The sequence below is a fragment of the Natrix helvetica genome, assembly GCF_964273705.1.
Source record: "Natrix helvetica genome assembly, chromosome: Z".
Taxonomy (NCBI): Eukaryota; Metazoa; Chordata; class Lepidosauria; order Squamata; family Natricidae; genus Natrix; species Natrix helvetica.
The window spans coordinates 49,991,897-50,054,050 of NC_138554.1; the positions used below are offsets into that span (position 1 = coordinate 49,991,897).

At 40.6% G+C, this 62,154-nt stretch overlaps 1 protein-coding gene across 6 annotated transcripts; it reads left to right on the forward strand.

Annotated features, from left to right (window-relative positions):
• Positions 1-3,291: 3,291 nt before the first annotated feature.
• STAC2 (SH3 and cysteine rich domain 2) lies at positions 3,292-49,685 on the forward strand. 6 transcript variants are annotated; one of them, XR_014173518.1, is made up of 12 exons: positions 3,292-3,674; positions 25,970-26,261; positions 28,189-28,286; positions 32,447-32,540; positions 33,249-33,364; positions 33,678-33,759; positions 34,886-34,947; positions 36,221-36,318; positions 39,509-39,560; positions 43,714-43,851; positions 44,868-45,084; positions 48,177-49,685. XR_014173518.1 is itself a non-coding variant. In XM_081931865.1 (12 exons), the coding sequence occupies exons 2-12, from the start codon at positions 7,062-7,064 to the stop codon at positions 44,970-44,972; spliced, it is 1,212 nt and encodes a 403-aa protein (XP_081787991.1). In that variant the 5' UTR covers positions 3,292-3,674; positions 7,060-7,061; the 3' UTR covers positions 44,973-49,685. The 6 variants fall into 6 exon arrangements, 5 of the variants coding, with proteins under 5 accessions (XP_081787991.1, XP_081787987.1, XP_081787989.1 ...); XM_081931865.1 differs by adding an exon at positions 7,060-7,136 and having other exon boundaries at positions 44,868-49,685; XM_081931861.1 differs by having other exon boundaries at positions 44,868-49,685.
• Positions 49,686-62,154: the final 12,469 nt, after the last annotated feature.

Here is a 62,154-nt window from a genome sequence, read left to right on the forward strand (position 1 = left end):
ATAAAGTTTGTAAAATCCATTATTTTGGAGATGAAGCCTCAGCCTGGTGAGATACTCTAGGCAAGAAGCATGTCCAGAAGTACCACTCTTAACTTTATTGTAAGAATGCATCTGTATTTGAAAATGCATCTTCCTCCCACATAAAATCCCAGAAATGTTTGCTACGCCCTCATTCCTTCTGCAGTTTCAACTGTCTCTTATCTGACCACTATCTAGTTTGCCTCTTGTCTCCCAAGGTCATTCCCACATGAGAGCAGGCAATCCATTGTTGCTGTGACCAAAGATGTATTGGGGAGTGCAGGCACAACCTTCCCCCATAATCACTAGGCTGCCTACCTGCAGCCATCTTTCTCCCAACCTCTGTCCTACCTGTTACAATACTTTTCCTGAGTTCCCTCACTTTTCCCATTTGCTCATTCTGCAACCGTGCATGTTCTCTTAGGTTGAAGACAAATGGAAGGGGAAGAAGAAGAGACAAATTTGTGCAATCTCCAATGAATATTATTTTGAAATGCCATTAGGATATCTGTATCCCAACTCCACTTTTCTTGTAGCAGCACCCAGAAAATTAAGAGGGTACTGAACTAGTTTATTATTCAGTTATTCTCAATTTCCCCATAATCATCCAGTTCAGTTATTCATGGTACCTGCTTCTCTGAAATAAGAGACATACTGTAGTTACAGGTTTCTAGTCAGTTTCAATTTTCTTGTAGGACCTAAATACTTGAACAAGCACTGCAGACATTGAGCTGTTTCTATGGCTTTCCCCATACCTTTTATTATGTTTTAAAATTAAAACTTAGTGATGGCCCAATGAAATGTGAAATAGATGTCTGAATCTAACCATGCTGTCATACATGGCAGAAACTCAGCGTTTTGGGGGGCATATAGGCTTGTAGGAGCAAAATTTGCATTATGATTCACATTTCATCCATTGACCCCCCCCCCTTACTTGGTTGTGAATGTTCATGTGATAGTACAACCATCTTAGAGAAATCCAAGCAGAGTCCTGAATAATACAATAGTAGAGTTGGAAGGAACCTTGGAGGTCTTCTAGTCCAACCCTATCCCGTTCCAGACAAATGGCTATCCAACATCTTCTTAAAGACTTCCAGTGTTGGGGCATTCACAACTTCTGGAGGCAAGCTGTTCCACTGATTAATTGTTCTAACTGTCAGGAAATTTCTCCTCAGTTCTAAGTTGCTTCTCTCCTTGATTAGTTTCCACCCATTGCTTCTTGTTCTACCCTCAGGTGCCTTGGAAAACAGTTTGACTCCCTCTTCTTTGTGGCAACCCCTGAGATATTGGAACAATGCTATCATGTCTCCCCTAGTCCTTCTTTCTCTTAAGCTAAACATACCCAGTTCCTGCAACCGTTCTTCATATGTTTTAGTCTCCAGTCCCCTAATCATCTTTGTTGCTCTTCTCTGCACTCTTTCTAGAGTCTCCACATCTTTTTTACATTGTGGCGACCAGAACTGAATGCAGTTAGACCCATTCCATCCATGCTACAATGAAGACAGACCCACTCCATCCATGCTACAATGCCCCACTGATTGATGTTTCCCCCACTGATTTAGCCTATGCTGAAAGGGAACAGCAACAAATTTAGGGGAGAAAACTGATCATCTTACTTATAACAACTGGCATCAGAACAACATAATGGTTTGGAATAGATGCACAAAAGACATACTAGGTATTAAGAATAAGAATTACGAATTTTATGCTGGTTCTGCACACTGAAGGAACTGTGGATAGCTTTTTACTCAGTTGTGAGGAATCGCCATACCATAGCTAGTGTTTTATAACATCCTTATGTTGGCTTTCCATACTTCACCTTCAACAGCAAGGCATAAGGAATCCCCCCCCAATGGAATATGCTCCTCTTTCCTAAAGAGAAATCTCAGCCCAGAAAAGACTGATTTGAATGGGGAAGTTTCGCTTTAGAAATTCCTGCAAACTTTCCTAAACGCCTGAAACTAACTTGTGAAGACACAAGCATACTAAGAGCTGAACAAATCGAGCCTCCTGACCTATGTCATACCTTGAAAAGGAAGAGAACTAAGAGTTTGTCTTCACTAGCAATTCTTAAGAGTAAGAAACTCGTTTTACCTTTGCTCCAAGCTAAGAGACAAAGATATAATGTAGATGGCCATACAAGAAATTGCTACTCTGAATGGAGAAAAACAAGGGATGTTAGAGCTGACCACTTCAAAGGATGAAAGAGACCAACTCTGAAAAGTGGGTGACTGTGCATTTTGTTCCTTTAGAGTTAGAACTTATTTTTCTATTTAGGTAATATGTTGTTGGAAGAAATGTCCTTCTGGGTTCGGCTCCAAGTGGGGAAAAAGACACTGGAGACATGGAGGCTGCTTGGAAAGATGGTTTTAATGGTGGAGAGGACCACATGGCCTGAGTCCTGAACAGAAAAGATGATCACATACTTCAATGTTGGGGAGAAGAAGAGAAGGAAAGCAAAAAAAGGGCTGAGATGCTGAAAGTCCCTGGTTTTATGCCCTCTCTGGCCTTTGATCTTGAGCTTGTATTCTGATTGGTTGTCAGACTCCCATAGGGCCATGCAGGGGCAATTTTGTAGGTTGCGTTTTGAATCCAGGTTTGGTTGAGTTCTCAGATGCCATGTGGTGAGTGAGTAAAGGCTGATCATGCCTTAATCCCATCCCCCTAGATCTGAAGGGGAGAATTTTTTATTATGTAAAGGGACAGGCTTGGGCATCTTAATGGCCTATTGACAACAGGGGGATGGGCAGGAAGCTTTCTGTCTTTTAAAACATGTTTCTCCCTTTTCACATCCAGGGAAATATTCTGCCTTTTCAATATTTCCTAGGATATTTCATTTTTCTGCGAGAGGGCTGGGTGATAACTTCCTACAATGTAACTTCATATGTGGATCCTCCTATTTATAAAGAGTGTCCCTCTGTTTTGGGGGACATAATGACCTATGGGAGAAGGTTATCTTAATATTCACTAACACCACATCAAAAGAAAAGGACAAGGTTAACGAACCCATTCGTAATAAAAGTAGTGATATGAGAGATATGAGAGAGAGTTTATGTGTACTCTCTCTGTGTGTGTTTAAACCAGTTAATGACAAAGCTCCTGAAAACCAAAGTTGAAAGAAGGAAGAGCCTCCAGAGTGCAAAAGACTAGGAAGCTTCTTCAGCGCTAGTCAGAGGGGAGGGAAGAGTAACTACGTGGGGTTGTAAATTCTGTTTAGATTTGCATAAAAGGGGAGGTCCGAGTGGTAAGGAGACCCAACAGCATCGGCTTCGGAGTTATTTAGAGTGAGGACCGTCTGTTGTCGCTTAAGAGAATAACTCGGTTTTTTTACTTTCCTCAAAGGAAACTTAAAGTGGACGAGCAGGAGACCCCTCAAAAATTTCTCCCTGGGGTTCGGGGGAATAAAAGCTTCCTGGTCCATCGAGGCGAGAGAAGAGGCGGTTTTGGATTTAAGGTGGGAGGGGAGGGGCGGAAGAGCTCCGGTCCGCAACCCTTCCGGAGAACTGTGTTCATCGGCTTCAGCTCCGGACCCCCAGCTCAGCCGGGCCCGTCCTAGGCGCACCATGACCGAAATTACCGAAAAGGAGAACGACCCCCAACACAGCACGGATGCGCAGCAGACCCCGAGCACCGGCTCAAGCCTGCAGGAAACAAAGGTAGCCATCTCCCTCCCTCTCTCTTCTAAACTAAGCGAGTTATTGATTGGCGCACTTTCTGAACCGCCGTCTTCTCCTCCTTAAGCGCAGCTCTCCTTTCCAGGGCGACTCTTCGGGTCGAGGAGGCAACGAGCGCTTGTATACCGTGGAGATGTTTTCTCCTTGGTTGTCTCCACAGAGCCTCACGTCCATTCTTCCGCCCTGCCCCGCTCCATAACTAGTTCTCCACGAGCCCTGAGCGACCGCGTGTCTCCCCCTTGCCCGGTTCCTCCAGTCCCATCTTTTCAGCTCCGCGCTTCCTCCTCTTTCGCCTACCTTTTCTCCCTGCAGTAGCCAAGCCGCGTGCCATCCTCCTGACTGGTTTCATCACAACCGCAGTACTGTACCCTTTGAGGTAAGCGGTAGCACGCTCTTGTTACCCCTTCGCTAATCTGGCGCCCTCTAGATGTGCTGGATTACCGGACCGATCGTCTGCAACCCATCTGGAGAGTGATGTAGACCATTCCTATACATTTCTGGGATTCCTCTTGGGCTGTGTGTGCATGTGGCATGGTGGGTTACGATTGTATTGGATGGGCAGATGGAGAAAGAGGAGAGAGAGCTGTTTACCATCCAAAGACACTTACCAGCCTGGTGATTGATTTTTCCCTTTATTAATCTAAATGCTGGATATAGGGACAGCTATAAATATTTATTGACAGTTAAATAGACGAGCACTATACTTTAAACATCTGAGTTAGGTATTTATTTTCTATGTCCCATTTATAATCCGAAGGCCAAGTTGTAGGGCAGATGATTATATAGCTGACAGTGAGAGATACTATAATGCAATAGTGCGATCTCTTTGAAGTTGGATTTTTAAAAATATAATCAAAGCTGGAAAATGATTGTATATCCTCATTGTCATTCTCTCTGCCTGATAGCCTTAATGTCCAATTTAAAAGGTAAATAGGATTACCAAGAAATATCGTACAATACATACGTGTCTATGAAATAAGTGCAGAGACTGGGGATGAGGGCGCTGCCATTCAGTACACACACATGCCCACACACACAAACACAGAGTGAAAGACACAGAGAGAAATTGGAGGAGATTGAATTTGAAAAGGTTACTAGCTGGAAATCATAATAACATCTAATTCTGAAGGTGGGTGGTCTTGGGGAGAACAGGGGCTTTGGAAACTAGCAAAAATTAGCTCTGTGTGTGTCTGTTTACATACATGTTTCAATGCAGAAGGGTGACTTATTACCACATGCTTTAATTATAGGCTTTGTGTTATAATAGTTGTGTTCTTTTGTGTCTTAGGAACACGCTTTGGAGGGGAGAAGGGGAAGAAGATGGGGAACAAAATTATTTTGCTATGGAAGAAAAAAATGCTTGAACTATGTCAGCATTTCATTGCAAGAGCAGCTAAGGAGGCCACTAGCAATGCACCCAGTTGGTAGCAAAATGTTCTTCCTTTGCTGCTTATTTCCTAGATGCTTCTAGCATACAGAGGAATGTTACTTCTGTACATGGAGGCTCCATTGATTCAATTGGCTAATTGGCCTATTCTCCCTTCATAAGAAGTATGCATATTGTTCCTGTTTGTTTTCTTTTACATAGGTAATAACATTTCCAGTTTGAAGAATGAACATGTGACCAGTGCAATACTGAAAAGAAGTGTTGACTTCTCTAGAATTTAGTTTTGGCAGCCCAATGCTTACTCCCTCTCTGCTAGAGTGAAAATGCACTCAACAACGTCAACACTTCTTTTTTCCTGTTCTTACACTCCTGAGACCTGAAACCAAAAATAGACATTAGGGACTGCTATACCTAGGAGAGTGTGGACTGAAAAGAAGCTTGATACATATATTAGAAACCAGATTTAAAAGGCAATCAGAGGAACTTTTTCCAACCAAGCACTCTCCACATATGTCAGATTACAATTTCCATAACCCGCAACTCCATATGGCTGAGAACAATGGGATGTGTAACCTAACATATCTGGAAAGCCAAGGAAGGTATTTCTAAAACCTGACCCATCAGGGATTGATTACCTGAATCTGCAGATGCAGTCCAGAATCGTGTGTCAAAATTTGGGTTGTAATAGAAGAAGTAAGAATTTCAGTTATCAAAAATAAGGGGTGTTTTCAACCCACTCCAGTTGTTATTAATGTATGCTGTGATGTGGAATGTGCAGGATCATTCTGCTGCCAGTTTAGAGCCTTGCTGATGTCAAAATTGTGACGTTGGTTGCTAATGCACGCAACATCTTGAGTGGGTTTAAAATTCTAGGCAACATGTGCAGTTCCAACTGTGATGCTGCTTCTTCCACCCCTGCCAAATTTGTACTACTAATAAAAAATGCTTCTGTGTGTGCATGATTGTCTCTGGCATGCACAGCAGAATATGTTCCTACTTTACTCTGCAATTCACTCCCTAGGAAGTTACCTCTGTAAGGCAGGAGACAGATGCAGTGCTATGCAGGTTCCCTATGAAGAATTCCTACATGCCTCTGAAATCTATGTAATATCTGGCATTTTTCCTCTCGTATTATCAATTGCTTATCATTCTTGTCAAGCTGCTGGCTGTCCACCACCAAATCTGCTTTAGAGGCTGATAGAAACGAAGGAAGACTTTTATGTCCTGCGTTTTCCTGGACCACGCTGTTCGTGCCATACAACCCAAGAATTTTGACTCACCTTAGTTGGAATCGTTTGAGTCTGACCTGCACTGACGGCAGAAAATCTCACTGATACCCCTCTCCTTTAGCAGAAATGTAATTACCATTACTGAGTAATTAACTATGTGCTGCCCTTTCGTGGCACTTACAATCATTCTGCCTAATGGTGCAGCCACCCACGATTTCAAGGACTAATAAGAAGAGTCACATTTTTGAATGCTTTTGTGATGGGTGGGAGAATCATTCTCTATATGAAGGATGAAACTTATCAATGGAATGGCACAACCTAGTCTTCTCCTTGATAGGCTATATTTCATAGCACAAAGAAGCTGATGATGTATTTGAAAAACAGGGAAAGCCAGGAGAAACAATCAAGAATGCACCCTACTCATCCACAATGCTCCTTGATTCCATTGTCTGGATAAAATTGAGTAGAAAAGGGCAAGAGTCACTAGGAATGCAAAGAATTATAACTAAATAAGGGGTAAAGGTTATGATAAATTAGAGAAGACTTTCCTTCCACATTTTTTTCCTGACTAGTCCCCATTTCATGAATCTGCTATTTCACTTCCATAAAAAGCAATGTAGAATGTGCCACCTGAATTTCCATTATGAAAGAAATCACAGCAGGGGGATGTGATAATTTTGAAGTGGGAAACGTAGTGTTATGGGATGGGAGAGAGGAGAGTTAATTCAGATTTTTTTGTCCGTTCCCACAGTCATGGTTGAATTTCTCGCTCCATCTCTGAAGCTGCCTGGCGGTTTGTTTAAAGACTCAGGTAGATCTACTAAGTCTGTGAGTATTTGTGCACTTAAGTTGCGCTTTTAGAGCAGCTTTTTCAAACCTGATATTCTCTGTTTTGGAGGACCCCATGTTGGGGAAGATTGATGTACGTAACTATCATGTTCAAAAGGATCCATTAAATGCCACCCTAAGGCAAAACAGGAGAAATTATAACTGTTCATTTGATACCTTTCCTTAGTAATACTTCTTAAAGATGTGCTAGCCTCAGGCCAAAATGTTAGACTTGCTTTGCAGAATTGTTTTGAACGATGTACCTCCTTTCTTCTTTTTCCCCAATTTCCCTCCCTTTTTAAAGATTTTTCCTTGGTCAAGCCAGTTGCTTAGCCAACAGTCTATCTATGGATTTGGTTGCAGCTCCTTCTGAAGGAGCTCTAGGTTTTGTTTTGTTGGGGAGAGACAGTCTAGCACCAAAAAAAAAAAAAAACCCTCCACTGGAAATAAACTGATTAAGTACCTGAATATTCCTGACATTACAAAGATTAGCTTTTTCCATCTCTAAAGGAGGCAGTTTGGCCTTAAATAAACTTGATGGAGTTTTCTAGCCAACCCAAGGATTCCTTAGGAAACTCTTTGAAAATATGGTAGATACTTTGTTTGCTTCCTCCATAGGAAACAAATGTTCCTATCTTTTAAATTTTTCTTTAAGGACAAGATATCTCATCAGAACAGGCATAGTACATACAGATCCTGCACATTTATGATACATGAGGGAAATAGCACATTGACTAGGATGAAAGACCTGAGAGCTTTCTGCTGATCTGTACTTTCTTTTTTCCTTTTCCCTATTCTGGTTACAGGAAGACATAAACAAATGTCTGTAAAACTTCCAGCACAATTATGGTAATCTAGTCTTGAGAAGATGGTGTTGCAGAGGTTAAAAGAGTTGTATAATATTTCCCTGTTCTCTGTATATAATAAAATAAAGCAAAGTTCCAGGACATTTCCACACTGTTCTGCTTTAGACCTGAATTAATTTGAGTCATATTCTCCTTCCTGGAGTAAAATTGATTTATTTCTGACACTAGTCCAGTTTATTGGAAACCACTAAAACTGGCAATTCCCTTTGAACTGCTATTTATCTGCAAATCTCATAGACAATCTTTTTTCCGTTTGCCAAGAGGACCTGACTCCAGGGCATAAACTGCCATCATGGTTAGGGTCTTATTCCTGAAGCTTTCCCCTCTGCTCATTGCCTCCCCCACCATAGAAGTGGTGAATTTTCAGCAGTAAAAACTTGGGGGATGGAATCACTCAACAGGTTCCTCCTCAGTGTTTGTTCTGAGGATGTAGATTTGATCTTGGCAAGGTATTGCGTGTTTTCTTGATGCAGCACCATGAAAGATTTTTAAATGATGATCAGCATTTTGAATCGGATCGGGAAACCGACCAGTAGCCAATGTAAGATGGATATAATCCTATTCTTAAGGGGTGTCTTGTCAGGAGCCTAGCCACTTCACTGTGAATTAGCTATAGCAATTGAGATCTCTCCAAAAGCAGCACCACATAAAGTGCATTACAATGGTCTAACAATGAGTCATCATTGCCAAGACATTGGTTAAAGTAGGATTGTAACAAGTGCTGCAGCCAAGGCTGAGCAAAGCGTCCCCTAGCTATGGATTCCAGCTCCTATTTTAGCAGAATCCATACAGCTATTCCTTGCTTATCAACTATTGTTCTGTGGTCATTGGAAATTACAGTGGTGCTGAAAAAATAATTTTATTGCCCACTTAGGACCTTCTATCATGTGATTGCTATTGCAATCAGTCAATGCACACAGTCCTATGCCCAATCTGTGTTTTTTCTTTCCCCTTCTTGCAGAGCAGAGAAATTGCAGAAAAAGGGATTGCAAGAAAGTAAGCTGTTAACTTCAGCACACCAAAAGCAATGTGATTGTACTAATAGCCTCGGCCCAGAGCCATGGGACACTATGCAAACAGTTTACAGCATGCTTTTGAAATCCCTTCTTCAATCTCTCTGCTGTGAGGCAGCCTGGGGTGGGAGAGAAAAAGAGCAAGTGATTTTTATAGGCGCACACTCCTTTTATTGCCCTCTTGTCTATGTTCCCCCCCCTCCCTCCTCCAAAAGAGAGACTGGAAAGGGATTTCAAGAGAATAAGCTTGTTTGTTCTGCTACGTTTGAAAGCAATACAATCACACCAGCAATGGAAAAGGATCAAAGAAGAGATTGCTTTCAGAATTTTTTCTCCCTCCTTCCTATCCCCCAGAGAGATTGGAGAGAAAGGGATATCAAAAAAGTAAGCTGTTCATATAGCATGCCTGTGACATCCACCCCTGGGCTGCAGCATGATCATACTGCTTTTGATGTGTTTTCCAAAGAATGGTGGAACAGTTAGGAAATAAATGAAAGCCAAGAGTGTAAAGCAGAGTAGTTTGTATGTTTCCAGCCAGAAACAAATTATAGTCAAGTGATTTTTCCTTAGTGACCACTTCACTTAGAAGTGGAATTGCATATACCAATCCAGTCACTAAGCAAGGACCATCTGTAAAAACTCCAGTTCATGCACCAAGTCTTTGAAAAGGAGCACTACCCTGTCAAGAGTACCTACCAGGGTTTTTTTTTTTAAATGCCATGATGATTGCTGGCAGCAAACATCTCAGTCTTGGCAAGGCTTTGTCTTGAGTTTTTTTTTCATTCCTTTCAGATCCTGTCCAAGCACCAATTCAGGGTTTCCATATGTGTTTGTGCAATGTCAGAAAACTATTTGTCCCTAAGTCCATGACTGTCCTTGATAACTTTTCAGGTAATGAATGAAAAGCCTGATTAATCCTGTTTTTTATTAATCTGGAGAGACAAGGTATTGTTATCTTCAGCCTAAAAGTCATATCATCGAATCCTGGAAAATATTTACCTAATGCATCTCTGATTATTTATTCAGAAGATATTCTAATCATCATCTCTGATGAGATCTGATTTAATTTAAGTTTGAATGTTAAATCAGGAATACTTTCATGAAAGATTTAGATCCCTTAACAACAAGATGTGAGAAGAGTTTTATTGATCAAGAACCTCATTCGGTCATCTTTTTCCAGCCAAGGGCTGCATTCAGAATGGAACCAAAGCCAGGAGGTAATTGTGGGAAGGGCATAAAAGCAATGGAGCTGAATCATTTGTGATAAGTGTATTCCTTACAAGCTTTGCCCATCAGTGTTTGCTTGCAAAAGAGGATTCTTTTGTGAGTAATGTGCCAAATTCTCTGGGGAACTATGTGTGTAATTGCAGATCATGAGTTGTCCAGTTTGCTTAAAAGCAATTGTAGGTTAAATATGCAGCTTGGAAAATGAGAAAACTTGTGTTTGGTCCTCTTCTGTTCATGCTTTTGGGGGGTGATGTTAATAAAAATTAGGATTGTATGGTGATATTTAAAAGAACTTGAATGGAAACGACAGGAGTATCTGCCTTAGTCTGTTCAGTTGCAGTTAGTTGTCCTTCCCTCTCCAGGTTTTTCTTATTATCTTCTATGAATGGGCCATTTCATGAAGTGGAACTAGAAATTAAAACTACTGGCAGAAGAGAGAGAAGAACTAAAGTTAGAGATTTTGATATTGTTAAGAGCAGATAGCTGAACTGTAGGAGATGCTGCAAGCAAATATATTTATTAATCTAAATTGCTTTAAAAAGGATTGGACAAATGTGTGCAGGATCAGGCAGTTGGTTCATAATAATTATTTACAATCCCAGGACCATATCTTAATACAAGGTGACCACAGGGCCATTGAACACTTGCCTATGTTAGCTTTTTGAATGCACCCAGTTGGCCATTACATGGTACAAAACTGAACTAGAGACCTGAATCAACAGAATCTTTTCTTATAGTTTTGTCAGCAAGAAGAAAGGAGAGGGAGCTTGGAAAAGATGGCTTATCTTAAAGCAGCTGTCATTGCGAAGGAGGCTCCTATAGAATCTTATATCTCAGGAACATTTATTATACCAAGAGACTTAAAGCCAGTAAACCGGACTGTTAATGCTCTATGTCAGGGGTGTCCAAACTTGGGAACTTTAAGACTTGTGGACTTCAATTCCCAGAATTCCCCAGCCAGCCATGCTGGCTGGGGAATTCTGGGAGTTGAAGTCCACAAGTCTTAAAGTTCCCAAGTTTGGACACCCGTGCTCTATGTTTAAAAGCCTATGTTTAGCTATTGCTAAAGACATTGAAATCACTTAAGTCAGTTCTCAAAGAGCTTGGGGCACAGTCACAAGAAAAATGGCAGTCTGAAAATTGGTAGCCTTCACTGAGTGGTTGGCACTGAACAGGACCATGGCCAAGATCCAGATTCCAAGCTGTCTTCCAGAATATTTTTGCTTGCAGTAGGGATTCTTGCATGCTGGCCAAGGCAAAGCAGCCAGGATTCAGTTCTCTTCCTTTCCCTTTCCAAAATGGCTCTTACTGCTCTTTTTTTCTGAAAGGGGTCATTGCTGGATATTCAGGTGGAAACTGTTTGTCTACTCCAGCTAACTAGAGCAGGCTGGTCTTCCCTTGTGAGGTTGTTTTTACCATTGTTTTTCAAAAGTACAAGTGACACTTTGTTCAGGATGACAGGAGAAGAAAAGCAGGCCAGGGCCCAGCATGGTGTTCCCATAAAGAAGACCAGGAAGAGCTAGCTTTGCTCTTTGTTTTCAGAGCCATACTTTCCCAGTATATCACCTTCCTTATTGTAGATGATGAATTGTGAATAGATACAGGAATTTGGAATTGGGGCAAAGTCAAGCTGAGGCTTCTGGACATTATGGATTGGAGCATACCATGAGCATTTTAAATTTTATGTGATGCAAGAATTAAGATCCAAAGTCTTCTTACCTCCATCCTCATTTCGAAAAAAATCAATTTGGTGGGATTTACTCACAAATTTGCTTCAGTGGTATACAATCTCAATGGTCTCTGTCATGCCAGATTAAGAAAGGAACAAGCTTTTAACTTTTATTATGAGAAAGGAGAAAATTAAAAGATATACATAAAGGTTCCGGTATCTCTGTCACCTACATATTGTAGTTGTCATATGTATAAGAACTTGTGTAAATGTGAGAAGGGCTTTTTCTTTTAATTGTTCATTCTGTTTTAGATAACATCTGCAGCTTCTTTATGAAAGTCAAGGGATTCTGTTGTTTAAAGCCCATCACTTATTTATTTGTTTGTTTATCGAATTTGCACGGCTGCCCAACTCCATAATGTCTCAGGGCTGCATCTCACATTAAGACACTTTGGAAGGATAAAAAACAGAAAAGAGCAATGAATATCCAGGAAGAGCGAAACAAGCACATCCCTTTAGCATAAAACATCTCTACTACCCACCCCGGTCCAAGGCCTGGGGAAAAGTTAGGTTTAAATAAGGTCAGAGTAGGGATTATATCGATCTCAGGGATGGGAAAGAAGTGCTGCTCCAAAGACCACAGGGTGCAACAAAGAAGGGCTGTGTCTTGGATTCAACTCATTTTATGAGAGTTCCTGGTTCTGCGTAATCCAAATACCCTCAGGCACTTGATGTTCTAGTGTTAAGCCTGAGCCTGTTCTTTCCCCATCCAGACCCTAGTCAATGTCAAGACCTTGACAGCATGATTTCCTTGGGCGGCAATTCAGTTACACAATCAGGTATGATCTGCATATTGATGACACCTGACCCAAAACTGGTGGATGATCTCACCCAATAGGTCTTATATAGATATTGAAAAGGAAGGCAAGAGTGCTGAGTCTCTTGAATCCTGCATATCAGAGGCTTTGCGCTCAGTCTCTCCCCCCCCCCCACATTCCAATTCACCTATTGGAACCAATTACAGGGAAAGAACCACCATAACATTTCTAATCCCTAGAGGCAACCCATAAGAATACTGTGTTTGATGGTATTAAAAGCTTCTGAGAGATTGAGAACAACTATATGGTTTCACTACTTTATCCTGTCTCTAGCTGTTGACAGCTGTGTGACTAAGGCTTTCTCAATACCATGTCCCAGTTTAAAACTGGGTAAAAATTGCCTAGATAATCCAAGGCCCACTGAACAGGCTGGCTGGACCAAAGTGTCTAGAACTGTGATGGGGAATCTATGGCACACATGCCAGAGGTGGCACACAGAGCCCTCTCTTTGGGCACACATGCCATCAACAGCTGCTCTTCTGTTTTTGGCCTGAAAACAGCTCCCAAAACAGCAATAAACGGCCAAAAAACAGGCATGCACACACCAGCCAGCTGGACTTCATGTTTCCGGCACTCTGGGGCGCATGCATGCACGTGCATTCCAGTTTGGGCACTCATGCCAAAAAGGTTCACCATCACTGGTCTAGTTTGTTGGCTCAGGCAATAGCTTCTTAAAAAGGGGGCATTCCATTATTTCCTTCAAGGCAGGTTGAACCAGATCTCTTTCAATGTAGCTTTCAATTCTATCAAGAATTGAACCAAGGTGGCGTAGTGGTTAGAGTGCAGTACTGCAGGCTACTTCAGCTGACTGCTAGCTGCAGTTCAGATCTCACCGGCTCAAGGTTGACTCAGCCTTCCATCCTTCTGAGGTGGGTAAAATGTTGTTGGGGGCAATAGGCTGACTCTGTAAACAGCTTAGAGAGGGCTGTAAAAGCACTATGAAATGGTATATAAATCTAAGTGCTGTTGCTAAGTGCTAAGAACTATAGCATGTACTGAGGTTCAGTGCTTAAGAAGAGAATTTACCATTAGGAAGAGGAAAAGGGAGAAGTTGAGTGAGGGTAGCCCCAAAGAAAGGCTACTACCTCGTATAGTTAGTGTGTGATGCTGTCTGTAAGGTGGAGGGAAAGAAGAAACAGTGTCTTACTGAATTTAATCCAAGCTTCAATCAGAAAGCCCTTTAAATAGAAATGTCTTCCGAGATAGGCTAGTTCTCTGTAAAGGAGTATTTTGGCATCTTTAAGGGTTGTGAAGAAAAAGAAGGGTGGATGTGAATAAGTCAGGGACAAAAGCTGAGCTACTTATCTTCATTGAATCTTCCTTACTGCCTCATTTACAGACCTTTGGCTAATGAGCCAGGGTATGTGTTCTCTGTGAGCATGTATAACATATAACACATGCCTATTTCAAGCATCTTATCTTGTTGTAGATCTCAGTGGGAGTAATGGAAGGAAACATGGCTTTATTTTCAGTGTTCCTAGCTACCAGAAATAGACCCAGCACCCTCTCTAAACTGGTCTGATGTCTTGTAAGATCAAATTAAATTGGACGTCTGAGATGCTTCATTATATCTTCCTTCTCTCTTCATTTCTTGTAAGATCAGTCAAGTGGGGAAGCAAATTTGATCAGGACTGCAGTATCGGGGAAGACTATTTTAGTTGTTCCCCCTGTTCCACCTTCTTCCCACCTGATGCCCTCTAAAGAAAAGGTGCCAAAGTGTCGACCCCCACTTTTTAAATGAAATACTTCAGGTAATTCAGGAAGAAGCAAAACATGGTGGTGAGTTAGGGCCTTAACCAAGTGACTTAACATCTCATGCTTGGAATATTACACTGTACTTTACCCAAGGCTGCCTTTGAAGACTTCAGACACTGCAGGTGGGACAGAGTGCAGCAGCCACTGAGAATTGCTATAACCATGTGTAACCATGCACACTGCATTGGTTACCAACAAGTTTCCAGATAAAATTCAAAAGGATGATTTTGACCTATAAAGTTCTATGTTGCTTGGCTTAAGGTAGCTTCAGAATTGTGATTATGCCATAAAGAAGGGAGCGCTTCCTATCCCTCTCATCTAAAAGATGGCTGGGAAAGACCGGAGGTAGAATTTTTAAGTATGGGAATAGTCTCCTCCAGAGAATTAAATGGCCCCAAACTTGCTAGCTTTCATAGAGCAACTTAAATTGTTCTGTTTTGCAACATGTTTGCATTGTGACTGATATTTCAGTGATAAGGATTCTAACTGGTTGTTATGTAGGTGTACAGGTAACTTTTAAAGCATTTTATTTTTTATGGTATAACTGTAGAAATGTTATTGTTTTGTGGTTTTGTTTATACAGAAAGTGCAATGTACAGTGATACAGCATATAGAATAATGACAAAGAGGAATGCATGACAGCAATTAATATGCTGGACTGTGTTTTTTTTTGGGGGGGGTTGCCATTACGTACTTAAAACTGGCCAAAGATGCAGCCCGGAAAAACAATTTTGAGAGAATTCCCAATTTTGGGCATCTCAGCTGGAAATACTGTGTTTGCTTGCAATATTTCTAACACAATAGTCCCAAAGCAAGTTCTGATAAATAGATAATGCTCCTATTCTGGCTCACATACAGAAGATGACTCCTGGCTTATCTTGATCCCAAGGTATTTAAACTAGAGATGCACAATCTAAGAATTCAGTTGTGTATCCTCCTCCCCCAAATACAGACCCTCCGTGGATTGGCAATGAATTATACTTTAGAATATCACAGAAGAGAATATATATTATATGCAAGGAAAATAATGTTTAACTTTAAATTAAATGTAGAATTTACCTAGCTCTAAAACATATTTGTTCTGACTTCCTCCACAGTCCCTGGCATATAAATCAAAATCTTGATGAAGCTTTTAGTCATGGATTTCACCAGAAATAATCCAATTTGCATACCAGTTTTGAACAGGGAAGTGCAATCCATTCTGGGCTAAAGATGGAAAGTCTCCAGTTCAAATAATCATAACTACTTGCTTTTGATCCTGAGTCTGTCCCTCCCTTTGCACATACACCTTCAAAGTCCTGATTTATGCTTTTTCTAAAATGGTCCCCTTGGATTGAGTTTGAATGGAAGTTGGCATCCAGCACAATGATACAATCAACTAAATATCAGGCTGGCTGAATTAGTTCTACTCAGCCCAACGGGAGCTGCAATTGGTACCAATTTAAATTTCTCCAGCTTAGCTTCAAACCTAGTAATTGAGAATGCAATATAATAATTCAACCTGAAGATGACAACATGAATGGCCAAACCATTTCAGTTTTTTTTCTATTGCTGCTATATTGGAGCAAATTCTAACAGAAATAATTGTAAACGGCAAGCATCCACTTTCCAAACTCTTAACTCCCCCATCTCCCCTCAGGTAATGAGGTTTCCTCTCTGAATAAAACTGCTGTTCACTTACCTCATCCAAAGCACTCATAAGATAGCAGTCCTGAACTTCCATTATTTCCATGATTTGGTTAAGTGAAAATTGGAATTAATGGCTGAGCATTATCTGTATAAAATCCATCCCATTCGTGTGATGTGCATTCTGAACACATTACTAGGTTGGCACATTTCACTAAACCACACTGTGATTTGCTTGCTATTATCTAAATGTATGTCAACCTTGCCACTATGATTTGCAAACGGTGGTCTGTGCCGTGCTGTGAGATATAATCCCACCAACACAATAGGTTGTGGCAACCATGAATATCAATGGAGAAGGAAAGAGAGTTAAAGACATCCCCAGAGTTGTGAACTTGTGAGTTGGTGCTTGAAGTCTCTGGAAAATATGCAGTGTTGGGGGTAGTGAGCGCGGCTGAAAGTTAAACATTGTACATCATTTCATAAATATGGGGGAAGGAGAGTTTTTGAAAAGGTTGGGAGCTGAGTCGCCAATGAGACTTATATTTGCCAAGCTGTTTTCACAGCAGCTACGTTAAAAATAGCTTGCAGGGGCTGGAGCTGCATGTCAAGAAATATTAGCCTTTTTTTAATAATGTTTTGGCAGGTTCCTTGAATGTTGCAGAGGGTGAAAAACTGAGAAATGGCAGTTTGAGCAGGAACCTGGATCTGCTCTTTTGAACATCTGTTTAAAAGAGGATAATAGAGAGCCTGAGTAAAGGGGAAGGCCTCAGCTTCCCTTGGCATAATCCCTCCCACTGGGTGCTCTGCAATGTATGGGGGCTACAATTCCTATATCACCAAATTTCCATACTGGCTGGAAGTTGTGGTCGCAACAGACTATAGTTGGAGGGCAACAAGGAGGGAAGACTCCCTTAGGGCAGTGATGGTGAACCTTGTGGGCTTACTTGTTTCTGCTGGCATATCACCTCACTCAAAGAAGACAAAACAATTATTTGCATATTCATCTATTTTTTTTTAAAAAAAGTCCAACTGTGTGTGATCTGCGGGATCTGCCGTGCGCCCCTTACCTTCAGATCCCGTTATTTTGTTGTTGATAGGCCCCTGTGGCCTATCTTTGGCACCTTCATTCTTGAAGCAACTTCAGAGAATGCTCTTCCATAAACTGGGTGAAAGCATGTCTATTCTTACAACTTCTGGAAGCCCTGGAGGCTACCTAGAGTATACTTCAATCTTGTGCAGCCTTCTCAGCTTCCAAAAATCATGGGGGGGGGGGGGGGGGAGACTTACTTTTGACAATAGGTGTCAGGGGAACTCTGATGTCACTCAAAATATGATGGTTGTCTGCTTTGACATTCAGGTTCACCATTACTACCTGATGGTGTGGGAGGGAATCAGTTTGCCATATTATTTCCCAATAAATCTCCTGTTTTATGCAAACATTTTCCTAATGGTTCTATGATGCTTTTAGAAAGTCACAAATATTTTCTAGTTCATCTGTCCCATATTCCAAGCCATGGTTCACACCTTGTGCTAAGCCATATGCTTTGTTTTGTTTTATTTTGTTTTAGGGTTTGTGTTATGTTGTGCTTCACAAATAGCTGAGGGCTTAGCATATTTTTGCCAAGCTTTTGTAGATTATTTAGCAAACTCGTGTTAATCCAAAGCAGTGATTGAGTTCAGAATATTCTTCAATCTCATTCCATTATTCCTATGCCAAATTTGTTGCTTACTTATATCTCTTCTCTTGATGCCATGTTTTTTAGGAAAAAAATCACTGAACTTTCCTTGAAGAAATAATAACAATAATAATTATTGTTATTGTTATCATCAGTATCACTAGAACTTTGAGGTGTTTAAGCAGTATGAATTTGAGAGCTTTCTTTGCAGAATTCTCCTGATTAAAGGCAGTAAACAAGATTGAAGCCAGACTATGCTCTGCAATTAATTTTCAATCTGAGCATACAATATATGCTGTACAGAAGTTTTTCACAACATACTGACTGGATGCTCAGTGTTAATACTAAGCTTCAAACTGCAAAGTTTAGGTTTACCCAAGTATTGATTTAGCATGTGGTCTGAACCTAACCACTGTGGTTTATAAACCATAATTTATCATATAGTATGTTGTGAAAATTCAACCACTGTATTCATCCAAATATGATTTAAAATTTTAGTGTAACATGTGAACCCACCCATTATAATGTACCAGAAACCATAGTTAAAATGAACAACTGTTTAGTGTAATGTGGTGAATAAGCATGTATCTCCAGTAATGTTTATTTTTAAAATGATAAATTTTCATAAAGGGCAGAAACCTTTTATGTAGCCTTAAATATAAGATGCATTCTAGAACAGTTGGTACTGTGCATACGTGCTTTGTGATATTTCTCTGCCTTTATAACTGCTGTGTTACAAGGCTTCGTCTGGAAAGGTGCATTTTTTCATCAGTTTTAAACTTCTACTCCTTTACATTTTAGTGGCTTTCACTTTTCCACGCTAATAAAACTTTCAGATATTGAATAATCAAATAACACAAAAAATGCCTTCTTGGGTTCTACAAATTACAAGGTGCCAAAATGATCAGACACGTGTCAGGATGTCATTCTGCAAATGACAGAGTTAACGTATTTTTCGGAGTATAAGATGCACCTAGGTTTTGAAGAGGCAAATTTAAAAAGAAAAGTTTTTGCCTCTGCAAACCTCCCAGAAACAGCCTGTTTTTCATGAAAATGGGTTCGTTTCCCCCCCCCCCAAAAGGCATGAATAGCCCTTAGGAGGCTTGTAGAGTGCTCCTGGGGCGGGGGGCAAAAATGACCAAAACCAGCCCATTTTTGCTCATTTTTGCTCTCTCTGAAAGCCTTCTAAAAGCTGTGCACGGCCATTTTGGTGAAGGGGCAGGGTTTAAGGAGGCAAAAAGTGCTGTATTCAGTGTATAAGATGCACCCAGATTTTCAGCCTCTTTTTTGAGGGAAAAGGTGCGTCTTATATTCTGAAAAATACGGTATGTCATTCGTAAAGTTACATATTTTACTTCGTGGTGCATGTGCCATTTGTCCTGCATGGCTTTTTTTTTATAGATACCAATGGGCGCAACAGGGTCTTCTGCCTAAAGAACTTTTAACTCCTTACACCCACCCATTCCAGTACAAGAACTTCTCTCCCCCCCCCCCACCCCAATATCTTGAAAAAAGTACCCAGGAACAATTAAGGCAAAATAAAGAGACAGTTCTGGGAATGGAGAAGACACTGCATCACCATACCATCTGTGGGTGTCTAGGTTCACATATGCTCATATACATGCATGAATAATTTTAAGAAGTCGTTCTGCAGTGTGATAGTTAATTTTAAAAAATGGCACAAAGGCACAAAGTAGGCTCCGTACTTTTCAGTTTTACTATGGTTTTATCAACTGCTTTGCAGAAATGACTTTATTTTTCAAGGTTATATATAGAATTTGATCCACAGAAGGAGATAGTGATATTTTGTTTTATTTCTAATATGCCTCAAGGGAAATAAATGGATGGTTTGGAATTTGTAGTCCATCCGTAGATGGACAAACACTTGAGCCCAATTCAGGCGCCAGGTGGGTCTCAACCATCTTTTTACAAAAACATCTTGAGCTAAAATAGATCTTGTGCTCCTGAATTGTGTCAAATGAAGCAGCCTCTATTAGCACACTAGATTTGGAAGCCCAGTGGTATTTCTTTCGCTCCAAAGGTCCCATCTCATCAGTAGTTAGTGGAGCTGAAATCTTTTAAGCTCAGTCTGCAGAGACAGCTGGGTTCCCCCCCCCCTACCCATACAGCAAAAAAGCCAGTGAGGTGTACAGAAACCCACACGCCACATTTCCACTCTCTCACCTTGCACTTTCCCTCCCTCCAGCTTTCTTCTCTATACTTCATGTTCTTTTGCTATTCCTCTCCCTCCCCCCTCGTTTTCTCTAACAAAGCTGAATTAATTTCACCCCATAGCCCATTTAAAAGCAAGCCTGATTCATGCAAACTCATGGTAAATGGTAGTTCTATAAGCTTTTCTAGAATATTGTCTCTTCAAGGGTGTCCCAGAATTAGGAAACAGAATATACAGACCAGAATAATGCATTGCCCCAGGCCAGTGTTTCTCAACCTTAGTAACTTTAAGAAGTGTAGACTTCTGACTCTCAAAATTCCTCAGCCAGCATGCATTACTGCATTGATGATGCCTGCCCCTGTGATTTCTAAACTATAAGGCTTAATCTCAGGTGTGAACCTTAAATATTGGCAATTTTAAAATAAATAATTATTTGAGTGCAACGGGAAAACTTTACAGAAAAGAGGACGACAAGGCAAAATCTGGTACCTGTTGCAGAATCTAACTTACTGTTTGTAATATAATAACAAGCAGATATGGTGGAAGCAACTAAGGCTAGAGCAGCTGCTGATCCTACATTCTCCAGCATCTTTTATTTTCTCTCCATTTAACATTGCTCCAAGCTTTTTCTGCTCCATCTCTGTCAGATAGACTAGCTTTTCCAAGCTGGGATGGGTGATAAAGCCGGAGGCTAACAAATAGGGACCAGCCAACATTCATACAGTAAGCTTTTTGGTTGAGTGAAAATTTTAACCCAGCCAGCTGTAGTCGGTGTGCCCAAATAGACCTAGCTATACTTGGCAGATTTCTAGAAGCTAGGCAGGTTTAGATCTAGTTACAATATGGATCAAAAACTGCTAGGAAGGTTAGACTGAGAAGTTTAACAAAAATCAAATTTGGTGCTCAATACTATACCTGTCAGCCATACCTTTGTGAGACTCAGGTATATCCAAAGCACCTAAGAACACCCTGTATGCAACAATAAAAATGTACAAATGCATCAGTATATATTGGAAATAATGGTGGAGCTAGTTCTGCACAATGTAGTATATTGGGGAGCAATTGAGGGCAACCTACCCTGTCCCCCAGTTTAAAGTACAAATATCAGAAGGTGGGCAGTCATTTGAAAATTGATGCAGAAAATCTGACAAGGATTTTTCCTCATTGACAAGAAATGCAATTAAATAAATAACCAGTCATTTGCAATATCCTCGTAATAGGCTTGATTTGAATCCAAGCTGTGTAGATTTTTCATAGTGTCATAAATGCTCTTTTCTCCTTGAAGTCATTTCTAATAAAAATGATGTGTATGTGTTAATAATGTAACTGTACAGTTTTTGCTGCAGCACAGAAGCTGGTCCTTACTTGAAGACCTGAAATTTCCATCATATTTCTTAAGCAAAAATCTCTTCCAAATTTTATTCTCATTGATCTTATTGTCACTGTTTCTGTTACAGGGAGAACTGCAAAATGTCCCTTGTCTCCTTTTCCAGTAAAAAACAAAACTCTTCCAGTTACCAGCCAACACAACACCTTTCCTTCCTTATTTTCAGAACCAAAGATTGAGAGGAATTGTATTATACAATAGTCCTTGCACTGAATGACAATACAGATAACTATCAAGTTTACACTGATACAAGAATAATGTGATACATCAGCAAATACTTAAATCAGTGTAAATAGTTTCCCCCACCCCCATCTTCCTGTAGTCCTGAGAAACTTGCTTAGAGAATATAGTTCATCTTTGAAATCTAGGACAAGTTAAACCCCAAACTTACCCAACAATCCTAGTTATTTTGCCAAGGTTTTACAGCAGATTTCTCTCCCATCTTCTCAATTCTTCTTGCACCACACACATCATTGACCTCAATTCAAATTCAGGTGGACTGTCCATTGCTCCTCCCACCATGATCTGCTTTCTCAACTGTTCTACCACCTTGGGCACTTCTTCTGCTCTTGGTTTCAGTCCTTTCTCCCAGTTGCATATGGGTTGATTTATATTCAGAGACACAGTAGGGCCTTGCTGCCTATTCTGCTTTCCTGGAACTGAAGGTACAAGCAAGGATAATAACAAAGGGGAGTGATCTATCTACCTACTTACCATTACCACCAACTCCAATATAAACTGGATGGCAAAAAGGATCAGAAAATTCATGTATGTATATATGTATGTATGTACGACGTACATACGTACGTGTCAAATACCACTCACTAATCATGAAATCTTCAGAACTGTAATTCCTACAAACTTGAAATTTGGCACATATGTTCCTTTTGGCTTCTAGATGCTTGCTAAGAAAGGATTTTTTTAAAAATCACCATCAGATCATTAGTATTTCTTATACAGTAATTAACATGCTCTGATGCTAAGGAGTTAGACCTATTCCCCTGCCCCACCTGAAAAGAACTCAGTTCCCACCAGGGACGTGCGGTCAGGGGAGGCAGAGCCTCACCGCTCTCATGAAAAAAAAGGGAAAAGGCGCTGAGGAGCCTCGGGGAATGTGACTGCGCGAGCTGCGGTCCCCTTCATGTTGAATCAGGAAGGCGGGGAATGGGACCACGTATGCAGGACAGAGGGAGGTGCAGGAGGCTCCTCTAGCCTCAGCCTCCCTCCTGCACATGTGGTCCCATTCCCCGCCTTCTGTCGGATTCTGACCCCGGAGCTCATGGTTTCAGGGCGAATGCGCATGCGTGAGCGGCTCCCTTTCTCGCACTGAGCAATGGCAGGTTTACGGGAAGTTGCTCGCGAAAGGACGGACTTTTCGGACCGTCGGCGACCGTTTCCCAGCCAGCTCACTCGCAAAAGGACCCTGGAAACCGAGTCGTGGCCGGCGCCTTGCTAAGAATTCCCCACCTTCCTGATGACATCACCAGCCTTACCAGCCATAAACCTCACTGCACGTCACTGGTTTCCACTCCCATTCTGTTAACTCCGTTCAGACGTTTCACTCCTTCACTCATGAGCGGTCTGGGGCTCCTTACAGTACTCAATGTCAGTACCTCACCAAAATGTCTATGCCTTCCACCTATGGTTCTGCTTCCACACTCAAGTCAGTGGGAGCGATATTCCCTTATGTGTTTCAATTACCAACTACCGCTGAGCCAACAGTTTGTGAACCGAATTTCTCCTGCATGGCCTGATCCCATAGGTTCATCGCGAAGCACATGTATCCAGCTAGTAAAATATAAAACCATACAATAGTAAATACTAAAATAATCTTAAAGGCAACGCAGATGAAAACATAGCACTCCACCCATACAGTAAAGCATTAAGCTCAGCCCTGGGACTAAACCAAAGCCAGGTTTTAAAAGCTTCCCGGAACCCAAGGGAGAGGGCATTTTTTTCAGGGGGAAGGGTGGCACTGTGACAGAAAAGGCCAACTTCCTTAATCCTGTAACATAATGTTTATTAGAGTGGACCTGAAGCACAACCAGAAGCAGAAACAATTGGACACTTATCTCAGGAAAACTGGTTTATCTCATCATTGTAAAACTAATTCCTTTTTTCTTTTTTCAGGTTGCTTCATTGATCTAGCCAGTTCCTTTCCCCCCCCTTATTTCCTAGCCATTTCTTCCAGCCTTGCTCTGTTGTCGGCTCAAGCCTTGTTTGTATCTAGATCAGGGGTGTCCAAACGTGGCAACTTTAAGACTTGTGGACTTCAACTCCCAGAATTCCCCAGCCAGCTGGCTGGGGAATTCTGGGAGTTGAAGTCCACAAGTCTTAAAGTTGCCACGTTTGGACACCCCTGATCTAGAAGAATCCCTGTACCTGTAGGTCCCCAGATTTCCACTCTCTGAAGTGACCTTTTCCTCCCACCAGAAAGTCACATTTCATACGTCCTTGCACTTTGTCTTCCAAAATGCTCTGAATCTCATCCAGTGATCCCAATACCTTATTTTCCCTTTCTTCATCTTTCCACCCTTATTCCTCTGTTCTGCATCCACCCATCCAATTACAAAGTTATTACTTCCAGCATTTTGCTCTGTCTTCATTCATTTGTTTCACTTTATCGCAATCTCCTGAGTCCCAATAATATGTGCTGTTGGCTATATTTATCTTGGGTTTCAGATGGTATCCTTGAGCACTTCTAATTCTTAGCAGTTTAAATGATTTTGCATTTATTCATTTTAAAAAAATGTTTCAAGATTAGTTTTCCCCAGATTATAACTTTAGTCATGGCTTTTCCCTAATTACAGGCCCAATATTTTCCCATGGTGGTTGGGGATGATGGAAGGATTATGCCGCATTGCTGGTGCTTGTTATAGGCTCCACTAATAGCAGTCCTTTTACTGCAGTAACTGGCTGGAATTGTGTAGCATAGCAAAACTGGCATTATATAAGGAGAGTGGAAAAGGTAATAGTAAACAAATTTCACAGAAAAGTTAATGTGAGCCAGATTATAATACGCATAGTTGGAACCGAAAAGTAAGAGGCCAAATTGCTAAGTTACTATAAAACTAAGTAGTTGGTGTATTCAACTACTAAAATTGTTAGATATACTATAAATTATTCCTAAAGTATTCTCATTCCCTTATGTTGGCCATACTTGGTGCAAGTATAGCTGCTTCACCAGCAAAATAGATTCAGCTCTCATTTGCCAGAAAGAGATAATGAAAAGAACAGTGAAATGGGGTTGTGGGCTAGCCAGCCGTAAGGTAACTCATTTCCAGACATGCCTAGAGATTGGAGCATCTCTAGTAGTCCCCTAGGCCCACATGTTAGCCAATGGGTGGTTGTTACATTGAGCAGAATTTTTCCTCCAGGCCTAGATGCTGTACCTTGAATGCAGTTAGTCATGGCCTCTGCTCTGTATGTCCTATTCTCACAATAGCAGGTCAGTGGAAAATTTTCCTAACAATATGTTAACTAACTTGTTCCACAGTTGACAGCCCTCTTTTTCCCAACAAGAAAGAAAAACAGTAAAGAGAGAATGGTTTTTCTAGCACATAAATGGCCTGCAGCCTTATACAATCTCTTCTTTGCCCTTTTTTCCTCTCTCCCTCCCCACCCCCATAGCAGCCTGTCTTCCAAATCAGATTAAAGTACTTTTTGCTTGCTTTTTAAAATAGAAACCTTTTCTCGACTCCCTTGTGCCCTCCTCTAGATTATTTATTTAAGGCTTCTCTGGTAAATGTGGAATGAGGCTGAAGCTTTTCTCTTCTGTGAGGCCTTGATACTCTCTGAGCTTGGTTGTTTCCTTGCAGATGTTTCATTACTAGGCTAGGTAACATCATCAGGAATGGGGAGAAGGAGAAATGGGTTGTTTCTGTTTTGACTATTCCTCCAAAGCATTCCCTTCAGTTCCTTTTGGGAATTCTGCAGAATGTTGATTAAAGGGAAAAGCAAAAAATAAAGTTTATGAATTACAAGAGTTCTGTTTGATGTAGTAGTTAAGGCGCCAGCTAGAAAGCAGGAGATTGTGGTTCTAGTCCCACGTTAATCACAAAGCTAACTAGGTGATCTCATCCATCATTTTCTCTCATCCCTAGGAAGAAGTCAAGGACAAACCATTTCCCAAAAACTTGACAAAGAAAACTCTACAGACTAATCCAAGCAGGTGTTAGGAGTCAACACTAGAGCCATGGTAGTGCAGTGGTTATAATGTAGTATTGCAGGCTAACTCTGATCACAGCCAGGAGTTCGATCCTGACTGACTCAAGGTTGACTCAGCCCTCAATCTTTTTGAGGTCGGTAAAGTGAGGACCCAAATTGTTGGGAGGAAATATGCCGATGTTGTAAAACACTCAGAGAATGCTATAAAGCACTATGGAGCAATATACAAGTCTAAGTGCTATTGCTATTTGAAAGCACAAAATCCATTAAGTATATTGAATATTTTATCACTTCCAATGGATACTGAGCAAAGTTTGTGGTGCTAATACAATATGCCCTCCTCCCCAGTGACTGCTGTTATTTCTTCCCTTTTTCTTTCCCCTTGTCTGCTAGTTACAAAGATTCAAACGTTCTCTGTCCCTCAAGACTATCCTGCGCAGCAAGAGCGTGGAGAACTTTTTTCTGCGCTCTGGTAATGAGTTCAAGCTGCCCTCTGATGTCCTGCTCAGCCCTCCTGATTGCGTGCCACCCCCCTCTCCACCCCCAGCTCCCTCTGAAGTAGAAGCCTCCCCCAGAGTCCTTCACAAGTCCCTGGGGACCCTCAAGCCCATGAAGACTCACAGCTTCCAGGAACACATCTTCAAGAAACACAATCCTTGTGAAATTTGCCATCAGCTTATTGTAGGTAAGCAATTGAACGCCTTGTCCCCCACCTTCTTGAGTATGTTTGCCGGTTCCTGCTATGCACATTCAGGAGCTGAATTCTGGTCATTCTTTTTCTGACCATGTCTGGATTACCATAAATCCTGAGCTACTATGTTTCCTCGAAAATAAGACAGGGTCTTATATTCGTTTGACCCCAGAAATAAGCACTTGGCCTTATTATTGGGGAGGTCTTATTATTTTTGAGGGTCAAGAGGCGGAGAGCGTGGTCAGTTCATGGCTGCTGCTGTGTTACAGTATTTTCAGGGAGGGCTTACTTTGGGGGGAGGGCTTATTTTAGCGCATGCACTCATAAGTCTGATTGGGCTTATTATCCGGGGAGGCCTTATATTGGGGGAAACAGGGTACTTCCAGATCAGGATGGCCCTCCTCCCTTTCCTCAAATAAGTGTACACTTAATAAGGATTAGGCATTGATTCTAGATGAAGCTTGGAAAAATAGGCATTGGCGGAAATTGGCTGCTGAAGTACCTCATCTGTTTGAGTGGAGCCTGCAGAGAAAAAAATAGAACAACTGGAGCACACCCCATGAAGGAGCAAGGAGATGCCCACAGGCCTGATATTTCTTTTTCTTTTAAGCAGGCTAACAGCAAGAAATTGGAGGTGGGTAGAGGCCTTATAGCCATGATGGTGAACCTATGGCACATATGCCAGAGATGGCACATGGAGCCATATTTGCTAGCATGTGCGCCATCAGCTCTGGTCCACATGCGTGCACTGGCCAGCTGCTTTTCGGTGTTCCGGAGGGCATGGGGAGGCTGTTTTCGCCTTCCCCAGGCTTCAGTAAAGCCTCCGGAGCCCGGGGAGGGTACAAAATAGGCCCAATGGGCCAACCAGAAGTTCATTCCTGAACTTCCGGTTGGCCTGTTGGGCCTGTTTTTCACCCTCCCCAGGTTTCAGGAAAGCCTCCACAGCATGGGAAGTTTGGAAACAAATTTCCAGTTGGCCCATTGGGCCCGTTTTTCACCCTCCCCAGGTTTCAGGAAAGCCTCCACAGCATGGGAAGTTTGGAAACAAATTTCCAGTTGGCCCATTGGGCCCGTTTTTCACCCTCCCCAGGTTTTAGGAAAGCCTCCGGAGCCTGGGGGTGAAAAACGGCCCTACGGCCCAACTGGAAGTTCAGAAACAATCTGTTTCCGCCTTCCGGAGGGCCTCCGGGGGGTTGGGGAGACAGTTTTCACCGTCTCCAGGCTTCAGAAAGCCTCTGGAGCCTTGGGGGGGGGGTGATGTGCGCAAGCACGGGGGGGCTGTCACACACACAAGTGCAGGTGGGTGAGGTGCATTTCATTGTTGGTGTGGATACGCGCGCACACAATTTTGGCATGCCTTTACAAAAAGGTTTGCCATCACTGCCTTATAGGCTGTGTAGTTTGCTTTATTTCCTGGCCAGTATTGTTTGTTTGGGTTGGAAATTGTGATGGCTGTTAAGTAAAGACATTCGTGTCATGTATGACACCTTCTTCTATCTGATGCAGTCATTAAATGAATCTGTGGGTTGTTGATTGGAGCATAGGATCCTTCAGAGTTGCCAGAGAAGCCCCCCCCCCCATGCATTTCAGGCTCTCCCCATGTCCCTCAGAGTCCCTATAGGGCTTGGGTCTACTTCCCATCCCACCAGGCCCCATGTCCTTCTCCTTGTCCCACATCACCCCACAATGCCCATCACACACATCCTGGAGCTCTTTGAAAGGTGTGATACATTGAATAGGGAGGATGGGAATCTTATCTGCCTCACCTGAGAAAAGTATATAGCCTGTCGCTTGCTATCAGTCATATATTTCTGATTTTTATTCTCTCTTGTTCTTCCCTTCAATATTGTTCCCACCCACACACATCTATTCTCTTAGCAAAACACCTTCTAGCTCCCTTGTGTCTTGGCTTTACTTTTAGGAAACTCCAAGCAAGGCCTACGATGCAAGACATGCAAAGCGAGTGTGCATCTGTGGTGTTCAGAAGAAGTTTCTCATCAGCAGTGCCTGGGCAAGACAGTAAGTAGCTAAGCAAAGCTATGCATGGTTAGAATAGAAAGATCCATAGAGGGAGAGGATAGCCTCTATTCTACAGTTTGCACAGGGTTCATGTAATACAAATAGGCCTCACTTAACATCCAATTATTGAACAGCTGTTTGACATTACAATGGTGCTGAATGAAGGAGTTTACAAGCAGCCTAGATGTTCCAGGCATTGCAGTACCCCCTCAGTCATGTGAATTTGGTCCCATTGGGGCCTTCCTGCATTTATGACTATTTTGTTTTGCCATCCACCAACACCCCAGTTGTTGCACACTGCATACCATTGCTGTATTGGGCTGGACGTGTTTCACGTTTCTTTCAAGCTGCTGTAGCCAGGGCCTCGGTTTGCATGCCAGCCAAATTCTCCATTGATATGCCTGTCAGGGCCTCTTTTCTCAAGTCAGCCAGGCCTTCTTTCACAAAAGGAGACCCTCAACCAGTCAGGGGTCCTATCTGTGCTGGCACAAAAGAAAGCCCCAGCTAACAAAGTCCACATTTCAGGCACTGGCTTTCTTTCATTGGCCTTGTTTCGGGGGAGGGGGAGGGGAGGTTTCTTGCCAGTGCAGAAATGGCACTCCTGATTGGGACTCAAAACAGAAGCAAGAGAAGCCCTGATTGCACCATTGTGCAAATCAAAAGAAGGCCCCAATTAGTATAGTAATGGCATTACTATACTATGTTCCCCTTGCACATATGTGCTAGTCGTTCCCAATTCTAGGGGGCAGTGCTCAACTCCGTTTCAAAACCGAAGAGCCAGCACTGTCTGAAGACGTCTCCGTGGTCATGTGGCCAGCATGACTAAACTCCGAAGGCGCACAGAGCACTGTTACCTTCCTACCAATAGTGGTCCATATTTTTTCTACTTCCATTTTTACATGCTTCCGAACTGCTAGGTTAGCAGAAGCTGGGACAAGTAATTGGAGCTCACTCCGTTACGTGGTGCTAGGGATTTGAACTGCTGAACTGCTGACCTTTCTGATCAACAAGCTCAGTGTCTTAGCCACTGAGCCACCGCATCCCCACAGGGGTTGCATGCAGTCTAGCAATAGAAAAGGCTGGGCAGTGTGCAGCAGATAAGCGGGCAGGCAAATGGGCAGAGAGGGGGAAGATAGGCAGATAGGGGAAGTTGAAGCAGAGATGGTCCTTACCTTTTTCCATGAATGCTTGGATCCTGGTGGGTCCCTGCAAACAACCGTGTGGGATTCGTGGAGTCGCACTGCTGGAATTGCCATTGCTAAGCAGTTATGTGATATTTCACTTGGTGACTACATCACTTAACAATGGAATTGCTGTTCCCAATTAGGGCCATTAAGTGAAAATTAATTGGGTGACTTTGGGCCAGTCACTGTCAGCCCAACCCACCTCACAGGATTGCTGCTATGGGGAAAATAGAAGGAGGAAGGTGTGTTGGATATGCTCACTGTCTTGAGTTATTTGACTAAAAATAATAAAAGCAAGATACAAATGAAATAAATAAATAAATAGAATGATGAATGAATGAATGAATGAATGAATGAATGAATAAATGAATAAATAAATAACCAGTGCCATAGACTGTAATACACACATTCTGCAAGAGAAGGATTGGCAGTGATATGAAGAAAAAAGAAACAGGAGGGTGGCTTCTGCCTACAAAGTGTGCATTTTGGATGACACTTTGTGGGACTAGGACTAGGATTGTTTTACACTGACTTTCTTTTGCAAACAAATCAGTTTTGTGTTGTTGTTTTAAAAATCCCTGTTGTTGTGAAATGTCTAAAAGGATCTCTCATAACTGGGTGAATGGTCATTCAAATGACAAATATTCAGTTTAAGTGTAAAATGATGACCCTTAAGGCAACACAGAACCCTCTCCAAATTTCAGATATTGATGATTGATATGAATTGCTTATTAGGCAAAAGGTCTTCAGGTTCTTCTGAATATATATCTGTCATAGCAGCTGTGCAAAAGGCATATTCTATGATAGGAGTGAGAATATAGGGAATTGAAAATAAAACAGCCAGCATTATAATGTCTGGAATATCTATATCTGGTATATTCTATACAGTTAGGACCTGGAAGAAGTGCAGGGCAAGGCAAATCAAGATAATCAGTTGCCTTTAACATTTTCCTTACAAAAAAAGACTGTAAAATGTAAGACACCTAACTTAGAAAAAAAATGACTCATAAGGATATTACTGAGGTATATAAAATTAAGCATGACATGGAGAAAATAGACAATATATTTTCCCTTTTTCAAAACACTAGGAGAAAAGGTCATCCAATAAAGCAATCTTAAGAAGAAATTTAAAATAGGCAAATGAAAGCATGTTTTCACATAGCACATAATATGTGTTATTCATTACTTCATGGCATGGTGATGGCTACTAATATGAATGGCTTTAAAGCAAGGTTTGTTATCTTCAGATTTAATGTTACCTCTGGCTTGGGAACAATATGCCTCCAAACAGGTTATGGGAACAAGGGCAGAGGAGGATATGTCTCCTTCTGCCACTTAAAAGTACTCAGAGACACCTGGATGGCTATTGTGAAAAACATTTTTTTTAATATATTTTTCACATTTCTGAACTACTGGTACCCAACTTCCTCAGAGAGGTACTCTTAGCAATATACAATGTCAAAATATAGAAGCAGTATATACTGTAAAAAAATGAAGTGTTAGAATTAAATTTTTTGAATTTTTAAAAATTGTTTTTAATTGTTAAAAATTAGTTGACAAAGGGCAAAGGAAGATCTCTCCAAATGCTGAATTAAGTTAAATTTTGGCCAACTCAAGAAAATTCCTATTATGTAAGACTGAAATTACCACATATAACCAGGTTTGGTTTTAAAAACCGGCTCAACAAATTGTACAAAAAATAAATCAATGAACATAAAGCAGACATAAAGCAACATGCCAAAAATATATTTCTCGCAACCCTTAATTTTCTCTATATTTACCACTAGTTACAGCTGTTCAGAAGTACTATTTTATAAATTATGCAAGGAAAACAGCCCACTCATGTTTAAAAAAATATGTTCCTCAAAATAAAGTCTCTTGAAATCAATTATCTCACTTCTTCGTTACTTGATATGTCTTTCTGATTAAAAAAATCACTTGATTTGTCTTACACCTTCTTCAAACTGAAAGTAAATTAACATATTTTATTCCTAGACACTTGTATTTTTTTTTTACTCAAGGACATTCTAAAAAGCATTTGGCCACTAATAAACATTTTAAGGTATTTATCAATCCACCTCCTCTGTCTCTGTTCTTTTATATTTATCCTTAACAAATTGTAGCTTATGAAATCATGCTTAAATGAATTGTGTTTCACTGCATGCAAATAATTGCTTGTATTGCAGTCCTTCCTCCATGTGAACCGTAAACTAAGAAAAGAAGAGGTGATATGCATTCTGAGAATATGGTTAAAGGAAGAATGGAAATCAGCTTTACAATATAATTTGTTCTAATTTGAGAACATTATTGACATGTTAAACTTGCATTATATATTTTGTTGTGCAAAAGGCAAAATGAATAAACTGCAGTATTGTAACACACATATCTTGTATTATAGTTAAATACATTTGATTTTCTGGTTTTATCAATGTGAATTACATGTGTTTTCTGTGGCTTACCAATTGACATTATGATACCAAATGTGTTGTACTGCTTAGAGCCAGTTTCTGTAAGCTAGTTTCGCTTCTCTGTACATTTCAGATTTCACAACTTTTGTTTTATTAGATTATATTTTCATGTTTCCTCCAGGGATCTCAGAACAGTAGATGTGTGTTCCCAACAGCTCTGTAAGATCAATGTTCGTAAATGAGTGAGGAATTTTCTTGGTTTAAGATCAAACTCAGTCTGCTATACCAGATTTCTAGAAGCAAAGAGTGAATCTAAGGATCACCATTTTTAGAAGCCAAAGTGCAGAGTTCTAGACTATTTCCTCTCCTGTTTTACTTAGCTTAAAATTTCTCTGAACGTTACGTATATAAAGAGGAAATAGAGTATAAACTAGTTCCTTGTAACGTTTCAAGAGTGAAGCAAACATGTTCCCCATATTAATTCACCTTCTCAGCAGTATGGCAGAGAGTCAAGCACGTAGTACTCTATAGCAGCCAGTGAAATATTCTTCTGTACTTCATTCCTCAGCAGACAACCTCTTTCCGCCGTAATCTTAGTTCTCCTCTGCTGCTACATGAACCACAGCCCCAACCAGTCCCAGCCAAGGAATCTCCTCCTGCAGGTAATAACGTGGCCATTTCTAAAGTAAGAAGTAAAATTTCTGACAGAAACTCAATCCTGGGAAATTGATGCTGAGGTGCTCCCAGGCTGCTGACTCCTAGAACTGCCAGCCAGGGCTTTCCAAGGGAAGGGTTCAAGATGGCAGACATGCATGTGCAGTGCATGTAAAAAAAGGGGTGGGGTTTCATAGTTCTCATCTTCTGATATCCAGCCTCTAAATTGCCTCTGCTGCCTCCTCAATGGATATTTAGGGGTAAGAAAGAAGAGAGAAGAAGCAGCGAGAAAATGCAGGAGAGTTATACATGGAAGATTATTATGATGCTGGGATCATCAAGTAAAATGCCATGATTGAGGCAGGACAATTGCATGGAAGGTTGGGGCGGGTGTGTGTGTGTCATTTTGGAATTCAAAGACCTCCCAGATCCAATTTAGCAAATAGATTCTCTATCAGGGAACCAAGTAGAAGAATTTGACTGATCATTGCAACTCAGATCTGTCCTTCCAAATTGTAACTAGAAAGCATGGTGGGTTAATCTGGCTGATGAGAACAGATTTCGCTCATTGCACAAGGAATTTTACAAATCATTCAGGACAGTATATGCTTCGCAAAGTACAGAATAATAGGATAAAGTGACCCTGCTTATGACAGCTTCCTTTGCTTCTCCTTTGTGCATGACAATTCAATTCTAAAATCTATCTGGTTTACCAGCAGGCCCCAGTGGAAAGGTAGATCCCGTTTATGAGACTTTGCGCTACGGCACTTCACTGGCCTACATGAATCGCTCCAGCTTCAGCAGCACCTCAGAGTCCCCCACCAAGAGTCTGGTATAGTCCCTAAATTCAAAGATTTCATTTTGGTAACATTAACAGGTCCCTGATGAACACATTGGGGTTGAGGGAAACCCATTTGTGAAATCTAGAGAAGATAGTGCAGAATATTTTATTGGAAATGAATATATGTGAAAAAGGATAGGAAGAAAAATGGAAACTATGAGTAAGTCAAGAAAGCAATACATGTTTCTTTCATTGATACTCATTCTATAAAGAGTCAAGATCAATTTGAGGGAATGTATAGTCAAAGCAGGTGCAACATTCAGCCAACCTTGGCTGATCTCAGAGAGGCATTTATTTCTTCCAGAATGAGAAGGAGGAACTAGTTCAGAACACAGAAGGCTCAACAGCAAGTGGACCAACAGCAGAGGAAAATATGACTGATAATGGTGAGTAAAATTCCCATTCCCACTTATAATGTAACATATGCAAAATAACCTATTTTGTTAACCATGCCCAAAATTTACCTTCAACCCATCACATACGCATATATATGTGTAAATACATGAAAGGAGGGATGGCTCAGCCTGTCAATGCAATCACACATCTCTCCTGCTCCCTCGCTTTCTCTCTCTGTCTCTGTCTCTTTCTCTCTCTCTCTCTCTCTCTCTTTCATTTCTCCCCCTCCTTCCCTCTCCCATTCTGCAAAGTGCACAAAATTAGGTGAAAAAGAATTTTGGAACAAAAGCTCAGCTTTGACTTTGGTTTTCCTCTTTGTTTTTGTTTTTCCTTTCCCTTCCCATGTCTCATTTTTACACAGAATTATTGTGTAATTCAGAATTTCCATGGAAGCATGTATCCCCTTCTTTTGGTTTGTTCTGGGATGGAAATAAAATTCATCCCAGAAGTCACTGGAGATATCCAAGTAGCTCTACTAAAAGCAAGAAACTTTGCTCTTTCTAATTCTATCTTCTTTCAGGTATTGTATATTTTGTTTTGAATGATTGCATCCTTGATTACTGTTTGGCAAGTTGATACAGTCAATCTCAAAAAAGAAGACATTCTCTTCCAAAAATTGTTCTAATGCAAATTTACCCCTTTGGTCATAAATTATACTATGGAAGGCAAGACTGGCTCAGAGATTAAGGCTTATGACTTTGAACGCCTTCAGTTCTTAATGTTTTGCTAAAGGTGAGGCTGAGGTTATTTTGGAATCCTAAAAAAGAAAAAATCCCCCTATACAAACACTCCTCTAATTGCAGCAAAGACCATTTACCGGTAATTAAAATTTCCTCTCAAAGCCAGATCTATCAAAAGGGGTCGCAAAAATCCAGTTTTGTTACCCCTACTCTTTGCAACCTGAAGAACATCATTTTGCCCTGATTTTTTGTCAGTGACTGCTTCTCTGACTTCTGGTTGTTGTTTCTTAGTGAATTTCCAGAATCTTTTGTCAACTCTGATGTTGGATTGCATCCTTCTCTGGGGGAAAAAAAAGAAAGAATACATGTTTTGTTGCATACTGGAGTGATGAGCCTTCATATCCTCTGCCTTTCTTTCTTTCTTTCTTTCTTTCAGTTTTCTCAGTGGCCACAGAAGGCGAGAACCCTGTATTGGAGGAAAAGAACTCAGGGCAACAGGTAGAAAATATACCCATTTCATTTCAAGATTGATAAAAATCAGAGATTACCCCCAAAATGTAGGATCTAGCGCCTTCCTCAGATTTTTCTTTCTAGAGGAAGAAGAAAGCAGGGAAGGAGAGAAATTCCATGTAATAATGTTATATTTTTATTTAATTGTATTTGGCTTTTATTCCTTTTTAAAATTCAAGAGCTGAAAAGATTGTTTAGTACAGTTGTTCAACTTTAAAAGTAGAGTTGCATGGAACAATATACCACAACTTTCCTTTTTTAAATAAGACTACTCAATTATTTTCTCTTGTGGGATAATTATTTAGCACCCCAACCCAGAAATCTCTACCCTTTTTTGATGAAGTGTAGTTATTTATGGATGATCCACTATAATAAACTTCCTTAGTGAGTTATGAAGGAGACAGACATTTCATATGTGTGTAGAATTTCTTAAAGAAAATGTAGCGAGGGACAATGAGAATGATTGGCAAAATAACTCCTGCTAAACCCAATTAAGGGAATTGTGTTTAGCGTTGGGAAATGAAGACTGGAAAGGTTATGACTGCATTCTTTGGAGATATTTTATCCAGATGAAGGACATAACCTGTTCTCTGTCAGGAAGACAGATTTTGTTTGAAAGTTAAGAACATTTCTTGACGGCAATGGCTTCAATTTCTTAGGGACATTTGCTAAACATGTTTGGACAGCGTGAGTCAGATATTTGTCATCAGTGCTTTAATCTGGGTTTTCATATTGAATGGGGGCTGAATTCAGTGGCTCAAATGCCATCTCCTATGATTCTAGAAACAATTTAAAGGTTCAGAGCTCTGCTTTTTAAAGAAACCAAGTGGCATATGTTCTGATTTTTTTTCTTCAAAGAAAGTTGTGAAAAATACAGCCAAGCAAAACAACCAATTTCAGGATGGATAGAAGAAGGCTGGAAAAAGGCCCTTGTCAACTGAGTGCGTGACTCTTTCACACAGCTTTACTTTTGTGCTGGCTTCTGCCCTTTTCCTGACCCATTTCGCTCAACTGCACTCTTTCCCTTTCACAAATTCTTTCCAACAGACCTTCTCCATCTCTAGCATGGAAAGTAGCAAGTTCTGGTAATCATAAGATCTTTATCTGTCTGTCCCATTATAGCATTTTGCAAAAACTGTAAAATGTAAGAACACTTTGCATCAAATGGTATTTTTCTGTTTACTTCAGACTAGATCCCTAAAGATTACACCATGTGTCTCAAGACTGCAATGTTTCTTCTTGTTATTTCTTTTTCCAATAGCCATCTCAAGGCTCTACACGCAAAGAGGTCTCACCCATGTATTCTTACGTTGCTCTGTACAAGTTTCTGCCTCAGGAGAACAATGATCTGCCACTGAAGTAAGTATGCCCCTTTTTTCTCAGATATCCAATCTAGAAATCCATAGCATGAGATAGGCATAAAGTAGTCAGATTTAGAATAACTTTATTATCACTTTGAATGTATACTTATCAGCATACATTCAAATGAAATTTCGTTGCATACAGCTCTCAAAGGGTCTCCATCTCTAATATATATTACATAAATGTGAATGAATGAATGAACAAACAAACAAACAAATGAAAGTTATGCATATATACACATATATTATATGACATGGAGAAACAACACAGTTTAGTTTGGATGTATTCATTGCGCGAGAAACAAATCTTGTGAGTTACCAGACAGATGGCATAGGGAACAAAGCTTTTACAGAATCTAGAAGTCCTGCTAGAAATACTTCAAAATCTTCTCCCAGAGTGGAGCAGCAGAAACAGACCGTAAAGTGAGTGTGTGGGGTCTCTAACAATGCTTTGAGCTCTAAGCACATAGCACTTATAAGCAATATCCTGAATGACAAGAAGCGAGTTATCTATAATCTTCTCAGCTGTCCTTACCACTCTCTGAATAGACTTTCTATCTGAGGCACTGCTGCTACCAAACCAAACAGTGATGCAGTTTGTTAAAACAGCTCAAATCGTGCCTCTGTAAAAAGTGGTCAGGATAGAAGGAGAAAAATGTGCTCTCCTCATCCGACGCAGGAAATGCAGACACTGGTTTGCACGCTTCACTAAGGATGACATGTGGAGAAATCAGTTCAGATTGTTACTTACTTAATATTGTTGACCACCTCTACAGCTGCATCCTTGATATTGAGTGGAGTACAGTGGTGGGTTTCAAAATATTTTAGAACCTTTTCTGTAGGTGTGGCCTGCTTTGTGGGAGTGGCTTGCTGGCCATGGGACTGGGTGGGAGTGGCTTGCCGGCCATGGGACCGGTGGGCGTGGTCAACTTGTAAAATGTGGTGAAACTCACTTAACAACGCTCTTGCTTAGCAACCAAAATGTTGGCTCAGAAACTCTGGCATTTGAAGCACGCAAGTCTTAAAGCTGTCAAGTTACAAGACCCCTAACCCTTTAGAAAAAAAACCCCAGGGGTGTTCAAGCTTGACAGCTTTAAGACTTGTGGACTTCAACTCCCAGAATTCCTCCTCTCGCTCTTCATCTTGATGATGTGCGGACGGGCGGGGGGAGGAAGCTGGAACCGGTTCTAAATGGCACTATATTTGTGGAACCTCTTCTATAGAAGAGGTTAGAACTGGCAGGAACCCACCCCTTGCAGAGTATGACCATGCTGTCTCTTCCTAAAATCTACGATGATCTCCTTTGTTTTATCAACATTTAGAACCAGGTTACTTTTATTGCACCAGTCAACCAGACCCATAACCTCTTTCCTATATGCATCTTCACTGTCGTCCCAGATAAGACTTATCACTGCTGTGTCATCCGCATACTTCACAATATGATTTGTAGCAGATTTGGCACAGCAGTTGTGGGTCATCAAGATGAACAGTAGCAGACTCAAGACAGAACCCTGTGGGGAACCTGTACTCAAGGAGAGGGAGTTGGAGACTTTTCTTCCAACTCACACAAACAGGGGCTTGTCAATAAGAAAATCTAGTATCCAATTACATTATAGGCCCAGTTTATTCACCAAATGCTGAGGAATGATCGTGTTGCACGCCAAACTAAAATTAATAAACAGCATTTGCACATGAGTATTCTCCTCCAGGTGTGCCAAGCTAAGATGAATCATATAGGAAAGTGCATCATCTATAGAGGGGATCTTCCGATAGGCTAGCTGTAATGAGTCAAATGTAGGGGGAAGGCATGAAACCATATATTCCTTTACCAATCTCTCAAAACACTTCATCATAATGGAAGTGAGTACAACAGGATGGTAATCATTAAGGCATGTGATGTTGGTTTTTTTGGGTACTGGTACAATGATGGCAGTCTTAAAACACGATGGAACCACGACCTGATGCAACGAGAGGTTGAAGATGTCTGTGAGAACAGTGGCCAGCTGGTCAGCACACTCCTTAACTACTCACCCAGGGATATTATCAGGGCCAGCAGCTTTCCGAGTATTGACTCTTCGCAGGATCTTCCAAAGAGAGTTGTCTCAAACCTGAGTGCCTGATCATCAGGGAGGGAAACAGCCTTCTTTGCTGGAACGTTGGTTGCCTCAAACCAACTAAAAAACCTATTTAGCTTGTTTAGAGAATCCATGTCCCCCTTACATGTCAGGAAAGCTGCCTTAGAGTAAGTAATAACCCGAATACCTTGCTCCATGCATCTCAGGTCCATAGGATCTTGAAAAGCGTTTCTGACTATAGGCCCACTTTGCTGTTTTTATAGCATGTCTCAAATCAGCTCTTGCTATTCTAAGTGCTTCCACATCACCTGATTTGAAAGCAGTGTTTCTCACCTCCAACATCGCACGGACCTCCTGTGACATCCAAGGTTTCTCATTTGGTAGAATGACAAAAGAACACTGACATCCTCCATACACTTTTGTTTATAAGCAGACACAGTAGAAGCATATTCATTCACATCAGTATGTTGTCCAGTCGTTGCAGCCTCTTTAAATAGGTTCCAATTAGTGTACTCAAAGCAATCTTGTAGAGCTTCCATAGCTCCTGCTGGCCACACACTCACTTGTTTTCTAATTGGTCTCTGATTAACAAAGGCTTATATGCTGGCATAAGCATCACAGAAAGATGATCTGAGGAGCCAGATTGAGGGCGAGGGACAGCCTTAAATGCTTTCTCAATGTTAGAATAAGCTAAGTCCAAGATGTTCCCATCCCTAGTGGCAAAGTCCACACATTGATGGAAATAAGGGAGGGCTGCTTTCAAGTTAGTACGTTTGAAATCCCCTATCACAATGAAAACCCCTCTGGGTAGATAGTTTGCAAGTCATTGATAGTCCTATAAAGAGCACCCAGGGCTTCATTCTTGTTGGCATTGGAAGGAATCCAGTGCCAAAAATAATCAGTTCTTGTAGTGTGAGACCTTGCTGATGGAGTTTAAAGGAGCTACCACTCAAGATAAAGGCTGTGGTTGCTGGTGGGACACCTGAGAGTTATGACTCATGTACCTCTAGTAGGCTATTTATTTTGCCCAGTGATTTTTATACTGTGGCATTCCCTACATCTCACTACCCAAAAGGCAGCTGAAGATAAACTAGACTTTGTCTGTTCCTGCAGGCCAGGAGACCGAATCATGCTGATAGATGATTCTAATGAAGATTGGTGGAAGGTGAGCAGAATATATGGCAGAACATAGAGATCTGAATATATATATATTTCCCATATGCAACTCAACTTCTTATATGAACAAATGCCACCACATGTGCTTGACCAATTGATTGAGCGATCAATTGATTTTTTTAACCTGCTGTTCATTCAGAAGCCCAATGCAGCTTATGCAGCACTCCTTCTCTCCTGTGTTTTCCCCACAACTCCATGAGGTAGGTTGAATTGAAAGAGAAGGATTGGGCCAAAGTCATCCCGTGAGCTTCGTAGTTTACCATATACTTGAACCAGTTGACTCTCTTATCTTAGACTAACATCTTAATCATTGTACTACAGTGATGACATTCTCAGCTCTTTCTGAAAAGTTATGTCTTCAGAAGTTTCCTGATTGGTAGTAAGGGACAGGATCCTAAAGATATGGGCGAGGGGGAGGAAATCTGTAGCCCATTGTGATTAAAGGCTTCATCTTTGAAGAGATGGGTGATTTGGAAATGTGGTAGATAGATAGATGATAGATAGATAGATAGATAGATAGATAGATAGATAGATAGATAGATAGATAGATAGATGATAGATGGATGATAGATAGATAGATAGATAGATAGATGATAGATAGATAGATAGATAGATGATAGATAGATAGATAGATAGATAGATAGATAGATAGATAGATGATAGATAGATAGATGATAGATAGATGATAGATAGATAGATGATAGATAGATAGATGATAGATAGATAGATGATAGATAGATAGATGATAGATAGATAGATGATAGATAGATAGATAGATAGATAGATAGATAGATAGATAGATAGATAGATAGATAGATAGATGATAGAAGATTCCAGTTGCAAGTCTGCAGGTACAGAAGACCAGGTTCTCAATATCTAGGTATTCTAAAGTGGAGATTCTATCACTATAATTGGATAATTTAATTATAAACAATTATAAGGGTCTTATTTCCTCAACCCAAGACAGCCCATGCTTATCTAAAATACTGAAACAAGTCTTGTATGTTTTGCAGGCCAGGAGGAATACTATAGTGCCCTGGTTTTTATATATTTATTTCAGTATATAACAGAATAACAGAGTTGGAAGGGCCCTTGGAGGTCTTCTAGTCCTGCTCAAGCTCTATACCATTTCAGACAAATAGTTATTCAATCTCTTCTTAAAAACCTCCAGTATTGTTGTACCCACAATGTCTAGAGGCAAGTCATTCCACTGATTAAGTATTCTAACTGTCAGGAAATTTCACCTTAATTCTAGGTTAGTTCTCTCCTTGATTAGTTTCCATCCATTGCTTCTTGTTCTACCTTCAGGTGCTTTGGAAAATTGGTTGACCACACTCTTCTTTGTGCAGCCACTTGGAACACTGCTGTCATATAACCCCCAATCTTTCTTTTCATTAAACATACCCATTTCCTGCAACCATTCTTCATATGCTTTAACATTCACTTCCCTAACCATCTTTGGGGTTCTTCTCTACACTCTTTCCAGAGTCTCAACATCTTTTTTATATTCTGGCGACCACAACTACATGCAATATTCCAAGTGTGGCCTTACCAAGGCACTATAAAGAGATATTAACCCTTTGCATGATCTTTGTTCTATATCTCTCTTAATGCAGCCTAGGACTGCATTGGCTTTTTTGGTAGCTGCAGCACACTGCTGGCTCATATTTAAGTGATTGTCCATTAAGACTTGAAGATTGGTCTTGCAGCAGGTACCACCTGTTTTATATCTATGCATTTGGTTCTTCTTGCCTAAATGTAAAACTTTACTTTTTTCATCATTGAATTTTATTTTGTAAGATAGGGCCCAGGGTTAAAGATCCTTCTGTCAAGATCCTTCTGTATCTTGAGCCTGTCTTCTGGAGGGTTGACTATTCCTTCCAGCTCGGTGCCATCTGCAAACGTGATGAGTTCACCTTGTCTAAACCATTTATGAAGATATTGAAGAGTACAGAGCCTAAGAGTGAGCCTTGAGGTGCCCCATTGCATACTTCCCTCCATGTAGAAACAGTTCTATTAAGTACTACACATTTTGTGTGGTTGATCAGCCAATTACAAACCATCTGATAGTGATCTGTCTAGTGGTCCCCAATGTTTCTATGTTCACAGATTGGCAGCAGCTGTGGTGGCAGGAGAGAGGGACAGTTTTGCATGCGCAGCCTAGCTCCCATGCATGTTCAAATAAACAGGCCACAGACTGGTACTGATCCGGAGGTTGGGGCCCCTTGATCGATCTGACCACCCTTTCCTACCTTGTGAAGTAGTAGGTTGTGGTCTACATTATCAAATCCTTTACTGAAATCCAAGTAAATTATCCACAACATTTCACTGGTCCACTAATTTTGTCACTTTGTCAAAAAATGCAATAAGATTTGTCTGACATGATCTGTTTTTGATAAACCCATGTTGGGTTCTGATTATGACTTTCCTTGGCTCTAGGTGTTCACAGATTCGTTGCTTGATTATCTTTTCCAGAATCCTTCCAGGTGTAGATGTCAGATTGATAGGTCCAGAGTTTCCTGGATCCATTTTTTCCCTTTTTTGAAAATGGGAACTATATCAGCCCTTTTCCAGTCCTCTAGTTCCCCAGTGCTCCAGTATCTTTGAAAGATATGGTTCAGTGGTTCTATGATCACATCTGCCAATTACTTCAGAACCTTGAGGTTTAATCCAGCTGGTCCTAGTGATTTGAACTCATCTCAAGTGGATAGACATTCTCTTACCATTGTCTTGCTTATTTTGATTTACCGTACATTCCTAATCTGCATTTTGCAATTATAATTTTTTTATAGGATAGATACTTTTTTCCCTTTTGTGTAAAGACAGATGCAAAAACTCAGCAAATTCTGCTTTCTCCCTGCTGCTTGTTATCTTTTTGCCATCTTCTACCACTAATAGACCAAATGTTTCCATTACTTTTTTCTTGTTTTTACATGAAAAAAGCTTTTTTTGTTGTTATTTTTGACTTTTGTCACAAGCCTTAATTCACTCCGAGCTTTAGCTTTCCTGACTTCATCTTTGCAGGTTTGGTTATTTGCTGATATTCTGCCTTAGTTATGTGCCCATTTTATCATTTTTAAAAATATTTTGTCCTTTTTGTCGTTCAATTTATCAGAGAGTTCTTTGTGTAGCCATGCTAGTTTTTTTTTAAAGATCTCTTTATTTTCCTTCTTCATTGGAATTGGGCTAGACTGGGCTTTTATAATCTCACTTTTCAAAGTTTCCTAGACCTCTCATCCATGAAATCCTTCTCAAGCTCTAAGTTATTGAAATCACATTTTTTAAAATTCCAAAATGAATCATTGAGTAGTTTTTTGAATGGCAAAAACAAAACTAACAAATCACACTGGGCTCTAGTCAGATTCCTTATTCCTTGAAGTTACTCCTATTATCCTGCCCATGACCATCTGCTTAGCAATCAAAGAATTCAGAATGTTGTTCCTGAAAAAGTTTGGAAGTCCCTGATATACAGCCAAGTTTTCCAACCAATCACTCTAAAAATACCATATGCTGGGACCAAAATACACAAAGGCGACACTGTTTGGATCTTCTGGGAGATCCAGTACCAACAAATTAGGAAAGTACAGGTTGGGGAGAACTGATTTTGAGAAAGAAAGTGATGAAGCTCTAAAACAGTATTTTAAAGATTCACCTTCACCAAACAGTAAAGATGGTTCCCCAACCCTTATTGTGTAAAAGCAAGTATAATGGCACATGTTTTACTTGATTCAGATATTTATTTCTGAATCGAGAAACTTCTACTTTGCCTTTATAAAAACCCTCCTCACAGGTGCTTTCCAACCATAACATGCAATAAAAATTTCAAAACATAAACCCATTACAAAAACTATAATTACATTGTGAAAAATCCAGTAGAAATCTGATGAACTGAAGTACTTTTCTTTATTACAGCAAATATATGACTATGCATGTATTTACCATAAAGCAGAACAATTCTCTAGGGCCAATTTTGCTTGCTATGGCTCTTATTTAAAATCCAGAGAATTACAGGTCTCGGCTTATACTTTTAATTTAAAAGGCCAAGTTTCTATTCCTGCTGATGAGCAAGATATAAAAATATAACACAAATACTATCATAGACCTTTGTGCTATAGTGTTGACATTTTTGTTTTGCAATCTAGGGGAAGATGGGAGACCGCATTGGCTTTTTCCCAGCCAATTTTGTCCAGCGAGTTCGCCCAGGTGAAACTGTCTGGAGATGCTTCAGGACTTTCTATGGCAACAAAGAACAGGGACAGCTGAGCCTTAAAGAAAACCAGGTAGGCATGTATGCCCCCAAATATAGACGTGATCAAGTAAGGCCTCTAGCCTCTTTTTCACAAAGCCCATCTGTGACCAGTCAGTTCAAGTTTGGAAAGATATGCCCTGCCTCTCAGCTGGCATTTGCCTGAGTTTGAAGAAGTAAAAATAAAGATGAGTCTTCCAAGGAGAACTAAAATGCAGCTTTGGACCCACTCATAACTGTTCTGTAACCCTTATGGGAAAACATTTCCTACCTACCCTGAAGTAAAAGGTAATTTAAACTAAAAGGAATCAAACATGATTCCTAGGAAATTTAGAGACAAGTCCATGTTTTTTTAAGCAGGGGGTAGGGAAGCTTGGTTGGCTTGTTTTCAAATCTAACTTGTTTTCCTGGTATTGCCTGTTGAATCCAAACACCAGGTTCTAAAAAGAACTGTCTTTGTAACCTAATGGATATCATTTTGCTAGGCTAATCTTTATCCTTTGCATCTTTATATTCTTGTAAGCTTTTGCTCGTGTTATCTGTTGATAGTATCTAGTCATTTTGTCTTCTGTCAGACTCTTGGAATTATCTTTTATTATTCCAAGAATTAGAGGCTTGTATAGTGACTCACCCTTCACAACTGGTATCCAAAATATTTAAACTTTAGCATTCTTATTTGTGGTTGTACTGAACAGTCTTAATTTTACTTCATCAAGTATTGTTCTTGTGGTCCAGGTTAAATTTTCTGATGATCCAGCTTTCACAGCCACATGTCACAACTGGAAAGCCATAGTCTTAATAATATATACCATTTTGGGGAGGTTTGCAGAGTGCAAAAACTTTTTTTTTTAATTTGCCTTTTCATAACCTTGGTGCGTCTTATGCTCCTGTGCATCTTATACTCCGAAAAATACCGCAATACTTATTTATTACTCCAATTGCATACTTTAAATATCACATTGTGGAGTTCATAATACATGTACTTTTACCATTTCTGAATCTTTTGATAACATTTAGGATTCTCCCCACTCCTTCTTCTGATTCTCCTAGATCTGTGTTGGTGTGGGAAAGACCAAAGAGAATGAAGGTTTCATCAAGGTGACAAGTGGCAAAAAACGTGGGCTGGTGCCTGCTGATACTCTGACAGAAATTTGAAGATGAAAGATGAAGAGCAAAATGAGACAAATATACACTAAAAAGAGGACGCCTACAAGGGGAGCGAAGCTGCCTTGTGTTCCTCTAGGCCACCCCATATCGGAGCACCTGGGTAATCACTGTTTCACAGAATCTTCCCACTGGATCTTGGGAGCAGCTTTTGTGGAAGGGATGAAAGGAGGCTTGAGGGGGGATTGGCAGGAGCACCATTTGCTGTGTACCTTTATCCATGTGGGGCTGGAAATTCACTCCTGTTTGACTTAGTTTCTCATCACATTCACTGCAGTCTCTGTAAAGGTCTTTGGTGAAGAGCTCTCTTTGTTGTGAATGTGAGAGAAATTTCCTCTGCTGTAATTCACACCCTGTCTTGTCTTTGGACCCTGACAATAGATGCCAGTTAACAATTAATTAGCCTTAACTTATTGGGAGGGATCTATCTTATTGTAAGGCTCTTGACCCCATCCCATTTTCAGAAATTCCCCAACAATGCTGTGTTGCATGCAAGCTACCCATGGAAATGCGAAGCCCTTCTCTGACTAAAGAAGACCATGTGGTGTGATGGTTTCCGTGTTAGTTTTCTTTCTCTGTATTTGTGTGACTGTTTGCTCACAATTAGTGTCACCTTCTGTCAAAAAGATGATGTGTCCAGGCAATTATATACAGCCCTTTATTGGTCACATATTGAGGAGTCTTACTTTGGAGCCTCTTCTGTTTAATTTTAGGAGGTAAAGTGGTTTGCAATTCTGTTGTGTCCTTTCCTGGGTCCTGGGGAAATCATACAACTATGTTTGCTCCTCAGTGTGTAGTGGCTGACCCACCATATAACTGATAGCAGCATTGATAATTTCTCAGGGACCTTCTTTAGCCAGATGCTTTTCTGAAACTAAACAGAGAATATTACTGCTTTGCTCATAGGAGTTCAAAGATCCGGGTTACTCCAGATTTCCTTGTTTCCTAGCATGCTTTCAGCTATGTGATTGCAGATATATTTTTATAAAAAGGGAAAGAAAGAAAGAGAAGGAAGGAAGAGAAAAAAAAAGAAAGTCTATGATTTAAAAAGAGTTGTTTAATATGATATTTGCATAGACATCCCTAGTATGACTAAACTAGCATTTTTTTTCACTTGATTTGCTAGTTAAAAAGAGATGCCTTGTTAAATCCTGTGGTTTCTAGGGCCCAGTTGGAATATATAGCAGGCCAGATATTAGATATGAGAAAGATGGCTCACGTGAAATACTTCTGTAAGTGAGATAAACCATTGATCACCATTTAACCAATAGTATGTATAACAGATCCAGTACACTACTAAATACATTCAAAAATGATGTGCATGCATGGCTCATTTACTTAGGTTAAGCACTTATTTTCTTATATCGCATAATCAAACCAGGGAAACAGATATTTCCTAGGACTTACACTGTGACTCTAGCCTATTAGTAACAGCAATAGGTATTCCTTTACTTCCCCCAAAACTCCAGAAATCTATTTTCTTTATTTATACTTTAAATTTCCCAAAGATTATACAAAATATACAGTTAAGTGCTTAATTCATCAAGTATTTTCAAAATAAGACTTGGTGATTTGGTGATGATAATACATAGCACATTCATGATATTCGGTAAATGTTTTCTATTTTGTTTTTTGGAGTAGAAATGCATTTTCTTGGTTCCTTACATAAGGACTATTAGTGAATGCTTTTATTAACCTAATGCTAAACTCATATCATAAAAGTCATCCTCGCACTATACATGGTTTTGCCATAATCTATGGTGAAAGACTGCTGTTACAATAAACAAATCCTGTTTGCTATCACAAGAGCAAAATATAGGCATATGCACAATGCAACTAAGAAACAAATGATGTATCAGGAAGATTTGGTCAAGTGTGCAAACTGTATCTGAAACTATGTTGTTACTCAGCAATAGGGACCAAAGAAATATCATGTAATGTAGGAATTGTTACAAGGAAGAAACACTGATTCAGGGGTAGAATCTGGTGTTGCGTTTAGAGATGAGTTTTAGACTTCATATTTAAGCTGTCTCTCACATTCTGATGATGATTTAGTCATGCACTAGATAGAAACTACACCGCAGTTTCTTTTTCATCAATTAGCTCCTTAGCAGTCAAATCCATCTTCTCACGAGAGAAGTCTTTAGCAAGCTATTCAATTCCGTCTCAAAAATCAATCAGTATTTCTTTTTTACTTGAGATCAGAGTATTGTTCCAAGTATTTCCATATCATAAAGACATCACTATATTGGCCTGATTCACATTTATATCATAGAATTTGTGCAACACTAAGCAATGACTTGCAAATATGATGTCCAGATTCCATAACCAGGAAGTTTATATCATTAGAAATGCTTTCAGCAAATGAGCTTAGCCATTCAGTTGCCAAAAATTAAGCATAATGAAATCAAATAATGTAAATGCATGTATGAGTCAGAGTCTAGCTTGGGAAATTTATTGCTTGCGGAGCTAATACAAAGACAATAAAGATTAGAATGTATTTAAATGTCAGTGTCACCAAGTGGAAGCTGTAGAGAAAAAAGAAGCACTTAATATTTGTTGGACAATATATGTTAAAGTATGGCACAATAAATCTTCCACCTACACAGACTCATTTATATTGCCTTTTCTGGGTCAGGACCATGAAAATAGATTATATAAGCAACAAGAAATTATCGGCAGTACCAATTTTCCAAAATAAATAATGTTTTGAGAGAGACCAACAGTAGGAAAATCTATTTGGAAGATGAATTTCCCATTTTTGTTTTATTATACACAGTTATGTTTGCACTATTTTTGAATTACTGTTGGATAGACCTTTTCCACTTTTGTGCACTAATTTGGGGTTATCTCAAGCTAACCAAGCACTTGCTGAGTGCTTAGCCACTGTCTTAATAAACATGCAAATTTTAAAGCATCCACAGCAGCATTTGTGAGGAGTTTTGCTTGGTTGTCAGGATTAAAAACTTAGATCCATAATCTTATGATCCTCATGTGAAGAGTGCCAGGAGGAAAGTACATAGGACATAATATAAGATCTTCCAGCTGGAAGGTTTAGGTTTCCTACTGCACTAATTCATGTAGCAGATGTAATTTCTTGATTGGTTTCCCTTTTATTCTCCTTTAAAAGTTTTATTCTGAATGTTGGAGTTAACTGGAACATATTGAAGCACATGATGTTTATTTCTTTTCTAGTGAAAAATGATACAATTACTCCTCAGTAAATAACATCATTGAAAATATCGCTGGTGGGGGCTATAAAATCGATTAGAAAAATGGAAAACGGGAGGAGAAAGAACATGCGGCCAGATACTACTTGATTAATAATCCTAATGAAGGGGGTAATACAGAGGTGATCTGATAAGAATTCTCCAGAATAAACTGCAGCAAGAAACAAGGTGAGATACAGAAGATGTGAAGGGAAGGAAATATAATCAGAATTACATTATGAGAAAAGATGTTTTTTCTTGATAATGCCATACTGATTTTTGGGAGTTAAAACCAAAATATGTGTTTACTTGCCCAGTGGATCTCCTGAGCTACCAATGCTGGGGGGTTGGGGGGTATTTTTTTTTCTTCATTGGCTAATTGTCACAGCAACAACTGACTATACATTTAAAACAAACAAAGCCATGTCAATATATTTTCCTTCTTAGGCAGGCTGTGTGAGAGACTGGTCACAAAAACATTCAACATATATTTGAAAACTTCATTGTACAAAAAGTGTAGCACACTTGATTCCTTGCTGGAATCCCACTCATCTAAGCAATAATGTTCAGTTCCTTCTTGGCTGCACATAGACATATATGTTTATAAATGGCACATTTGTATATGTTGAAGAATGCATTGTGGTCAAAGGGGAGAAAATGGAAGAAATGTTCTGAATTAAATACTATAATACACCAAACACTGTGATTGATAGGTTTTTCTTCTCCCAATTTGGTCAAAGTAATATTGGTTTGTTATCTTTTGGTAAGATAGTTAAAGGTATAGTGAAGGATTTTGAAAGCCAAAACCTTATACCTAGGTTAACACTTTGCCTACGCTGTTCTTATCAAATCTTTCTCTATGTCTTCATTCTTTAAATAATTGTATTCTACACTTGCTATCAATGCTATCATCACCAAGCAAATGAAATTTGAAGGCTATTCATATGGATGTAATATTTAAAATATTTGATATGTTTTCACACAACTGATAGTGTTCTTAACCTGAATATGTTAACTATCAAGGCTATTTAATACCTTGGAAATTTACTATTGGCAAGCTGCTTGCAAATTCTAGAGTCCATAAATATGCTTATTTGTCCAGTATAGCAAGGCATCCTGATGTGAAGAACCTGGATGACTTGGGGTGTGGTTATGCATCTAATTGGAATAGTAATAGTAAACCTGCCTTTACACAGTGAAAGTGAATGTGTGTGGTGGGTTAGTAATAATCTCTGTGTACTGTAGTGTGTAAGACAGAAAGATACAGATAAAGGGAGCACTCTTTTAAAATGTTATTCAGTATGTATATATTTGGTACCAAGTTTACAGCTACTTTCCCAAAAGTTTATTCTTATATCCCTGAATGTGTGAGTTTTGGGCTGTAACTCCTGCAGTTGGATTTTGCTTTGGCCTATAATAAGGCATTTCACTGTCATCTGTATCATTTCGTTTAAATTTCTTTGTTTAAGAAAGTCAGTATAAAATAATTCTATATTGTCGTGTGTTGATCTTTCCACCTTGGCCTAGGTGGGTTTTCAATGGACAAAGAAAAGTACAGAGTACTAAGGTTTCACTAAATAAATATAACAGTTCTGAAATAAGGTGATTCTATGAAATAATTTTGAGACAAGATGTGGCTCAGAGATCTCTAACTCCTTTTCCTGTAATATTGGTAAAATCTTCCTACGTGCTCCATACTGCTATTGGTGTTGATCACTTGCATTAGTACATATTCTTGCTGCCACAAATATTATACACTTGCAGCATATAAGAAAAAATAACACTGAAAAGGAATAAGAATATAATGGAATACTATAGAGGAGAAGGATGTCATCACATTGATAAACATAAAGCTATCCATTACATTTGTGCTGCAAATTCAATTGCAATTATTATTTTTCAAAGTGATCTATTTTTCAGACGCATTCTGCAACTTGCTACATTTGTTATTGTGGGGATCATATTAATAAAGGAAAGGAGGCAAATGATAATGAAAAATGCAAGTAGGTGTTTTCCCCTTTTGGTATAAAACTGGTAATATAGTGTCCATCTTTCGATGTGATCCTCAACCAGAAAGAAATTGACAGATCTTTTAAAGTTCCCCAATCTGATATGCAGATATATACAACCAGTAAATTTGAGTTTAAAAGAGCTGAACTCAGAAATAGGTTGGGAAAGATTTCATGGATGAAAATCTTAAAGGAGAAAACAAGTCAAGAAGCTTGGGAAACTAACAACAACAACATTACAAGCCCAGTCCAGCACAATACCACTGAAAAAGAAAAGCAAGAAATCCAAAAAGAAACTGCGTGGGTCACAAAGATCTCTCTGATGAAAATGATAAGTATAATAAATGGGAAGAGGGACACATAATTAAGGTAGAATACCAACAAGTAATTCTGACTTGCAAAGATGAAGTCAAGAAAGCTAAGGCTCAGAATGAAGTAGACTTGTAACAAATATCAAAAACAATTTTAAAAAACCAACAGACAAGAAACAAGAAAAAGTCAAGGAAACAATTGAAACTAATGAGAAGATGGCAAGGAAGTAACGGGCAATGGATAGAAAGCAGCCTACCTCATTCTTTGCATCAATCTTCACACAAAAAGAAAATACAGCACAACCTATCAAAAACATAACCAGAAGAGAGACTAGAAATAAAAATTAAAATAAGCAAGAAAATGGTAAGAGGACACCTGTCTGATCTACATGATTTAAAATCACTGGGATCTTGATAGATTATATCCCAGGATTCTAAAGGAGTAGGCAGTTGAGATCTTAAAACCATTGACCCATATTTTTCAAAGATCCTGAAGGACCTGGGAACTACCTGATGCCTGGAAAACAGCTGATAAGGTTCTCATCTTCAAAAAAAAAAAAAAGGGGGGGGGAAATAGCCTGACATCAATGTCTGGGAAGATCCTGGAAAAGATAATGAAAAAAACTGATCTGCGAACACCTAGAAGCAGGTGTTCGTAGCCAACACAAGTTTGTCACATGCCAAAATGCCAAACATCTTATTTTATTCTTTGACAAAGTGACTAAATTAGTGGACCAGCAAAATGTTGTGGATATAATGTACTTTGATTTCAGTAAGACATTTGACAAAGTAGACCACAACCTACTTCTTGGTACAGAATGGGACATTTAGGCAACGATCCTTGGCCATGCCCACTTTATTCCCAGCCAACCGCTACTGCCAAATCCAGCAGGTTTTCCTTTTACCCTGGCCCGCTGCCAGCAATGATCCATCACCAATGGCCCCCTGACCCTCTACCTCCAGCCATGCATCCCAGCTGATTCCCCAAGGCACAGTTTGACCCAGGCCTTTTGCTTCATCAGACAAATAGCCACCATCAAATTGTGTGGCAGACAGCAACAATTTGCTTTGGGGGCAGAGCACAATTGATGGAGGGCAGGGTGATCCAGGGGCTGTGGTGGGGCGGGATGTGATGTAATGAATAGTAGGCTGGGGTGAGAGAGTAAGGTCAGTATCAGCTGTGGAGGGAGAGAGTAAGATAGGTGCTGGAACATGACTGCTGATGGTAGAAGGGAATCCTGGGAACTGGAATAAAGCACAAAGTGCAAACTCCAAAACAAAAAGGCACTACTCTCAAGCTGTCTGGAAGGGCAAGAACACAAATCTATCTGCCAAAAGCCCGCATAATTCATTATTTCGCAATCCTTTCCAATGCACATACATGCATAAATAAATGAACGGTGGATAAGGCTTCCCATTTTATGGAACGGAGTGAGAGGCAAGGGCGGTGGTTACGGTATCAGTACAGGAAGCCGCTGGTTTTTTTAAGCACTCCACAAGGTTTTTTTTAAAGTCACTCCACAAAATGGGAATCCCTGCACACCACCATAGCCAAACTGTCCATTTGGCATTTGGGCTGTGTTATGTTCCTCGACCTACGACCGGGTTTACCCTGCCTGACAGCCAGCAACAGCCAAGACGTGCCTGATTGGCTAAGACGCGGCTTGGCTGAGCGCGGGCTGTTTCTCCCTTCCCATTGGCTGCCCTGCTTGACAGCTCTGTATAAATAGCTGTCAAGCAGGGAAACGAGTGCTTCTCTCCTGTAGTCTGTGTTAGTGCCTGTTGCAATAAATCCTGGAGTTTTACCTCAGCAGTGTCCAGCCTCGTTCATCGTCCACTATTTAATAGGCTGGGGCCAATACACAGAGTCAATGGCAGGAAGTGCCAAAATGGGAAGCTCCCACCCACATTTGGTCCAAGAGTTTGCTCCAAGCAGATAATTTGGCTTTAGCTGTGGTGGTGGTGGGGAAGCAGGAATACAGCAGTAGGTAGGAGCTTCCCATTTATATATATATGACATTGGAAAGGATTGAGAAAAAAAATGAATTTGGGGGGCTTTGGGCAGACAGCTTTAGAATAGGGTCTTTTTGCTTTGGCGTTTGCACTTTATGCTTTATCCCAGTCCCCAGGATTCCCCTCCACCATCAAGAGTCAGGTATCTTGCTCTTCCCCTCCAGAGCTGATGCCAATCTTGCCCTCCCACCCCAGCCTGTGATCCATTGCATCCCACACCCGCAGCCCCTGTGATTGCTCTGGCCTCTGCCAATTGTGCACTGCCCAATTGTGCACGGCAATATTGCTACTGTCTGCCACTTGATTTGATGGTGACTATTCGTCCAATGTAGCAAAATGCCAGGGTCAAATTATGCCTTGGGGAATCTGCTGGGACACAGGGCTGGAAGTGGAGAGTCGGGATCATTGGCTAGGGAAAAGCCTGCTGCGGTTTGGCAGTGGCAGTTGGCTCTGAGCAATGTGGGCACAGCCTAGGATCATTGCCTAAATGTCCCATTCTGTACCACGAAGTAGGTTGTGGTCTACTTTGTCAAATGTACTGCTGAAATCAAAGCATATTATTTTGCTGGTCCATTAATTTAGTCACTTTGTTGAAAAATGAAATAAGGTTTGGCATTTTGGCATGTGACAAACTTGTGTTGGCTTCTGATTATAACTACATGCTTCTAGGTGTTCGTAGATTGGGTTTTTTCATTATCTATCCAGGGTCTTCCAAGATATTGATGTCAAGCTGTTTCCCCCCATCTTTTTTGAAGAGGGGAACCATATCAGCTGTTTTCCAGGCCTCAGATAGTTCCCCTGTGTTCCAGGATCCTTGAAAAATATGGGTCAATGGTTCTGAGATCTCATCTGCCAGCTCCTTCAGAACCCTGGGATATAATCCGTCAGATCCCAGTGATTTGAACTCATCTAGATCAGATAGGTGTCCTCTTATCATTTTCTTGCTTATTTTAATTTTTATTTCTAGCCTCTCTTCTGGTTGTTTTTGGTAGGTTGTGCTGCATTTTCTTTTTGCGTGAAGATTAATGCAAATAATTAATTAGGCAGCTCCGTTTTCTCTCTACTGTTACTTCCTTGCCATCTTCTCTCATTAGTTTCAATTGTTTCCTTGACTTTTTTTCTTGTTTCGTGTTGAAATTTTTTTATTGTCTTTAATATTTGTTGCAAATCTACTTCATTTTGAGCCTTAGCTTTCTTGACTTCATCTTTGCAAGTCAGGATTACTTGTTGGTCCCTCTTCCCATTGATTCTACTTATCATTTTCAGCTTTCAGTTTATTAGAGAGATCTTTGTGCACCCACATTATTTCTTCTTGGATTTCTTGTTTTTCTTTTTCAGTGGTATTGTGATAGACTGCGCTTTTATCATTTTTTGCCCCAGAGTTTCCCAAACTTCTTGAGTTGTTTTCTCCTTTAAGTTTTTCATCCATGGAATCTTTCCCAAGCGGTTTCTAAGTTTGTTAAAATCAGCTGTTTTAAAGTATGTTCACTGGATGTATATATCTCTATATCAGACTGGGGAACTTTAAAAGATCTGTCAATTTCTTTCTGGTTGAGGATCACACCGAAAGTTGGACACTATATTACCAGTTTTATACCAAAAGGGGAAAATATCTATTTGCATTTTTCATTTTTGATAATAACTTCATTATCATTTGCCTCCTTTCCTTTATTAATATGATCCCCACAATAACAAATGTAGCAAGTTGCAGAATGAGTCTGAAAAATAGATCACCTTGAAAAAAAATAACTCCAACTGAATTTGCAGCATAAATGTAATGGATATCTTTATGTTTATCAATATGATGCCTCCCTTCTGTAGTATTCCATTATATTCTTCTCCCTCCCCCTGAATAGTCACCACCAATCTTGCTCCCCTCTCTCAGCCTGCAGCCAATCACATCATGCATTGCCCCCAGCCCCTGAGATTGGCCTTCCCATTGCCAATCATGCACTGTCGCAGCGCCATCACTGCCGCCCACCAGCCAATTGGCTGGCAGCTATTTGTCCAGTGCAGCAAAATGCATGTGTCACACCATGCCTCGGGGAATGGGCTGGAATGCAGGGCTGAGGATGGGAGGCTAGGGGGCCATTGGTAGAAGACAATCGCTGGCAGTGGGCTAATGGAGGAGGAAAGCCTGCTGTGGTTCAGTGGCGGTGGCTGGAAGCAAAGTGGGCATGGCCATGGGTCAACACCTAAATGTTGTAGACCCTCTTGGTAAGCTAAAAAAAAAAGTGAAATAGACAGCATCACACTATTTGGGTTTGCAACTGGCTGACAAACCACACTCAACAAGTTGTCCTTAATGGTACTACATCTGCATAGAGGGAAGTAAGCAGTGGGGTACCACAAGCTTCTGTCTTAGGCTTAGTACTCTTCAATATCTTTATCAATGATTTAGGCAAGGGGATAGAAGGGGAACTCATCTAATTTGCAGACGACATTAAGCTGGCAGGAATAGCCAATATCCCAGACGATAGTTTCAGGATCCAAATGGATCTTGACAGACTTGAACACTGAGCCCTATCCAATAAAATGAAATTTAATGTAGAGAAAGGTAAGGTTTTCTACTTAGTGCAGAAAAAACCAAATGTACAGATTAGGTGAAACCTGACTCAAAAGCAGTAATTGAGTTGTTGGAGTCCTAGTAGACAATCACTTAAATATGAGCCAACAGCAGTGTGTGGCAGCAGCCAAAAAAGCTAAAGCAATCCTTGGTTGCATAAACAGAGGAATAAAGTCAAGATCACGTAAAGCATTAGTACTGCTTTATAAAACCTTAGTAAGATCACAATCTGGGATACTGCATTTGGTTTGGTCACATTATAGGAAAGGTGTTGAGTCTTTGGAATGATTTCAGAGAAGAGCAACAAAGATGATTAGGGGACTGGAAGCTAAAACATGAACGGTTGCAGGAATTGGGTATGGCTAGTCAAGAGAAAAGAAGGAGCAAGGGTGACATGATAGCAGTCTTCCAATATTTGAGGGGCTGCTACAAAGAAAAGTGAGGTCAACTTATTTTTCAAAGCACCAGAAAGCAAAACAACTAATCAAGGAAAGAAGCAACCTAAAACTAAGGAGAAATGTCCTAACAGAACAATTAACCAGTGGAACAACTTTCCTTCAGAAGTTGTGGATGCTTAATCACTGGAGGCTTTTAAGAAGAAACTGGACATCCACTTGTTTGAAATGGTATAAGGTCTCTTATTTGAGCAGTGGCCTGAACTAGAAGACCTCCTCCTAAATTTTATGCTGTGTTCTATACTTTATACATATGCAAAGTTGTGCTTGGCTAAAATGTATGTCTGATTGGTGGAGAATGGGAAATGTGATTAGGTGGTATATAAACTTAAATAATTTTTGCCCTAAATATTGTTGATGGCAGTATCAATTAAGTCAATCAAGTGAAGTTAACAGTTGCATACAGAAAAGGAGAGAGGTATGTAGTTCAGTGAGTTGAAATAGCAAGGAAAGGGTAATTGTGTAATTATAATTTCCTAGAATTCTTTCGGTATGCAGAGTCAAATTAGCATCTCATATAACAACCTTTATTTTACCTAGCATGCTTTATGAATCTTGCCAGTTTATGATGCAGTGTGTTATGCTACATTACCTATCATTATTTCAGTTACAGGCCAGTATAAAATAATATAAATAAGAATTGCACCCACTTCAGTAATAATAATGAAACATAAAGTAAATACAGTATAAACATACCTAAAATCTAGCATTATCAACATGGCACTATAACATTATAACACTAAGATGTTTATATAAAGATTCTTGAATTAAAACTAATTCTGTAAACTAAGAAGCAAAAATATAATAGAAAAAATAAATATAAAGACTACATGATTATAATTAAAGTTTTATAAAATGATACATAAGATATAGGAATAGTTCTCATCTAATCTATTTACTTCTTTATATCATAGCTCAGATACAAATAAAACTTAAACTCTGGTTTATATTTATGATTACATAAAATTTTGCAACTGCATGGGAAACACTGATTTTTATCAGAGTGAAGACAGACAGTTGGCATATAAGATCTGTAAGATTTCCCTGGATAGGCTAAACTCCTCACCAGAAAGCAGTGTGTCATGAGAATCCAGAAAATTGGGCTGATAAATCATGGTTAAATGAATCGTGGCCAAGTATGTCATGCAAATAAACCCTAGTTACATGGTTAAATGTAATGACATGATCAGGATGACATGAGTTTCAGTCCAACTCACCCGGAAATGCTAAGTGAGGGAAGTCTACTCTAGTATAATTTCATTATGTAAATAGCCTTGAGATATTGTCATGATTAGATGAGCTGGCAAGTAGAAATGAATATTTCAGAGATTTATAGAACAAACGATCACCAATAGTTCCAGAAGGAATTTTGAGCAGGAAATCAAGACCAATAAACAAAGCCAGAAAAATAAAATCAGATGTGGGGGGAGGCAGATATTTCTCTCTCTGTGCACTATGAGAATATATTTGCTGAACAAAACTCCACATGGGCGACAGGAAGGGCATGCGGCCAGTAAACACTTAGCTCCATTCAGTTGCCCAGAGTCCACTCTACAAGGGATGATGTGGTCATTAAAAGGTGATGATGATAAACCACATGACAAAGAACTTACGTCCCACCATTATAGAAATTTTCCCCCACTTTTTCTAAGAAGGGCAATAGGGAGAATGGGAATTGTAATAAAAAGTAGCTGGAGAGCAACGCATTTCAGACCTTTGCCTCATTCTTGGTTTTTTCCTTTGAAAATGTTTCACTTTTCATCCAAAGAGCTTTTTCAGTTTCCTACAGACGCCAAGACACTTTGATATTGTCAAATATCCCATCCTATCGCTGAGGAGGCTTTGCTTACAAAGCTGAGTCTCCTCACATGGAGAGACCCTCTGACCATGCAATTTGCCCTTCCACACCCACCATAAGCAACCTGGCCGAAGAGAGCAAGCACAGCAGCAGCAGCCTCAAGAAGGAGGTAAGTGCGGCCGGGCGCCCCCTCAGAGAAGTGGAGTTGGGCTGGGCTGTAAGATCCTGGTGCCCCAGGAGCTCGAGGCCTGGACTGGGAGATTGCCTCCACTGCCCAGGACTCTGGGCAACCTGTGTCACCATCTGGGGATCCTCCACAAGGCTCCTCTGGTGGATGAGGCTTTGGCCCTTGCCCTGGCCTTGTCTCCTCTACTAGAGACTTCCAGATCCCCACTCCCAGCTTTGCCTGCCACCCCCTCCCCCCCAGGAGGTAGAGGATGACCCTGCTACATGTGGAAGCATGGGGGAGAAAGTTTGCAGGAAGCCGTTTCCTCCAGGTCCAACTGCGCACACACTAGTGGTGGATTCAGTGGTGGGTTTCAAAAATTTTTGGAACGTACTCTGTGGGTGTGGCCTCCTTTGTGGGAGTGGCTTGCCAGCCATGTGACCTGGTGGGAGTGGCTTGCCGGCCATGTGACCGGGTGGGAGTGGCTTGCCGGCCATGTGACCGGGTGGGAGTGGCTTGGCAGTCATGTGACCGGATGGGAGTGGCCAAGACAATGTCACTGAATTTTTTGCCCCAATGAATGATCTACAAAAAGAAAATATAAAAAAGGAAATTTATTATTTTGTGCACTTACTACTTAAATAAGATTAAAATAAGTACACAAAACAATAAAAGAGCTACTTACAGAAGGGAATAAATACATATTTAATTTTACACATGTTAACAGCTGTTGGAATTGTGTTTGCACAACAGTGGAAAAAACAAAGATATGAAAATGAATAAATATTAGAATGTGCAAGAATGAATAAATTGACAATTAAAACCAAGAAGGCTTTGAATACTTTTTCACGTGGAATTTGTTTTATCAATTGCTAACTAACAGAAACAGCAATTAGAAATCTAAAAGTATGAAAGAAAACACCAATTATGAAAGGAAAGGTCATTAAAATGTATAAGGAAATATTATTAGTACTTGATCATTATTAATGTGTAGATAACTGCAGGACATTACATACCCACAAACACAAACTATGACAGTGCCAGGAAAACACACACACACACACACACAAAAAACAATTCCCCCCCAAAAGACTGCAGATGAAACCAGTTTTTTTCCCTAACCCTAAGAACAGGAAAGACAAAGCGACAGGAATAAAAACCATCAAGGCATTGTGGGAAATTATAAAGGACAGTGCCAGGAAGCTCACAGAACCAGCAACCACCTCACAATTACCTAAACAACCAGGTATCACACAGAAACACACAAAATCTGGCAAAGCTGCCTTGCACCAACCTGGCCTGCCCATAGAAAAGAAGCCACCTTGAGACACATACCATACACCAACCTGTACACTTAAAAGCAACATATTGCATCACAAATAAAACATTTGCAAAAAGGAATAACATTTCTTGTAATAAACATTCTATAAACAATAAATAAATAAAAATTCCCTAAAAATAATTAAAAACCACCAGGTTCAGAGAACACCAAAGGACCCCACAGTCCTCTCCCTCCTTATCTTTTTCCTTTTTGTCCTTCGACTTCTCCTCCTCCTCCTTTCCCCACAACCCCATCTAGCACTGATGATGTTACCTAGTTTGGTAGTGAAATGTCTGTAAAAAAAACCACCAAGCTCAGAAAGCAGCAAGGATCCCACTTTCCCCCACCTCCTCCCTCTTTCTCCTTTTTGTCCCCCCCACCCCCCCAAAGACTGCAAATGAAACCAGTGTTTTTTTCCCCCCTAACCCTAAGGACAGGAAAGACAAAGCCACTGGAATAAAAACCATCAAGGCATTGTGGGAAATTATAAAGGACAGTGCCAGGAAGCTCACAGAACCAGCAACCACCTCACAATTACCTAAACAACCAGGTATCACATAGAAACACACAAAATCTGGCAAAGCTGCCTTGCACCAACCTGGCCTGCCCATAGAAAAGCACCCACTTTGAGATATATAAACCTGGTCTGAACACTTTTAAGCAACATATTGCACCACAAAGAAAACATTTGCAAAAAGGAATAATATTTCTTGTAGTAAATATATTTTATAAACAATTAAAACATAAAAATTCCCAAACAATAATTTAAAAAAGATATTCTATAAATAAAAAAAATCCTTAAAAACCATTAAGTATTCCACCAGCAATAATTTATACTATAACTATTTTAAGGTATTGTACCAACTGTAACCATTATTCCACCAGCAATAATTTATACTGTACCATTTCAAACTACTCCACACACAATAATTTAAAATGAAACCATTAAAAACATTCAATACACAATAAATTACAATAAAACAATTTAAAACAATTCTATACACAATACATTTTAAAGTATTGAGTATAGAATATTTTAAAATGGTTTATTTTAATTTATTTTGGATAGAATCTTTTTTAAAATAGTCTGAGACAATTTTAAAAAAGAATCCATACACAATAAATTGAAGTAAACCATTTTAAAATATTCTACACTCAATACTTTTAAGTAAAAATATTTTAAAAAATTCTATGCACAATAAATAAATTATTATTTTAAAATACATTAAAAAAATAAAAGAAAAAAAACCAGGTTACTTACCAGCAGGCAGAATCAGCAGCTCTCCGATGCAACAGGCAGCAGACAGGCAGAGAGGCAGGAGGACAGGTAAGACTGTTTAAGACTCTTAGGGCTTAGCCAGCCAGGCGAGGCTGGAGAGGGGAGGGTGGGGGGCTTTTGGCCTAGCCTCGCGGAGGCTTGCCGCCCACGCCAGCCTGGTGCTTTGTCCCGGAAAGGCCCAGGGGCCTCTCCTGGGCGAAGCTAGCTTCCCGGCGGCCGCACATCCCACGCGACGCCGGCGCTTCGTCCCGGAAAGGCCCAGCGGCCTTTCCCGGGCGAAGCTAGCTTCCCGGCGGCCGCGCGTCCCACGCGACGCCGGCGCTTCGTCCCGGAAAGGCCCAGCGGCCTTTCCCGGGCGAAGCTAGCTTCCCGGCGGCCGCGCGTCCCACGCGACGCCGGCGCTTCGTCCCGGAAAGGCCCAGCGGCCTTTCCCGGGCGAAGCTAGCTTCCCGGCGGCCGCGCGTCCCACGCGACGCCGGCGCTTCGTCCCGGAAAGGCCCAGCGGCCTTTCCCGGGCGAAGCTAGCTTCCCGGCGGCCGCGCGTTCCACGCGACCCCGGCGCTTCGTCCCGGAAAGGCCCAGCGGCCTTTCCCGGGCGAAGCTAGCTTCCCGGCGGCCGCGCGTTCCACGCGACCCCGGCGCTTCGTCCCGGAAAGGCCCAGCGGCCTTTCCCGGGCGAAGCTAGCTTCCCGGCGGCCGCGCGTTCCACGCGACCCCGGCGCTTCGTCCCGGAAAGGCCCACGCTAGCTGTCCACCGCCCGCACGGCCCACGCCAGCCCGCCGCTTCAGCGAGGGAAGGCCTAGAGGCCTTTCCTCGCCGAAGCTAGCCTCCCGCCCCCCCTCGCGCTTAGTTGCTTACCTGAAGGAAGCAGCAAGCTCCCAGCGAAGAGAAGGGAGTTTTGAAATGGAGGACAACCCGCTTTTAAACGGGTCGCCTCCAGCCCGCTCACTGATTGGCTGAACTCCAGCCAATCAATGAGCGGCTAGCTGGGCTAGCTAGCTTAGTGCGGACGGGCGGGGGAGCGAGCGAGCTCCGTTGGGATGGCAAGGGGGATAAAGTGACAGGACCGGTGCCGGTTCCCGGTTACTTCCGGGTCCGGTTACTTCCGGGTTCGATCTTCAACCGGTTCACGCGATCCGGTGCGAACCGGTAGGAACCCACCACTGGGTGGATTGCTCCCATTTCGGCCCGGTTCAGGTAGTAGCAGCAGCAGGAGATCCCGCCCACCCGCCTGGACGTTCTGCTCATGCGCAGAAGTGTTATGCACAAGCACACACAGGAGCGCGCCCAAACCAGTAGTAAAAATATTTGCAACCCACCACTGGCACACACACTTGGCTTCCAACAGTTCGCTTACAATTTTTCCTCTAAATCTAATTACTAAAAGGATGAACAATTAATCAGTGGAACAGCTTGCCTCCAGAAGTTGTGAATGCCCCAAAACTGGAAGTCTTGAAGAAGATGTTGGATAGCTATTTGTCTGAAACGGTATAGGGTTTCCTGACTAGGCAGGGGGTCGGACTAGAAGACCTCCAAGGTCCCTTCCAACTCTACTATTGTATTATTGTATTATTGTATTGTATGATGGTTCAAAGAAAAGGTTGCTGGAAAAAGTAAATCTGATCCTCTTCTCTCCAGTAGCCACCAATTTTCACCCTCCCCAGCCCTAAAAAAAAAAAAAACAGAGGAAAGAATTCCACAAAATTAGGTTTAGTAAGAAGAAGCTTCAGTTGGATGTATATAGAAATGTTTTACTTAAGACTAGTTACCATAGGAGGGAGAGTTTGATGGGTCAGGAAAAGACGAGAGAAAAGGAATATTGAAATATATTGAAAAAAGAGAGAAGATGGGGTGGGGGAGAGAGTATTTATTACTGGCTTTAACTTCACCTATTGGGTATTAGACTTGCTGGTGTTGATAATACCTGATACTTTAAGCATGCAAATATATTCCAAACTTGACATTAAAAGGTTCTTGTACAGTGTTGAACCTTCTTATCATTGTTATGTATATTCTAAATTTCAAATAGGATTTTAGCATCCTAG

Bases quoted from the DNA above. Each gene is read 5' to 3' on its own strand.
- STAC2 (XM_081931861.1), top strand. From the start codon at position 3,582: ATGACCGAAATTACCGAAAAGGAGAACGACCCCCAACACAGCACGGAT. The intron at 3,675-25,969 runs GTAGCCATCTCC...CTTGTCTGCTAG, and splicing joins CAAGCCTGCAGGAAACAAAG to TTACAAAGATTCAAACGTTC. The intron at 33,760-34,885 runs GTGAGTAAAATT...TCTTTCTTTCAG, and splicing joins GGAAAATATGACTGATAATG to TTTTCTCAGTGGCCACAGAA.